Here is a 72089-nt window from a genome sequence, read left to right on the forward strand (position 1 = left end):
GCCTCTATCTGTAATTTTCCTGCAAAACTGTCTTCTACATCCTTTCCACCTGTTGCTCCTCTATTGACTACACCCAGCAATGTAATTGGACCTTTTTCATTCTTTAGTTTGAGCTCAATTGATTTTGCACTTGAACCTTCTGAGGTACAATGTCTCAGTAGCCAATACTGCTACCCTTCCTTTTTTCCTTACTTTGGGGTCTTTTCTAAATAGCTTGTGACCAGGAATATTTAACACAGTCTTCCCTTTGCTTGAATCAGGTCTCTGTTATTGCCACAACATCAAAATTCCTCTTGGCAATCTGACTGTAGCTGCCTAGACTTATTTACTATGCTCTGTACATTCACATACATCAGTAACCCTGATTTCAACTTTTTCCTCCTTACTCTGATTTCACCTGCTAACTTCTATTGTCTATAATACTTCCAGTGGCATCTCTAAATATTTTGTAAACATGGTTTTTCTCCTTTATGCTTCTCCCTTAGTTCCAACACCCCCGCCAAGTTTCTTTAAAACCTTCCCAATACCAGTTGCAAGATAGCATACAAGGAACTCAGGTCCAGGTCTGTTAAAGTGCTACTTGCTTGTAGGGGTGATGTCAACCCTAGAATCTGTCCCAGTAAAGCTGTTCCTCCTGTGCCATCATTTTCCATTTTGATCATTTAAAAGGTGGGAATACAAATCATATAGGTGCAGTATTGTTATTTAGTACAATTTGAAACTTGGAAAAAATAACACAATACACTATCACTGGTTAACACAATTTAAAGCTTTATTGGAATAATTGCATGGTGTTTTGCTATGATACAGAGTTTACATGGTTTTAATATATTTCAAGAAAAAAGTTTAAAAATAACATTGAATTAATGGGAGAATACAAGCTTGAAGACAACAGATGGCAAACAGCTTTGAGATGCTACAGATTTTAAAAGAGCTCGATGGAATAAGTTAACATATTCAGAAGAAATGAAAGGATGTTTAATGAGATTTAATGGGGGAGAGGGGAGAAGGGCCAAACAGAACACCAGATTGGACATCCCGAGTAAAGCAATGTTTAAGATATTGTACGTGTGAACTTATCCATCTTCAGATAGAATAATTATTCTATCTGAAGATGGATAAGTTAACACGTACCGTATTCACTAGCTGAAATGACATACTCCAAGTTGGTTGGAGAAGCAAAAGACGACAGTCATGACAAAATAATGCTATATATGTAAAACTATGGGTCACCTCCAGAGAGTGTGCAGTCATCTTCCTCTTGAATAGTGCAGCAAATTCACAGTGACAATTAGCCTTTTCCTGTCCCATTTCCTACGCTGTTATGTCAGGAGGTCCCAGCTATAATTGCAGGCAGGTATCATTATCATGACAAGGTGGCCCTGCATCCCTATTTGCAGGAGCTTTGTTGGCATGAGCAAAGTCATGTAGGCACTTCAAATCTTCCTGAATAGTTGAGCTAGAAATATTGCCAGATATTATAGACCAGTACATTTCATTGTGGACTCAAGCTCCACCGATCTCCATTTCCAAATTCTTTGCACCACACGACTGCTAGCTCTCCTGTCTCTCTTTCCTTTCCATTATACCTGTCATCAATACCCTTCTCAATACCTATCTGATGACTGCATCATGGCCTTCAACCATGATGCTCCCCCATTGAACAACTATCCACCTGTTAATTTGGAAAAGGTGAAAATATAGATTATTAAATTTAGTGGGTTAAAGGGTTAGATAACTTCATGAAAGTGATAGAAATTAGAACTGCTGGAAAATGTATGTAAAGAAGCATTTAGACTGATTATAATGTTGAATTGCCCCAGTAGAATTGATTTAGTGAATTAAATTGGAAAATTTAATATAAATTTTAGAATTACATTAATTCCTTGGTTCTTGACATATAACCAGCTGGCAGTTTTGTGTAAATATCCTTTAAAATTTAGGTAGCAATGGAGCTAATCAGGCATTGCAGAAGGGGTTTGAAAATGAGAAGGTCCAAGCAGGTCAGTGATAACAGATGTGGTCAAATGGTTCATCATTTTACAAAGGTTGAATTACAGCAGTATTTTGAAAACATGCATTTTTATTAATGTTCCAGTACTTGCCATGATTTGAAAGATATGAGTTATCAGTGGGTTGCTGAATTTCTATCTCAAAGTAGACCTCAATAAATGACAAAAGCAGCACATTATTAACTCTCCTTGCAGCTTGTGGCAATACAGCTGTTCAACATTTACTTGCTTCTGAATGCTTGACTTCTTTCAAACTGGAATCAGCATGGAAACAAACCAAGTGGATATGTAGTTTTAATTGCTATGCAGCATTGAAAATGCAGTGAAAGAATTTCTGGTGCTTTTGAGTAAAATATCACATTCTGCAACCACTCATCCAAAAATAGGAAACAGTAAAAATAATCTGTGTTGGAAATGCTTTTATAGATATACAATGTGGAAAATAAATTGCATAATTCTGATCTCAACAGATTATTTTATGAGCTACATGGGTAAGAGGATGCAGAAGACATCTGCAATGTGTAGCGAGTTTAAAATATCACTGCACGCATAATTCATTAACTGCAAACCTGTTTGCAATGGAATGTAGAGAGAAGCACTATGGCAAATGTTTATATCAATAGGCATTGACTGCAAGTTAATATTAAATAATATAAATTGCAGACAATCTCTAAATGTGATGTTTTAATAAAGAATGAATTTAATAATTAGTTCCTGTGAAGATTCGCACAATGCAAAGGCTCTCTCAATTTTCATTACTGTTCAATGCGTTTCTTGAACAAACAATAAAAAAACGGGGGCATAGTTTACAATATGACAGTAAACTAGGGACCATCTATGTGATTGATTTTGACTGTGCCAGTGATGTGGACTTCATTGACCTTTCCACAGAAACAAAGCTCTAGTTATTCACAGAACAACTTTAGAGGGTTGTTGAAGAATGGGGTCTGAAGGATAAGATTCTCCACTATGTATTAGATAAGGATCAGGCAATAGAATGCCCATTAAAATACCAAAGTTTTGTATACTTTGAAAGAGTATTTTCATCTGTCACTGTCGAGGTTAGAAGAAGGATAAACCTTACTCACAAACACTTGCCGATACCTCAGAACGATTTGGGGAAAAAAAGCTAAGGAATATTTCTATTACTCTTTTATTTTCCAGATATTTATCTACAGTTGAGGGCAAGGAGACAGTCCTTGTACTGCAATCAGGAAAATTGAGCATTTGAGCTCTTAAGTTGTTTGCAGTTACACAATCTATTATCAGAAAAGCACAATGATAACTTGTAAAGTAATTTTGAATAGTTATTTTATATAGTCATCATTTGTTTTAAAATCTGTGGCTTCAGTAGTCAGATGTAAAATTGAGCACTTTTTATTTGCAAGCAACCACTAGGAGAAGTCTATCCAAAAAAGTAATATATTTAAAGACAAATCATTTATAATCAGAACATATTTGATTATCTATTTCAAAATAAGCCACACCTATATCACATCGAAAGACAATATCACCTCAAGAGAAAAAAACATAAAATTCAAACATTTAAATGAGATAGGCAGATATTCTGGATGCCATCTTAACTTATTTAGAAACACTTCTACAGCTGAGTTGTAGGGTTGTTGATTCAAGGCCTGCTTTAAACCCTGAACACCTAATTTAGACTTCACACCAGTGGGTTGACCTTCAGCTGTAATTATAAACTGTCTATCACAATGGGTCAAGTGGATGTTGAATAGTTCATGGCAGAATTGGTAGATTGGTTTGCCATTGGGTGCACTATTGTTTGGTCACACTGATAGTTAATTGTTCAAAGATTGTTTCATTTAAATAGCATGCAGGCATGCAAATTTCATACTATACTCCTATGATTGCATTTGGTAAAGTCTTACAACCGTTGATTTAATGGACTGATGCCAAAAGCATTATTAGTGTAAATCATGACAAGAGCACTTTACGGTTTGAAACTTTTGGAGGCCATTCACTACTTTTTGAGGAAAGATTACTTCACTCGTGCCATGGTGGTGTGCTCAAAAACATAGCTGTGATGCAACGCTTTGATACCTGTTCATTTCCTGCCTTTCGACCTAGAAGAGCTGCACAGCTGGACAACAACGCTCTCCGTGCCAGTCAAGTCAGCACACACAGCAGCTCGCGTGACTCTCCCCAACTTTGCCAGGCAGCAACAGAGCAATACACACCCTGGATAATGGACTCAAGGTGCTGGCACTGAATCACAGCCTAAAGAACAGAGGAACAGAAAATCACAACAGCAACAAAAGAGCAGATGCTTGAGCCGTGAGTGTAACAAGGGACAGGATCAGGTGGCAACAATCCTGATTTTTGCCAGCACGAGCCCTATGATATTTTAATGTGGATTTCATTTGCTTGACCTAATCAGATTCCCAGCTGGAAGTGGTAGGAAGTGGCAGCTGGCCTGTAGGCAGGATGTAATACTGGATGGCAAGAGACTGCAGTCAAGGACTGAAGGAATAGGAGGAGAGCATGTGGCTCGATATCTCCCCAGGGAAATTCTAACTGCCTGCTCTCCCAGTATCTAACAGGCAGCAAGAGAGAGACTAAAAATGTTTAAGCTCTGCTAGAACTCCAGCATTTCTGACTTTTTATAGGCTTTCTTTCTAAAGGAGAAAGCTGTTGGAGTAGTTTGTCTAACATGACTCACTTGTGCTGCATCAAGTCTACTGTTGGGTGTCGTAAACAATCCAGTAGCCATACTTGCACAGACATATTCAAATGTGTGATTGAGCTGCCGTGAATAATGTTGCGTCAGAAGTGCAACTCTCACTAGCAAAAGCCAAATGCACAAGAGACTATCTATCTAGATAGATAGATGCTCAGAATGCTGCTGTTAAGACCTCGGGCTATAATCGACAATATCTCTCGCACTGACTTCACTGATTTATGTGAATTGATTCAGAGAACCTTGGAGCAGGAATTCATATACCTCGTTGTTGTTCAGTGTTTCTCTGCAGCGTAAGTCAGTGCATATGTTGAGCATGTTTTGAATAACATGCACACTGCATGTCTACTGGAGACTAGTGTTTCTTAGGATCTATCACCTCCAGTTTGTTCTCCAAATGCAAGTCATTATGAATATACCAGAGAATGGACAGAAGAATATTTGCAGAAGCAGCAAACAACACAAGACTATTCAAAATCCTAACAAATTGTTATTGACAACCCTCATTGAATGTTATAGTTTGCCAGGACATGGATTGCTTCCACACAGAAATTGCTTAGAAGGTGGCAGTGTAGTATACTCTCGGTGACATGTTGGTTCAACAGTCTGTGTCAAAGCCAATGCAAAACACTGCCTCATTCCCAGTCCCAAAATAGATTAGAAATTATTTTAAAAGCTACACTTGCTTGTTTATTTCAAAATGGATTTTGCTGTCTGTCACTTGATGTTTGCAATTGTTTACAACTGAGCACGATCACGGTTCATGATGTATTATTATTGATTAAGATTTCAGGTGTAAAGAGGAGGAAAATTGGATCCTAGAATTTCAAACCTACTATTGTTTGGAATTCACAGTCAATAAACAACAAATAAATTGTGATAGATGGTGCATCTTCTCAACAGGTGTCTGGTAAACCAGATAAAAAGACTTATTGAAGCTTGCTATGCCTGAATTGATGCTCGTGGCTCAAAGTCTATGTCATCCCATGAACAATTGTTTTTGGCGAATAGGATAGAAACTCCTTATTAAGTTGAAACAGATTCAGAGAGGAATAATCACATGATTAAAACCTTGCTGGTCCCTGGCCAATTGTAATCTCTGGACCCCATTAAATCAATCTGTTAGGAATTTAGCCTATTATTAACAACGGAATCTGCAAACATTTAAAGCTTTCAAACATTAGGTCTGCCTACAAGGAATACACTTGATCGAAACCAGACACCAAGCAGACATAGGCCAACCCCATGCCTAAAGCTCTTCAAAACCTGTTTCCACAAAAAAAAGTACTTGCTTGAACTTAGTGCTAGTCCAGCAAGTTGAGGCTTGATAGAAACTAACTTCAAAATAATTCCACAATTTCCAATACCTGCACCTGCCAGAATAAACAAATAAACAGAAAATAACTGAAAAATTATTTCATGCACCCAGATAAAAATCAAATGAATTAATGTCCATATCTTTGACTTTTATGTTATTTATAATTGTAAACTTTCTCATTCCCCTTCAATGTGTGTGTGTGTGTGTGTGTCCAATTGTGTCTATCTCTGTATGTGTGCTGCAACAATCATCACCTAGATTTGGATGCACGAATACACTATAGATCAAATTTAACCCTAAGAGAGTTTGTTGCATGTGTGATTTTTAACAATTGTAAATCACATAAGGAGGGTTTGGGGACAACATGTCAAAACCTCGTTTAAAGAAACAGCTGGAAACTTAAGAAGCATTTTTGTTTACAGACTGAAGATGAGACACAAAAGAATTTAATCTATCTCTTTGAAAATACTAATGTTAGATGCCCATCAGACAGTGAAATAAAACAGTTGCACGATTTGCTGATGATTTTTGTCTGATTATTCACAGATCATCATGGCAAAGGATGAACAAAACAATAGTTGAGGGATTTCAGGGGACGACACTGCTGAAATAATTCTATCCATTATTTTGTACTTATGAAATTGGAGCGGTTGCATTTAATCTACAGAGATGCCATGTCCCACTTCCCAGATTGCAAGGACATGGGATACCAGACTCTGGTAGAACTAAGTGCCTGACTGACATAGCCATTCCCCTGGATTGGAACAGGATGACCCCCTTGACTGACTATAGCAGCGTCTCCTGACTGAGTGTAGTCCCCATTAACGTTTGTTACCCCTGACTTTCGCACATTCCATGTGTTTCAAACAAATGGTAGTGTGTTCGCTACAAGAACTGCTGGCATCGGCTGCAGCTCTGACATTGCTGCACAACAATGTATCCACCTACTGTCTGACAGATAGGTTGACTGTTCATTACTCCCCACTGTCACAAGCCACCTGCCACTCCGTCTTCTGTGGAAAAAATGATGAGGGAGGACAGTGGCTGCAGAGCATAAAGGGAGGTTGTTGTGAAGATGCATAATGGCTAGGACAAGTATTTGGCGAGCTACAGTTAGAATAGAATAGAATCCCTACAGTGTGGAAACAGGCCCTTTGGCCCAAAAAGCCCACACCGAACCTTGGAGCATCCCACCCAGACCCATCCCCCGTTAACCTACCTAAATCTACACCACACCCCGAACACTACAGGCAATTTAGCATGGCCAGTCCACCTAACCTGCACATCTTTGGACTGTGGGAGGGAAGCGGAGCACCCGGAGGAAACGCACACAAGACACGGGGAGAATGTGCAAACTCCACACAGACAGTTGCCCGAGGCTGGAATTGAACCCGGGTCCCTGGCACTGAGATTGTCTGGTAACAGCTTTGATTTACGTGTCAGAAATTTGCATTGTTTCATTTTTTTGGTGAAGGACAGAAGAATTGTCAAAGGCATAGAACTCGGATGATCTGAAGCTTCAATGAGATGGCAGTACAATAATCATTACTCAAAGGCAAAATTCTGAAATTACCATTTATGGGTTGAGGGAAAAAAATTGGAAAAGTCTTTTCTCAGTATAATGATTTTTTTTTCATTACTCAAGCCAAATGAAGAGGGGAAAGTTCCACTCAAAAAATTGACTCAACTGAAATATTCACATTATACAGGTGGCAAGACATATGCTTCATGGACAATGTGACATAGCTTTTGGCTAGCTCAATGAAAAATACTGGTGCAAACAATTATGACATCAAAACTAACATGCATCCTTAACTGACCTGGTCTACAAGTGACTCTAGGCCCAGAGTGCCGATACCCTGTCAATGAATTTTAAAAAATTATTTTGCGCACAAGCTTCTATTTCTATTATAATGTTAATACAGGCAGGAATTTGGTAGTTAGTGTTACAACAAGATAAAGAGGAAAAATTAGCTCTCCTCTTTTTAACAGCCTCTTTGTTAGCTTTTTTTTGCAAGTGGACTTCTATTTCTATTAGAATATTGTTAACTAGATCAAAGCAAAGGATACAATTCTACAACTTTCTTAAAATATGGAAAATTTTGCTACCTACTAACGCTGAAATAGCATTAAACATGACATCTAACTTACATAAAATCATAAGTAATAACTTTAAAAGAAGGAGATATCATGTTGTAAAAACAGGAAGGAAAATGAAAGTGCATTTGAAAGCTATTAAGAGTTTTTAGGTTGCAAGACAGCAACCTCCTGCATGAGATAACAAGGTATAGAGCTGGAAGAACACAGCATCAGAGGAGCAAGAAAGCTGTCATTTTGGGTCTGGATCCTTCTGATTTCTGAAGAAGGATCCAGACCCAAAACATCAACTTTCCTGCTCCTCTGATGATGCTTGGCCTGCTGTGTTCATCCAACTCTACACCTGTTATCTCAGATTCAACTGCATGGGCAGTTCCTACTATCTCTGAACATTAGTCCATGCCTGTTTAGCTGTTGAGTTCTGAAGACGGTTTACTAGACTTGAATCGTTACCTCTGCTTTCTCTCCACAGATGCTATCAGACCTGTGGAGTTTCTCCTGAATTTTTGCTTTTGGTGCTGTTTAGATGTTGTTTTGTTTCATGGGCCTGGGAGCATTTGTGAAGAAAAAAATCAGAGTTAATTTCTTGGGTCCGGTGACCCTTCCACAGAACTGGGGAACTTTATACTTCACAAATCAGAAGAAGGGTCCAGACCCAAAACCTCAGCTTTCTTGCTCCTCTGATGCTGTGTTCATCCAGCTCTATACCCTGTTATCTTGTGCACGAGGTTGCTGTCTTGCAACTTAAAAACTCTTAAGAGCTTTCAAATGTATTTTCATTTTTCTTCCTGTTTTTACCACATGATATCTCATTCTTTTAAACTTATTACCTCTGATTTTAAGTAAGTTAGATGTAATCAAAAACTGACCAGCTTTTCCAACATGCTCTGTTTTTGTTCCTGATTTATAGCATCCCCACTTCTTTTGGTTTTTTGTTTTGTTTCATGCTTGGTACTGAAATGTGTAGAATTGTGGTGTTCCCAGTTAATGGCGATTTTCCCAAGTTGCTTTTTTCACTGAAAACTAAAGTATAAGGAAAGAAAGAAAGAGAGAAAGAGTTTGAAGTTCTGTTGCTGGATTTGATAGGCAGCAACACTTCTTGGGTAATAAAATGTGAGGCTGGATGAACACAGCAGGCCCAGCAGCATCTCAGGAGCACAAAAGCTGACGTTTCGGGCCTAGACCCTTCATCAGAGAGGGGGATGGGGTGAGGGCTCTGGAATAAATAGGGAGAGAGGGGGAGGCGGACCGAAGATGGAGAGAAAAGAAGATAGGTGGAGAGAGTATAGGTGGGAAGGTAGGGAGGGGATAGGCCAGTCCAGGGAAGACGGACAGGTCAAGGAGGTGGGATGAGGTTAGTAGGTAGATGGCCTCATCCCACCTCCTTGACCTGTCCGTCTTCCCTGGACTGACCTATCCCCTCCCTACCTCCCCACCTATACCTTCTCCACCTATCTTCTTTACTCTCCATCTTCGGTCCGCCTCCCCCTCTCTCCCTATTTATTCCAGAGCCCTCACCCCATCCCCCTCTCTGATGAAGGGTCTAGGCCCGAAACATCAGCTTTTGTGCTCCTGAGATGCTGCTTGGCCTGCTGTGTTCATCCAGCCTCACATTTTATTATCTTGGAATTCTCCAGCATCTGCAGTTCCCATTATCTCTAACACTTCTTGGGTTCCCATTTCTACAACGTATTTTCATATTTTGCATTTTCACATCTACCTCAATCACTTGTAATAGCCTGTAGTGAGTGGAGGCAAAAGAGGTGGCTTTGGAGCTTTGATTTTAATTAAAGACTAGTTTGGGGCAGATTTAGAAACTGACTAGGCCTGAAACATCTGCCGTCCTGCTCCTCTGATGCTGCTTGGCCTGCTGTGTTCATCCAGCTCTACACCTTGTTATCTCTACTCTCCATTCAGTAAGGTTTTGATTCCTGCCCACCTCCATCCGCAGGTAATACCTCTTTTCTAGACGTATGTGTGGGGTATGAAGTATAAGGCACTTTTTCTGCTTCCCCTCTATATCTCTCTTTCAGTACTGCACCTGAACTGCCAAGGATTAAAAAAAAATGAAAATCTCATTCAGGATAACAATTCAGATGAAGCTGGAATTTTGAGCTGGATCTTTCCTTTCTCCATCTAGATTATTATGCATTGATGTCGATTGCCACAGTAGATATTCACAGCTGCTCATTATCATTAAATAGAATAACAATGTATCTTAAATACAGAGAAATGTGAAAATGTAAAATTTGTACTGAAGGTTCGTAAGTAGTGGTACTTGGGAAAGTTTATTCTTGTTACACTTCTATAATTTTTTTTAGCTTATGAAGTATCAAAAATGTAAAGCTTTTATATGAAATGGAAAGTAGTTTGATCCTGAAAGTACAGGTACATGGAGACAACATGACTTCTGTACCGTTATGAATAATGCAATACTTCAAGATGTTTGTAAAAGCCGAAACTGCGGGGAGGAAAGTTTTTAACAGAACATCCGTGCATAAGAAAAATCTCCTGATCAGTGACCTGGATTTCATTTGCATCTGGCTACATAGTGTAGCAATTGTTAAGAACTCAAGACAAACAAAAGATTGGGTATGGAACAGACTTGCTTTTGATCAAAGAGATATAAAACTGTTCCATTAGAGATCATTAAGGATCCAGGCATTGAATAAAAGGAAAAGATAAGTCTTCAACAAGGCTCATAGGGGATTTCATTCTCCTCAATCAAAGTTATTTTTTGCACCAAGATATTAAGCAGGTAGCGCGTGTTACTGAAGATAACAAGGTGTAGAGTTGGATGAACACAGCAGGCCAAGCGACATCAGAGGAGTGGGAAAGCTGACACTTCGGAAGAAATGAAATCATTTTTGAAGAAGGTTCTAGGCCCAAAACATCAGCTTTTCTGCTCCTCTGATACTGCTTGGCCTGCTGTATTCATCCAGCTGTATACCTTGTTTCAGGTCTGAACCCTTCTTCAGAAATGGGAGAGGGGAAGGGGCTTCTGAAATAAATAGAGAGCAGGGGAGGTGGATAGAAGATGGATAAAGGAGCAGATAGGTGGAGAGGAGACAGACAGGTCAAAGAGGCAGGGATGGAGACGCTAAAGATGAGTGGAGGTAAGGAGTTAGCGTGGGGATAGGTCAGTCCAAAGAGGGCGTACAGGTCAAGGAGGTGGGATGAGGCTGGTAGGTAGGAGGTGGGGGTGGGGCTTGAGGTGAAAGGAGTGGACGGACAGGTTAGGGGGCCGGGATCAGCTGGGCTGGTTTTGGGATGCAGTAGGGGGAGGGGAGATTTTGAAGCGTGTGAATTCCACATTGATACCATTTTTGCTACAGGGTTCCCAAGCAAAATATGAGGTGCTGTTCCTGCACCTACGGGTGGCATCATTGTGGCATTGGAGGAGGCCCAGGATGAACATGTCATCCAAAGAGTGGGAGGGAGAGTTGAATTGGTTCACGATTGGGAGGTGCAGTTGGTTGTTTCGAATCAAGCGTAGGTGTTCCACAAACTGAAGAATGCTTTCTACATCTAAGTTATGTCTCATCAAATGTTTAAAGATAAATCAAATAACACATGTTACTTGGGACTCAAAATTGAATGGTGGGTATTCATTATCACTCTTCAACCATTTCAAGAATTGGGAGAGGTGACATGTTCGAGCAATGAATAATAATATTAATAATGGAGAGCAGTGCTAAACTTAAAGTATCCGTAAATTTACTTCTAAAACACACGAAATGCCGATGATGCAATGTATTTTAGCTGTCTAACATACTTACAAGCACTTCTTAACTAAAATTAATACAAACTATTCTTGTGATAGGCAAAAATGCCAAACATTAATGAAATTCTATGATTCTACAGAGACAGCTTTTTAAAAAATATTGGCAACTTTTCTGCTGATACTGAGTGTGCATTATTTATGGAAGTGTTGTTAAAGGCTTCTTAACAGCTATTAGCATTTTACAATAAAATAGTGTAAATCTAACTGAACATTTATGTTTTAGTTTCTAACAGATAGCTGAAATAAATAGTTAACTATGGTAAAATTTAAGATGAATTCTGAAAGGGCATGCAGTTTTGAATTCCGCTTAACCTTTAAAAATATTTCAAAATTTGAATGTATTATTTCGGAATGTGTTTAATTTTTTTCTATCTGATATTACACTTTATATCACAGCAGTTGTTTCCAATTTATATTCAAACAGGCCACAAACTTTAAATTTCAGTAATTCCGATCAGTTCACAGCATGATGCACTCTACCATCTTCCGATCTTTGCATAACAATGTGAATGTTGATCAAGATATTTGCAGAGATTGCAAATTTCCAAACCGATACATTTTCCTGCTCAAGTAGAATTGAATAATGACTCAACTGTACTGGAAATGTGACTGACTAATAGCAGTAAGGGGACAAAATATAAAGTCACAAATTACAGCCCAATAAAACTTACCTCATACATAATTTCATCAAATTTTACAGCACAGAGACAGACCACATCAACCGGTCTATTGTGGTGTTTATGCTGCACACAGGTCTCCTCCCACTTCATTTTATCTCATCCAGTCAATTTGATCTTACATTTCTTTATCCTCTCTGCAAGTACACATTGATCATGCTTAAACGTGTCAATGTTTTTCACCTCAACTTCTCTAGATTGTCGTGAAATCCACATTCTCACCACCCTCAAAGCTCTGAAGTTGTGCTGGAGTACATTATTCATTTTATTAGTGACGATCTTACATTTATTATGCCAAGTTTTGGACTTTTCCATTGGTGAGATTATTGGGCAAAATCTTACAGGGGCTTTAAAAGACATGCGCTAAAGCAGGGAGTCTCAGAGAATCGCATGACAAATCATGTCTGGCCTCTCGATGTTCGGGTATCAGGGTGACATTCATGCCAGTGAGATGTCCAGTAACAGGATTGTTGTTTCATAAACTGCAAATTTCGCCTCATTATTATGCAGCTTTCTAACCTATCACTTGCTGCAAGAACTTTGACATTGTCAACCCATGACATGTAAGCCAGAGGAGTACCTGGTAAGTTCTGCTCAATGTTTGCTCTCGCAGACTGTAACCTTGGACATCTGGTACCAACATTTCAGGGCACACTCCAGGGCACATGACATATGCACCCCATGTCTATAGATGCTGGCACCCCACACCAGCCAGCCTCTCAGGGCATTCGTGGCACCTTTCTCATCGACTTGCGGGATTTGTCTGCACTCTAAAGCTGTGTGTCAAAGTTACACTTCAGGGTGCACAAGCAACTAATGTTGAAAGGCTACAGTAAGGACACTTTGCGCACAGGAACAACAACTCAGCGTGTGGGTTGGACCAGGCTGCTCCGCAGGGCTGTTCATTTGCTTTTTTTTGCACTTACTCACTTTGAGCCTATGTGCACGCTCACAGCAACCTTGCCTTTCCTTACTATTTTTTGCACTTTGCTTCCCCCCCAAAACCCAGCACCCCACCTCTCCCCCAGATTGGGCCAGGCTGGCAGCTTCAGATGGCTCATCATTCTCTGGAAATTCTAGGGTTGAAGAATGTCCCTGCTCTTCACCATCCTGCCCTCCAAGCCCTCAAACAGGATGCGAAAGTCCACTCACCTGTCTTCTCCAGTGTAATATCAAGAATCTTGTGGGGTAGCTCAGGACTAACAGTGCTTGTCCGACTGTTCAATGGTCTTTCAAAAATGGCATTCTACTCTGGGGTATCCCAACAACAGTGAGTTCTTCCTGTTATAATGAGTGATAGAATTCAGCTGGCATTAGATGAGGGGGCAACATAAGGATGTGGTCGGTACTTAACGAGGTGAGTTTGAGATGGTAGCGTGAGAAAACTTGTTGGCCCTTGTGTAGAGAACCCTTCAATGAAACTCAACAAAATTACACTTCGTCAAAATAGCATACAATTAAATATTTATTTCCAGAGAAGAAAGTGGCCTCCGGTTCCTCCTCCCAGGATGCACCAGCTCACACTTATCCATATAAACCTCAGTAGAAGAAGTCATATTACAGATTCCATATTGATTGACGATATACTTCAGATAATTGAACTTATCAGGAGGTGATAGCCCAGTGGTATTATTGCGAGAGTGTTAATCCAGAGACCCAGATAACATTCTGGTGATCGGGGGTTCAAATCCCTCCATGGCAGTGAGTGGAATTTGAATTCAACAAAAATGTCTGGAATTAAGAATCTAGTAATGACCATGAGACCATTTTTGTTTTGGAAAAAACTCATCTGTTTCACTAATGTCCTTAAGGATGACAGTTTTTCTCCCTAACCTGGTCTGGCCTATATGTGGCTTCAGACCTACAGCAACGTGGTTGACTCTCAGCTGCTCTCTGCGCAATTAGGGATGGGCAATAAATGCTGTCTGGCCAGCGACGCCCTCATGCCGTTAACGAATAAAGAAATCAAAACTAGAAAGAGGTTTGAAAGTTTGAAGTATAAATGATTAATGTCTGTTTTGTTCAGTGTTTACAGACAAAAGCAAGTTGCAATAAAACAACAAGTTTGGCAGCATCCAGGGACAGAGAACTAAAGTGAACATTTTAAGTCCAGTATAACTTTTTTCAAAATATCAGGTTGAAGTGTGTGATTAAAGAGTATAAGGAAATGAAATAGCTGCCCTTAGTGAAGTTATTTTTGAAGTACGATGTTCAGTTTTGATCTCTGTATTAAATGTAACTTTATCAAAAGCTGTCTAAAAGTGCTTTAAGAGATTAGTACAAGTCCATTTGTGCTGAAATCATTTTTATACTTGGTTCTTTTTGAAGAGTGGGAGGAAGAAGATTTGACTGAAGTCTTTAAGCTTTTTTAAGGTAAGGTAAATTTGAGTTAGGAAAATTCTTCTGTCAAAAATGGGATTGAAAATCAATTTAATGTTAAGGTTGTCAACACAAATATGATTTGATTTTTGATAAAGAAGGAGATAAAAAAGATCAGTGATTGAACATATTCAAGAGAGAACGTGATGATTGTTAGGAAATAGCATAGAGGTCTATTCGTCACTGTATGACTGTCATTAAATTATTGCATGATTTGAAAGGTCAGAACTTTTCAAATCACACAATTCAAGGTGATTCAGAGATTCATTAAAATAAATAGAGATGAGAAACTTCATTTATGTGGACAAATGGAAAACTTGGAGCTCTCTTTTTAAGAAAATTGAAAGCCAATTTGATGAAGATGTTAAAAATGAGTGAAACGAAAGAATGTGTTTTTCGTTTATCAGTAATTTGGTAACTAGAGAACAAATTTTAATTATCAAAATGATGAAAGGTGTGGTCAAGAGCAAAGTTTTTCAGTATGCACTCTCATCAAACCAAACTGATTGAACTAAATTCCATTCAGGAGGTAATATTTGTGCAATGCCTTTTGGAATGTGCCATAAAATAAAGAGTGAGAATGAATGGCTGCCTGCACATAGATACAGCTTCTAATAATATATCTAAAATCAATTATCCCTCTTATTTAGTTACCCACTCTTCTTAATTATTATGTTTTTTCAAAGTTTTAGCAGGCTGTGTCCAACACTGTTTTGAAGAAGAAATGTACAACATTTATTATATTTTGACATGCCAAACAACATTAAGTAAGGCTAACATATTTTAAGTTTGCAGCTGTGACCTTGATTACCTCGGGGGATGGGATTTAATGAAAATCTTGAAGCCATTATTTCTGTATTTATTAAATATAAATTTCAAGAGACTCAAGAGTATAGGCAACTGCATGACTGAATAATCACTGACTTACATTAGTGCCAGTAATACATTTCAAAGCCTTTTCTGCCTACTTCAGTGCAATATGGGCAAAATTCTTTGATTAAGCAAAAGGATCCCAAAATGGCCCACTGGAAAATGCATTTAAAAGGGTAGATGTTTTTGAGTTGTTTAGTTTTATTAGTCTCCAAAATCGTTCTTCAGAGGCCCAACTGCATTAGCTTTTGTTATTACACAGCACAGCTAAAAGCAACTAATGTTCTTTATATACGATTACCTGCTATTGCAGTACTCATTCAGCTATGCATTTGCTTTCAAAGACCATGTGTAGCTTCCCAGACCCATTAACTACTGACAGGACCCAAATGATTGAATGGTACATGGCTGCTATCAAAGCCAGTACAATAATCTAATCCTGTCGATGGGGGAATTAGGTGTGGCAGACATGTGTTGGAATGTGCCAGCAGTATTGAAAAAATGCATTAGACCTGCATGGGAGGGCAGCTGAATGACAAGGGAGTACATTAGATCTAAAATGCATGATATATACACAGTTTTGTTACTCAAATGAAAAAGGGAGGGCAGAGAAAGACACCATTCAAAAGGAGGTGAAATTATCAGCAAGAATTTTAGAGATACACCCAATTAAGGAATTGTTGAAAATATATTCCAATACAGTGTTGTTTTGAAATGCTCCTGAAATGCAAAGGCACACCACAATATGATGTCAATCTCTTCACTTTGACATGGTGTCAGATTATTCCCAGATTGCTCATTACAATAGAAGTGAAAAGGAATTCTTTGCAGTCTTGTGTGTGCTCTAATGTATATAAATAATCACCAAGCAATCTTATCACATTGCAAAGTAAAGTGGATGTTGGAAATTTGAAATTAGTCAGAAAATACTGGACATTCTGAGCAGGCAACGTCCGTGGAAAGACGAGGGGAGTTAACAGATCAACATTAACTCTGCTTCTCTCTGCACAGATCTTGCCTGACCTGCTGAGTGTTTTACTCAAAACCATTCTCAGCCCACATCACGAAGTGAAGGTGCCAGTGTTGGACTAGGGTGGACAAGGACAAAAATCATATGACACCAGGTTACAGTCCAACAAGTTTATCTGTAAACACAAGTTTTCAGAGTCTTGCTCCTTCTTTAGGTATCAGAGAGAGAAGTGGCATCAAACACAGAATTTATAAGTAAAAAAGGTCAAAGTGTCATAGCTCTCTCTGATACCTAAAGAAGGAGCAAGACTCTGAAAAACCCATGCAAATGTATTGAACAAAGCTAAGATGGCAGATAAATCACCATATGAGACGATCAACATTAACTCTGCACATAGTTTAGCAGATGCTAAATTATGTGCAGCTGTCAGGGATTTGCACATTAATCCTTTCTAATTCATTAAAAATTTAACAGCCATTTTAGATTTGTTCAATACATTCACATCAGTTCTATGACACTTTGATCTTTTGCTTGTAAGTTCTGTATCTGATACCACCTCTCTCACTGATAGCTGAAGAAGGATCAGTACTCCAAAAGCTTGTGTCTTCAAATAAGCCTGGGGTTGTGTGATTTTTGGCCCAGCCCACATCATAGTGCCCATCACAAAGGATGCTACTGGCTTTCAAGGAGACTTTACTTCACATCATTATGGCATATGTGACCTCAGATCAGGATAGTCTCCAAGTCACTTCTAAGCCTGCAGCATTAGCTTTACTACCTCCAGAAATAAAACAGGATCCGGCTTGCAGCACCTAAAGAGAATGGAATGAAAACCCTGGGCTGGATTTTAATGTGCAGTTGGGCACATTGCACATGATACACTGAGCATATGTTGCTTTTTGTCTGCAGCTGCTCAACATGTATTCTCTTCATTGATGATCAAGCCTCACTCCTCACAGTGCCTTACTCCAGCACAGCATTTTCCTCCAGCTCTGCAGAGCACAGAGTCTTGCTGCTACTCTCCACTGCTACCCCCAGTTCCACCATCTAGTCTTATTCAACTTCTGAGCTAGATTTCAGGACTTTTCATAAAGCAGCTCTGGGCACCCTGCCTCCCCACAAAATTTGGTGACCTGACATCAAGATGCATGATTGTAATAATACACTGAAAGTATGTAAAGAGGAGATAGGTTGATTTTTGAAATATCGAGGAGCTAGTATGAAAGAGAAGTTCAGGCCTGGAGAAGATCAGTGATGATCTTGTAAAATGGTTGGACAGGCTTGAGCAAATGAATAGCCCAATACCGACACCTTCTTCTTTTGTTCCTACGAGCTGCGGGTCAGACTTCTGATTGTACTTGTCTCATCTATTATTGTAAATGAGCAATTAACTGCAAACTGAAGCCCTTAAGGATGCAACTGAGTGAAATTTTACGTAACACGTACAGACCAGAGCACAACAGGGTGGGGCAGAGTGAATTCTGGAGAGTGGCACATTGGCCCAATGTAAAGGTTGGAGAGATTTTTAGTCTGAGAAGCATCTTGCTGCTGCAGATGAGAAATTTATGAATTTTGGATCTGTGATAAATTTGAAAGAAAGCTGTAGAAATCACTCATAATTTGAGAAGCCTGGAGCTATGGGATGACCCTTTAAACAGAAGGGTCAATCTAGTAGGCTAGGAATCACTGTCACCATAGGGATCATGCACTCTGGTGCAGGCTGCCTCAATGAAGAGAAGAGGAAAAGAAGATCATTGAGAGCAGTAGTCAAAGGAAAGCAGTGCCCTACTGACCACATTCCTATGACACCTGGAATTGTCAAGGGGGAGGAAAGGTACTGAGATCGCCATATCAAGGCAATCCAAAATAAAGAAAACTCTATATGAGAAGAATATACAGACAGATGCTGAACTACTTGCAGCTGTCAGACAACCAGTATTTTTTCACTGATTGCCTCTCTCCTGTCAGACAATGACATGGAAATAATGCAAATTGTGAAATGAGATACCCAATATCTGTAGCTTTGGGCTGTCACCTGCACTGGCTTCAGAATTAAACCCTTCATCTGAAACTATGGCTGTGTTCTTCTTACCAAAGTGAGGCACCTCACAATTCCCCATATTGAAGTTCAACTACTCTATTTGTGCTTATTCTACCAACCACACCATCCTCCTTCCTGTGCTCAATACTTCCAAGCCTGTGTTGTGTCCAAATTTTCAAATTCTATTTTGCACACCAAGGTCAAAGTTCTTCATATTGTTCAAGAAGAGCAGAGGTTCTAACACAGGCCTGCAAATATAAAGTTCTGGAGAAACTCAGCAGGTCTAACAGGTCATTGGAAAGAGAAAAAGTCTTAACAGTTTGAGACCAGTATGATTTTACATCATCATTCCAAGGAATTAGCCTTAAAACCATTACTCTAGGCTAAAAACGCAACTACTTACCAGTACTAAGATAATAAAATGTGAGGCTGGATGAACACAGCAGGCCAAGCAGCATCTCAGGAGCACAAAAGCTGACGTTTCGGGCCTAGACCCTTCATCAGAGAGGCCTGCTGTGTTCATCCAGCCTCACATTTTATTATCTTGGAATCTCTAGCATCTGCAGTTCCCATTATCTCTGATACTTACCAGTACTGTTTATTTCCTGACACTGTCAGTTTTTTTTAACTCATGTTGCTATTGTATTTTTATTCCATGAGCTATTACTTTGCTCATAAGTCTGTTCAATGGCACTTCATGAAATGCCATTTGGAAAATCCATACACTCCATATCAACCTCATTACCTTCGTAAACCTCTCCATTATCTGTTCGAAAATTAAGGCAAGTTAGTTAAATTTGATATGCTCTTAACAAACCTATGCTGGATTTCCTTAATTAACTTGCAATTTTCCATTAGCCTGAGAGAAAAGACATGTATTTAAGCTTTCATAGTATGAATAATTGAACTTATTATTAAACAAATGGACATAATTCACTTGCTGCTAGCATCAAGCCACCAATCCTAAGGATGTGTGACATGTCACGGTCTGATAGTTAATTTTGTCAATGAGTAGCTACAATGCCACTGTCTTTCCCTGCCTGATGGGCAGGCAAACCAAGACTTCTCTGAGTCCATCCCCTTCTCCTTTCAGCTGGTCATTGAGATATGTGGAGAATCCACTCTGATTTTCTCCTTCTCTTTATAATGTTCTCTACTGTCTTTTTTTTAACAAAGGAAAGGAGACTGATGAGTGAAAGTAACAGTATTTATTCATCCAGTGGATGAGAGCATTTCTTGGAGATATTCAACGTTGGACTTGAGATTGCATTGTGTCGGGCCACACGGACCGGATGTGACATGTCAAAATGAGATGCTATTGAAATGCTTGCATTAAGAAGTGGGAGATGCTTTGCACGTATTTCTTTGTTTCATATTGGCTCCCTCTAAATTCAGCCCTGTGAGTTCACTAGAAGAGGAGATATTTGATATTGTACGATGATAAGAAAAGGGTCTATCAGGAAAAATGAGGTTGGATGTGATCTGGCAAGAGATTTATGAAAACCAAGAAAAGCTTATGACATGTAATTTTAGCTTCATTTGCTTTTTTTCTTAGAATGGCTTGAATTAATTAAGCCTTATGCAATTGCACTTCCCCATTTATTTTGAGCTTACATTTCACCATTGATATTGAAATGAGGTCCGGATTTAAGAACGGATTGAGCATTTTAGCCTTGTCTCTATAACTATCATTCCTCAGTTCTTCTTATTATGAACAGTGATTACGTGCTTTATGATTAATTAGTGATGCACACATCCTTCCTGCAATTCCTTCGTTCAGTGATACTCAAATTCACTGACTCTTTTTTTGAAAAATCTTATATATGTTTTCTGCCTGATTTTTGTCCCATATTTGACATCAGTAAAACAGATAATTTGCTGATTTGAATCATTGCTCCTGGTCGGCCCTTTCAATATAAAAATTGAATACAAAGTTTCTCTATATTGCAACAGTGAGTTTTTTTTGGAAAATAAGTCACTCATTATTTGTTAAATAATTTGGAATGACTTGAGGGACTGTATAAATAAAAACAAATTCTTTCTTTCTTCTTTTATGCATACAGGTTTAAATAGGAAGTTCACATTAAGGCTTCATTCCGTACTTTTGCCTTTTAGCCTGAATTCAAGGCTGAGTTGGATGGATTATTGTTAGTTAAGGCACACAAGGTACAGATAGGAATGCACCACTATGAATTTATTGAATGGAAAAGTAGACTCAAAGTGACAAATGGCCTACTCGCGCACAAATCCTACGTTCCTATATTGAAAAGAAAGGAAGGAGTTCATTTGCAGGTTGGACTATCCAAATATTATTCTTCTGTGCAGGACTACATTGCAAAGTTCAACTCCCTGGCCTACCTCTCCGAACTCATTTTTATTTTGTTTTCTTTAAAGTTTGCAGTTGAAACAGAAACCATTAATAGTATGTGATTGACATTGGTGAATCCTTTATTTAGATGCAGTGCTTACATATGTTACTTTATCACATGAAAGTGCACTATTCCAGAAGAAGGCATGAATATACTACTGCAACTAGATAGTTCTGTTTATGATCATTGGAAAGCTGATCACTAATATTTGAGCCAGTGTCATTGTTTTAGTTTATTTTTAGTGCAAAAATACACACACATTGATTCATACCTATAGTCTGGTAAAGAGCTGTCATGTCCAAGTACATTATGTACTTCAGTCAGTACTTACATATTTATAATACTGGATACAAAAGTCTGGAAATGTTGGGTTTCTGAGGGTCACCTGACTTATGTTTTTTGTGGACTGAAAACATTTAACATTCCAGACTTATGTGAATCAATATCTTCCCTGGAATCAATCAAAAAGAGAATTATCAACAAATTGAATGGGCCAATCAAAAAACAAAAATGCTGCCTGCCTCAAAACATTATGGTATTAAACCACAACATGGGACGTTGGAATCACCATAAATACTGTCATCTTGGCAAATACTTTGAATTTTAAAAGTTGCATGATGAGGGAGCCATGTTTTTGATTTTAAAATCAGTGAGAGGTATTATGTAGTTCCACATCAGAGTATTGAAGCAATAGTTCTGTGGTGAGAAAGTCAGCTTACTTACAAACCTTCAGGCAACCGAGATACTTAAAGACAATATTTTGAGCAGAATGGATTCCAACCTATTCTCGTATCAAATTTAGCCTGAGAAATTCAACACTGAGACACTCACAACTTGCTGAGACCCTTCTCTTTACAGGACCACACTTCAGCATTAAAAAATCGATACCATCTAAGAAACTATAAGCCTGCCATGAGAGAGACTGGATTACTTTGTGTGTCAGGAACTGTGGTATAGATCATAGAATTCCCACAGTGCAGAAAGAGGTCATTTAGCTCATCAAGTCTGCACTGACCCTCTGAAGGCTCACCCAGACCCAGCCTCATATTCTAACCCTGCATTGACAGCAGCTAATCCATCTAGCCTGCACATCCCTGGACACAATGGGATAATTTAGCATAGCCAATCCATCTAGTGTGCACATCTTTGGATAATGGGAGGAAACCAGAGCATCCAATAGAAACCCACGCACTCATGGGAAGAACATGCAAACCCCACACAAACAGTCACTGGAACCGAGACTGGGTCCCTGGCTCTGTCAGGCATGCAGTGCCTAAGTACTGAGCCACCATGCTGCCCTTATAACTATAATTGTAACCCATAACAGTTCATTACCCTCATCTACATCCTGTCTTTGTATGCATGAGGGATTATGTAAGGATATAGAGTGAGATGCCATGTTTCAATCAGGGCAAGGGTGTGAGTTAAATAATGCTCTTTTACCAAGACAATGAAATAATCTAGAGTGACTTTAATCATGTCTGGATTGGATATTTCAAATCAGTACAGGGTAATTTGAAGGGCAAATTCATTGAATATACTTGGGATGGTTTTCAGAATAATACATCCTTTTTTGTAGCAGCAGCAGCAGCGGGAGTGGGAGCAGTGAATGTTTCCTCGTGTAGTGTCTCCCATCCGCTGTCCTCCTGTGACCAAAAAAATGACTCTGGTGTGTTGATAATGTAAATGTTTTTCCTTTTCTTTTTTGTTTATCTTGTGCTGGTAAGTCAAGTGATTTGGTACAAATTTTTTTCATTTCATTTATCTAGTACTTGATATTATAGGTCTAAGTTAAGCTTAAGAGTAAAAATGGCAGGAGATCCCAGACCCGTGTTATGCTCCTCTTGCTCAATGTGGGAGCACAGGGACACGGCCAATGTCCCTGACTCCTACATGTGCAGGAAGTGAGTCCAGATGCAGCTCTTGTTCGACTGCATGATGGCTCTGGAGCTGTGGATGGACTCACTTTGGAGTATCTGTGACGCTGAGGAAGTCGTGGTTAACACATTTGGCAAATTGGACACACCACAGATTAGGATTGCTGAGGGAGAAAGGGAATGGGACAGGTATACAGTTTTGGATACAGTTGGGGAGATGGCTTAACAGGGGAAGGCAGCAGTAACCAGGTTCATGGCACCATGGCTGGATCTGCTGTACAGAGGGGCAAGAAAAAGAGTGGAAGTGCTATAGTCTGAGGGGATTCGATTGTAAGGGGAGTAGGTAGGCAGTTCTGTGATCGAAAATGAGACTCCCCAGTGGTCTGTTGCCTCCCAGGTGCATGGGTCAGGGATGTCTCATATTGGCCGCAGGATATTCTGAAGGGGGAGAGTGAAGAACCAGCTGCTGTGGTGCATATAGGCACCAATGATACAGGTAATAAGACCATAAGACACAGGAGTGGAAGCAAGGCCATTTGGCCCATCAAGTCCACTCCGCCATTTAAAACTTGGCTGATGGGCATTTCAACTCCACTTCCCTGCAATCTCCCCATAGCCCTTAAACGGGATGAGGTCCTACAAGCAGAATTTAGGGAGTTAGGAGCCAAGTTAAAAATTTGGACCTCAGAGGTAGTAATCCCAGGATTGTACCCAGTGCCACGTGCTCATCAGAGTAGAAATGAAAGAATAGTCAGGGTAAATGAATGGCTTGAGAGATGGTGCAGGAGGGAGGGGTTCAGATTTTTGGAACATTGGAATCGGTTCTGGGGGAGGTGGGACTATTATAAATTGGACAGTCTACACCTGGGCCAGACTGGAACCAATGTCGTAGGGGGTGCATTTGCTAACACTGTTGGGGAGGGTTTAAACTAATGTAGCAGGGGGATGGGAACCAAATGAGGACGTTTGTGGACAGTAAAGAGATAGTAACTAAAGCCTGGAAGGAACTGGATAATGAAGTCATTGTGATTGATGTGAAGAGGAAATGGAGAGCGGATGATGAACACAAAGCGACAGGTGGCCTGAGTTGCATTTGTTTTAATGCGAGAAGTGTAGTAGGTAAGGCAGATGAACTTAGGTCTTGGATTAATACCTGGGAGGATGATATTATTGCTTTTACTGAATATCCCAGGATATAAATGCTTCAGGTAGGATAGAGAGGGAGGTAATGGGGTGGAGGAGTTGCAATACTGGTCAAAGAGGATATCACAGCTGTGCTGAAGGAGGGCACTATGGAGGGCTCAAGCAGTGAGGGAACATGGGCACAACTCAGAAATAGGAAGGGTGCAGTTACAATGTTGGGGCTGCACTACAGGCCTCCCAACAGCGAGATTTTAATTTTCCCAACATTGATTGGGATTCACTTATTGTTAGGAGTTTAGAAGGAGCAGAATTTGTAAGGAGCATCCAGTAGGGTTTTCTGGAGTAGTATGTAAATACTCCAACTTGGGAAGGGGTCATTACTGGACCTGGTGTTGGGGAATGAGCCCGGCCAGGTAGTTGAAGTTTCAGTAGGGGATTACTTTGGGAATAACAGTCACAATTCTGTAATTTTTAGAATACTCATGGACAAAGATGAGGGTGGTCCTAAAGGAAGAGTGCCGAATTGAGGGAAGGCCAAGTACAGCAAAATTTGGCAGAAGCTGAGGAACAGCTATTTGATGGTAAATCCACATTTGATATGTGGGAGGCTTTTAAAGAGAGGCTGATTGGAGTGCAGGACAGACATGTCCCTGTGAAAATGAGGGATAGAAAGAGCAAGATTAGGGAACCATGGATGATAGGCGAAATTGTGAGACTCGCAAAGAGGAAAAAGTAAATGTACATAAAGTGTAGTCAGCTGAAAACAGACAAAGGTTTGGAAGAAGAGATAACAAAGTGTAGAGCTGGATGAACACAGCAGGCCAAGCAGCATCTTAGGAGCACAAAAGCTAACGCTTCAGGCCTAAACCTGGGGCCCAGGCCCGAAACATCAGCTTTTGTGCTCCTAAGATGCTGCTTGGCCTGCTTCTTCATCCAGCTCCACACTTTGTTATCTCAGATTCTCCAGCACCTGCAGTTCCCATTATCTCTGAAGCTTTGGAAGAATACCGGGAAAGTAGGACCAATCTGAAGCAAGGAATTAAGACAGCTAAAAGGGGTCATGAAATATCTTTAGCAAACAGAGTTAAGGAAAATCCCAAAGGCTTTTATTCATACATAAGGAGCAAGAGGGTAACTAGAGAAAGGGTTGGCCCACTCAAGGACAAAGGAGGGAAGCTATGTGAGGAGTCAGAGAAAATGAGTGAGATTTTTAATGAATACTTTGCATTGGTATTCACTGAGGAGAGGGTCATGACGGATATTGAGGTTAGGGATAGATATATGATTAGTCTAGATCAAGTCAGGATAAGAAGGGGGGAAGTGTTGGGTATTCTAAAAGGCATAAGGGTGGACAAGTCCCCAAGTCTGGATGGCATCTATCCCAGGTTACTGAGGGACGTGAGAGAGTAAACAGCTGGAGCCTTCACAGGTATCTTTGAGCATAGATGATGTCCTGGAGGGCTGGACAATTGCTAATGTTGTCCCCTTGTTTAAGAAGAGTAGCAAGGATAATCCAGGCAATTATCGATTGGTGAGCCTGACGTCAGTGGTGGGGAAGCTGCAGGAGAAGATACTGAGGAATAGGATCTATTTATATTTGGAAGAAAATGGGCTTATTAGTGAGAGGCAGCATGATTTTGTGCAGGGAAGGTCATATCTTACCAACTGGATAGAATTCATTGAGGAAGTGACAATGTTGGTAGAAGAGGGACGGGCTGCAGGTGTCACATATATGGACTTCAGTAAGGTATTTGATAAGGGTCCCATGGTAGACTGAAGGAGAAAGTGAAGTCGCATGGGGTCCAGGATGTACTAGCTAGATGGATGGATAGAGAACTGGCTGGGCAACAGGGGACAGAGAGTTGTATTGGAAGGGAGTTTCTCAAAATGGGGAACTGTGGCCAGCGGTGTTCCACAGGGATCTGTGCTGGGACCATTGTTGTTTGTGATATACGTAAATGATTTGGAGGAAGGTGTAGGTGGTTTAACTATCAAGTTTGCAGATGACGTGAAGATTGGTGGAGTAGCAGATAGTGAAGGGGATTGTCAGAAAATGCATCAGAATATAGATAGATTGGAGAGTTGGGCAGAGAAATGGCAGATGGAGTTCAATCCAGGCTAATGCGAGGTGATGGATTTTGGAAAATCCAATTCAGGAATGAACTATAAGGTAAATGAAAAAGCCTTGGGTAAAATTGACGCACAGAGAGAGCTGAGTGTTCAGATCCATTGTACCCTGATGGTGGCGACACAGATCAATAGAGTGGTCAAGAAGACATACAGTATGTTTTCATTCATCGGACGGGGTATTGAGTACGAAAGTTGGCAGGTCATATTGCAGTTGTATAGGACTTTGTTTCGACCACATTTGGAGTATTGTGTACAGTCCTGGTTGCCACACTACCAAAAGGATGTGGATGCTTTGGAGAGGGTGCAGAGGAGGTTCACCAGGATGTTGCCTGGTATGGAGGGTGCTAGCTATGAAGAGAGGTTGAGTAGATTAGGTGTTTTTGCATTAGAAAGGCAGAGGTTGAGGGGGAACTAATTGAGGTCTACAAAATCATGAGGGGTATAGACAGGGTGGATAGCAAGAAGCTTTTTCCCAGAGTGGGGGACTCAATTACTCGGGGTCACGATTTCAAGGTGAGAGGGGAAAAGTTTAAGGGAGATACGCGTGGAAAGTTCTTTACGCAGAGGATGGTGGGTGCCTGGAACGCATTGCCAGCGGAGGTGGCAGAGGCCAGCATAATAGCGTCATTTAAGATGTGCCTAGACAGAGGCATGAATGGGCAGGGAGCAGAGGAATATAGATCCTTGGAAAATAGGCAAAAGGTTTTGATAGAGGATCTGGATTGGCACCGGCTTGGGGGGCTGAAGGGCCTGCTCCTGTGCTGTAATTTTCATTGTTCTTTGGTCTATATCATGAAATCAAACAGGGAATAGTACACTCTGGATCAGGAACAGGGTTATTTAGTTAACTTATAATAAAGGATCAAAGGGAAAGAAAAATCACAATGTGGTGGGAATTGAATTTGAATTTAAGAGAAACATTCATAACTTAAAAGCTAAAATATTCAGTTTAAATGAAAATAATTGTGTCACTGAGGGATGTGCACTGGCTGAGGTAGAAAGACACATTCATTTAAAAAGTATTCTGGTAGATGTGTAGTGATGAACTTTTAAATAAAATTTCATAATTTTCAATGAAAAGACATCTACCCATGTTTAAATAAAATGGTTATCGTTAAAGAAGAAGCCTTGTAATATTGATAAGAAAAACTATAATCCCTAATGATGAAAAAAGGTCTTAAAGTCAGCAAAGGATGTTCTCACAATTGATAAATAAAGGAATTAAGGAATGTGGAAACAAACTGCCCAAGAATGCAAAAGTTACATGAAGAGCTTCCGCAAGTACGTAAATTGAAAGAAAATACTGAAAATAAACATGGGTGCCTTTGAAGCTGAGACAGAAAAATTGCAAAGGAAATAAGTAAATAGCAGAGATATTAAATGTATGTTTTGTGTCTGTCCTCATAATATTCCAGTGATTGTGTAATACCAATAGTGGAATCCTGTGGTCCCACTATATAGTACTTAGGGCACTTCATCAAGTGAGATGTGGCAATTCCTATCCAATCACATCTGTCATGGGAAGCCCTGTGGACAGCCTTCCAGTCACCACTGCTGTAGCTTTTAAGTGGGCATTTATTGCCCAAATAACATCCTCATCTTGCTAATGCTGATATTATCCCAATGACAGATGGGCCCTCGCCATACTGGGAGCATGTCAAAAAATATGTATGAGTTGCTTGCAGACAACGGGGGCTATCCCTCTTGTAGATGCATTCAGTGGCTGATCAAAAGGCGCACCACTGAAAGATATCCCCGGCCATTTCTGCTGACCTTCTTCATTTGTGACCTACCTCTTCCCAACATCACTGACTTTGACATATTTTTGAATCACGTCGGGCATTGTACCATCAACAGCCTCACCAGAAGTAGCTGGAACTATTATTGAACACAGCTATTGGTGTCTGGCTGGCCCTTTTCCGCAGGTGGACTTTCATCACCCTCCTGGAAAATGATCCTCAGGGAAGACTTGTTGCCACCCCGTCAAGTGACATTATTTGTCTTTAATGATTATAATCCTGCAGGCTAAGTTACTTTACATCAGTTGTCGGGAATCCATTGTTATTGAAATGAGACCGAAACACTTAACAAATCATAAAAGGCATTAGGCAGAGACAGCATTGTTCTTTGAAAGGAAGATTGTGATTGCCAATGAAATGTATTCAATAAAATGCTGCATGAAAGACTATTGTACAAATTAAAAGCCCAATAGATTCAGGATAAAGTGCTAATTCAGAGATAAATACTAAATAACACTTTTGAAGTGCTGAGAAACTATTAAATGGTGATGTTCACATGGGTTTGAGTGTCATTGTGCAAGGGTCAAAATGTTATGTGGAGTTACAGCTAACAAGTAGGAAAGCAAATGATACATTGACATTTGTTGCAAAGATGCTAGAGTACAAAAATAAGCAACCCTTGCTGCCACTGTACAGGGGATAGTTAACAACATATACAGTATTATGCCCAGCTTTATTCTCTGTATCTAAGAAAACATGCACTTGATATGAAGGTAGTGCAGTGAAAATTTATTATATGAATATTTGCGATAAGGCAGTTTTCTTCTGAGGAGAGTCAGAATAAATCAGGCCAACAGTGTCTGGAGTTTAGAGGCTTGAAAGGTAATATCACTGAAAACTGTACAATTCAGAAAGAACTTGACTGTATAAACACTAGCAGGCTGTTTACTTAGGTTAAGGTTGAAAAAGTCCCAAGATAAATGGATGGCCATCCTAGACAGAATTAAACGTTATTTTTGTGAAGAGAATTAGGAACCTTTTTAGTTTTCTTTTTCAGAAATTGATAGTTAGTCAATCATTGAGAATATTCAATCCTGAGATTGGTCTCCTTAGGGGGACTGCTACAATGGCAAGACTTCAATGTAGTTTGTACCTCCACAATCCATTGCATTGTCATTACTGCATACTGCAAGCATCTTTTTAAATTCACTAAGAGTATTATCTTTCTAACACCAAAAAGCTATTAGTGTCCTCCTTCTTTGCGCAAGACTGATAAACAGCCTCATTGTAAGAAGCTGAATAATACCACCGTCAGTTCAACATTGACTTGAACTTCTGGAACTTGCTAAAGATGGAGTAGAAGTCCTCTTCTGCCTTTCGGGAAGAAAAGTCCAATATGCACCATTTCAAACACTCTCAACCCAATTGCTCTTTGCACGTTTCGTAACAAATCTCTCTGGATCAGAAAGCTTGGATTCAAGCCCCAACTGCCCAGCAATGTGTCAGAACACATCAGAAGAAGTTGATTAAAAATATAATCATTATTGCAAGAAGAGTAAAAATATACATGCAAAAGTGTTACTTTAAGAGTTTGGCTGCTGTGCAGTGTTGTGTTAGATTAATTTTTTAAAATCTTACTTGACCTTTGAGTATTTATTGCTGACAATGAATAATAGATTGCAAATCTGCTACACAGACATTATTCACTTTGGTGAGTACAGAATTTACATCCAAATTTATTCAATTTATAATACTTGAAGTTCATTGTTAGCGCAATTTAAATCTTATTTTTGCTTGCCAAGTGTAGATAAAAATGTTAAAAATAAATTGTCAAAGCGGAATAAACGATTGAAGTATTTCAGACCAGATAAGGAAAGACCAAGCCTGCTAAATGCATTGCTAAAATAAACATTATTATTTAGGCACATGACTGGAGACCCATGGTCATTCACAATGTAGAAGGTTAAATCAAAGAAAAGGAGAGAGAAGGCTGGGAATGGATAACCTCAAAGACTGGTTGCTCGACATTGACAACACTCAACTAGAAAAGACTTTTAGAGCCATGTGAAAAGACATGACTAGAAACCTTTGGGCAGCCAAAAATGCTGTGTATGGGGAATACAGACTGCCACTAAAAGCAAGTAAACCAGTGCACATCAAACTAACTGAATAAACACAGACAAAAAAAGTATGTAAAACAATTTTCACACTTAGTTTAATTAATCAGGATAAAATATAAGAGTATGGAATAAATGCTATTTCATGGGTCACTTAAACCGTAATTTCTGCCGCTGGCAGATTCAGATTAATATTGGTGCAACATTTTATGCAGATATTAATCCTTAATCACTGTCAGCAGCAACGTGAGTGCATATAAAATGACATATAATTATTCCACATGACTGTTAGTGCACCAAGAATCATAATTATCTCTAACTTCCTGAAATGCGATTATTGATTATTTTGCTGAAATATTTCCCAATGATTAATTTCAGACACATGTTGCTTGAATCCTGTTTCTCTCTTAATAATAGCTCGTTTGCTACTTTGACTCAACTGCCATTTGGATGGTGGAATCTTTATGATTAGCAAAGTAATGTCATGACTAAACCTGACAAAATTTCACTCCACTGAAAATATAGCTTACAAATTCTGCTTGACTCTCTTGAGGGTCTTGCTCACTTTATGCTGCTCTTACAGGGCATGATGATGGGTTGGTTCTATTGCCCCTTAGACTAGTAATCAAGAGACCGAGGCTACTGATCTGTGGGAATGTATTTAAATCGCTCTCTGGTAGCTAGTGATTTAGTTATATAAAGCTTACCTCGTAATAGTGACCAAGACTGACCATTATCATTGATTGCTACAAAAAAAACTATCTGGTTCATTATTGGCCTTGAGGGAAGGAAGTCTGGTCTACATCTGACTCCAGACCCATTATAATAGGATAACCCGGATTGCTACAGCATTCCCGTGAAGCCTAACGCAAGGTAGAGGAACAACACCTAATATTCCGCTTGGGGACCCTGCAGCCCTCCAGACTCAATATTGTGTTCAATAATTTTAGCGCCTAAACTCTCCCATGTCCCACACTCTCATCCCACACATCAGGCCTGGTTACCACATAGCCTGCCGCTACACACCCGCTGTTGTTAGTCGTTAATAGTTTCCATTAACAACTATTCACCCTCCCACCCTGATCTTCAGCAACTCCTTTGTCTGTCCAACTGTTTTTCTCTCTCTTTGGGCTCTGTCCTATCATTTACTCCTTACCCCACCCACCTCCCTATTTTCTGCATATAAACCCAGCCATCATCAGTTCCGAGGAAGGACTGACCTGAAACGTTAACTCTGTTTTCTCCTCCACAGGTGATATCTCTGTACTTTGCTCATGATGACAGACTGTAAGAAGAAGATGTACTGAAATCTGGAAAGAAAGTATAACGTTTTCTCACAACATTGGATGTTGCAAAGCCAAATCAAGTTTTCACACTGACAATCCCATACTCTGTGGAACTCAGGAGCTTCAAACATCCACATTCCTTGCCAATTATTTGCTACTCTCTTCTACTGTATTCCTTGTCCTGCAAGAAAGGACAGAATATCAGTGATTATACAATATATTGTTTATTGTGTAGTGACTGTTTAGCTGCGCGTTGGAGCCTGTAATTAGCTGGTTTTTTTGTTGGAGCAATACGTAGTGCAGCAAGGTTAGCAGCATTAGCATTTGTGTGAGAGTGAGATCATCAATCTGGATGTCAAGGTGAGTCCTAAATGCCATGGATTACAACTGGATTGTAACTGTTGAGTGATCCGGGTACAAGCATGGAGCAGGGTGATAGATCACACACCATAAGACATAACAGTTTATTTAGGCGATTTGGCTCATTCATCCTGCTCCACCATTCAATCATGCCTGAAATGCTCCTCAAACACATTCTCCTGCCATCTCCCTGTAACCTCTGATCCCCTTAATAGTCAAGAACCTACCTATCGCTGTCTTAAATACACTCAATGGCTTGGCCTCCATAGCCTTCTACTGCAGTCAATTCCACAGATTCACCTTCATCCTAGTTCTAGAGAGGCGTCAACACATTCTAAGGTTGCGTCCTTAGGTCCCAGTCTCTCTACGAGTGGAAACAAATTCTCCACATCCACTCCGTCCAGGCCTCTCAGTACTCTGTAAGGTTCAATCAGAACCTCTTCAGGTTTCTTAACTCCATTGGGTATAGACGTAGAAACCTCAACTGTTCCTCATATGACAAGCCATTCACCCCCGTGACCATTTTATAAACCTTTACTGGACCTCCTCCAATGCAACACATCTTTTCTTAGATATGGGATCCAAAATGGCTCACAATATTCCAAATGTGTCTGACCAGAGCCTTATACAGCCTCATACAGCCTCATCAGTACATCCCTGCTCATTATTGTAACCCTTTTGAAATGAATACTCACATTGCATTTGCCTTCCTAACTTCCAGCGGAAACTACATGTTAATCTTAAGCAACTCCTGGAATAGAATTCCCAAGCCACTCTGTCTTCATATTTCTCAAGTCTTTCCTGAAATAGAAACTAGTATATGCTTCTCTTCATCCTACAAAATACACATTGTATTCCAGCTACCACTTCTTTGTCCACTGTCTAAGCCTGTCCAAGTCCTTGTGCAGATGCCAAACTTCTTCAAAACTAGCTGTCCCTCTAGCAATCTTTATGTCATCGGCAAACTCAGTTCCTTTGTCCAGATTGTTAAGGTATAAAATGAAAAGCTGTGGTCCTAACACTGACTGCTGCGGAACTCTACTCATCACCAGCTGATGTTTTGATCTCTATACACTGCCTTCTGCCACTCAGCCAAACCTCTAGCCAGGCCAGTACCTTGCCCCTAAAATCATGAGTTCTAATCTTACTTAGCAGCCCCCTGTTTTCACCTTGTCAAAGGTCTTTGAGAAATCCAAATGGATCAGGTCCACTGGCCTTCCTTTGTTTAACTTGTTCACTATCTGCTCAAAGAATTTTAACAGATTTACCAAGCTTGACCTCTCCTTAAAGAACCCATGCTGACTCAGTCCTGTCTTACTATGCATTTTCAAATAGCCCACAGTCTCATTCTGAATAGTTGGCTCTAAAGTTTTATCAATGAACCGGGTCAGTCTGACCGGCCTATAATTTTCCGTCTTCTGTCTCCATCCTTTCTTAAACATGGGTATTACAGTAGCCATTTTTAAGCCGTCTGGAGTCCTCTGTGAGGTCAGTGATTTCTTAAAGATCATCACCAATGTTTCTCCTCAGCTATCTCCTTTAGCAATCTAAAATTCAATCCATCTGGTCTGGGTGATGCATTTACTTTCAGATGTTTCAGTTTCTTCAGCACTTTCTCCTTCTTAATGGTTACTATACTCACCTCTGCTCTTGACTATCTTGAAGTCCTGGTACACTACTGGTGTCTTCCACTGTGAAAACTGATGCAAAGTACCTGTTTAGTTCCTCCACCATTCCTTTGTTCCGCATTACTACTATTACAGCATCATTTTCCAAAATGGTTCAATGTCCACTGTTGCCCCCCGCTTGTCTTTTATATACATAGAAAAAATCTTGCAATCTTCTTTTATATTGTGAGCTAGCTTATTCTCATTTTCCATCGTCTCTGCACTCCCCTCCCAGATGGTATTTTTTTAGTTTTCCTCTGCATATTTTTTTAAAAGCTTCCTATTAATTATCATTACAATGTAAAAACCAAAAGAACTGTGCATGTTGTAAACTAGGAACAAAAACAAATTTGCTGGATAAGCTCAGCCGGTCTGGCAGCATCTGTGAGGGTGTAAACAAAGTTAATGTTTCGCGTCCCGGTGACCCTTTCTCAGAACTTCTGAGAAGGGTCACCTGACCCAAAACGTTAACTCTGTTTTCTCCTTCACAGATGCTGCCAGACCTGAGCTTTTCCAGTAATAAGCATCAGAGATAATGGGAACTGCAGATGCTGGAGAATTCCAAGATAATAAAATAATCCCTTCCTCCCACCCCAAGCCGCACCCCCAGCTACCTACTAACCTCATCCCACCTCCTTGACCTGTCCGTCTTCCCTGGACTGACCTATCCCCTCCCTACCTCCCCACCTACACTCTCTCCACCTATCTTCTGTACTCTCCATCTTCGGTCCGCCTCTCCCTCTCTCCCTATTTATTCCAGTTCCCTCTCCCCATCCCCCTCTCTGATGAAGGGTCTAGGCCCGAAACGTCAGCTTTTGTGCTCCTGAGATGCTGCTTGGCCTGCTGTGTTCATCCAGCCTCACATTTTATTATCTTGAGCCTTTCCAGTAAGTTTGTTTTTGTCATTACAATGTATGCTTTCCTTTTGTTTTTATTCTCTTCCTGACTTCCCTTGATAGCCATGGTTTCCTTATCCTCCCCTTCGTATTTTTCTTCCTTGGGATAAATTTCTACTGTTCTTCCAAATTACACCTAGAAATTCCCACCACTGCTGCTCCACAAACTTCCCTGCTAGGCTCCCCTTTCAAGCAATTCTGGCCAGTTCTTTCCTCATATCTTTGTAGTTAAATTTACTCAATGATAATATTGTTCCATCTGATTCTGGCTCCTCCCTCTTAAACTGCAGGGTGAATTCCAACGCATTTTGGTCATTGTTCCCTTGGGATTACTTCACTTGTGCTCCCTGACCAAGTCTGCCTCATTACACATCACCAGATCTAAAACTGCCTGTTTCCTAGTGGGTTCTAACCTAAGCTGCTCCAAAAATATTTCAGACATTCCACTAATCCCATTCCTTGAGAGCCACTACCAATCTGATTTTTCCAGATCACCTTCATATTAAATTCTCTTAATTAGCTTCATAATAAAGATTATTGTCATACAGGTAGTTCTGCCATAACATATGAACATGAGTTGGCTGTCACATGTCTGATGAATAGTAGACACTGTTTGGATAACACTAACTTTCTACTGTAGAGGTATAGCAATTTCCAATAACGATTTCCCTATAATGCAAGTTTTGATGGTAATTTTCAATAGTGCGAGGTCACGCCAAAACACAACTATCGTTAAAAGAGAACGACTTGTAATATCGTTCTTACATTACCTTTTCTTTCTCTTGATTTATTTTCTTCCCCACATCCTGGCTACTGCTAGGACTGCACATAACTTCCATCAAGGTCCTTTTTTTTCCCTTTGCAGTTCCTCAACTCTACCCACACAGATTCTATGCCTTCCAACTGTATGTGGCTTCTTGTTATCAATTTAATTTCATTTCTTACTAAGAAGGCAATCCTGTCCACTCTGCCATCTGCCTGTCTATTTTCAGCTCTCATCTCCTTGTGGCCTTGTCTCTGTGCTACCTGCAGTTCAATCCCTGAATTTACGGTGGGTAAAAATTGCAGAGAGCGTGGCCAGTGTTTTGAGATGAAATTTTGCGGCTGCATCAGAAGTGCCACAATCATTCAGGTGAGGTGAGTTCGGGTACATGAACCTTGACTACCTCAGACTAAATTTGCACAGGTATGTTGTAAATTGTGATCCCCGAATCAAAAATATGGGCAAAGAGTCTCAAGCTAAAAAAGTAACAAAAGCGAGTAACTGATAATCTAAGATGGATAAAGAAATAACGACACTTTCAAACCATCCTTTTATAAATTGGCATATCAAATCAGGAAATATATCTTCTGGTTTAAAGTTCTTTTCTGAAAGCATATCCTTTCCACTAATCTCATTTTACAGAACATGAAGCATATTGTACTGTCTCTGAAGCACATACATATTCCACATTTGATTCCACGTGAGTTTGTTTCATATCAGTAAAGACACTGTGAAAATATGTCTGCTGCACATCAGGTACTGCTATCATTTTAGCTCTTTTAGTTGAAATGTCACCTCTACTTCAAAAGTTCATTTTGATTTGGGAAATACTTCAGGGTTTTAAAAAATGCAATTATATGGATACTGCAATATAGTTTTTATTTTGTTTGTCTGAAAGCTCATCGTGTCTGGAAATTTACTATGTAATCACAGAAATCTGTAAAAGCATAAATGACAGGCAGTTGTTCATTCTGAATGAGTTTCCTAGTTAAAAAAACACCCACTTCTTCCCTTTTGAAAGAACAAAGCAGGAGTTGTATTACACTTAGTTACCAAGAGCACTTACAGATATATTTATCTCTCCCTGTAAGGTACTGAGCAGACTATAGAAACCAATGATAATTTGGTAAACAATTTATTAAGCAATAAACTCTCTCTCTAGGTTTTGGAATGAGATCACATGGCAGACATGAAAACAGGCAAGTCTCATCCTGCATTGTGTACTGAGGTCTCAAAAACAAGTTTAGACCCTGATCAAACAGGAACTCAACAATGAGATACAGGAAGGGAGGATGAAATAAACGCCCATTTGTTCATTGCATGGTTGCACAGAGAGATGTTTTACTAACATCTCCCCTGGAGATAATCCTGCAGGCAGTGAAGGAATGGAAAGAGATTCTGTTCTCAATAAGAGATAACAAGGTGTAGAGCTGGATGAACACAGCTGGTCAAGCAGCACCAGAGGAGCGGGAAAGCTGACATTTTGGGCCTAGACCCTTGTTCAGAAAATATATGGGAAAATATATATTCTCAATATACAGGAGCAGAAGGCTGTCAAACCTTCAGAAGAAGATCCAGTCTTGGCAGATGCTGGATGGTTATGTGAACAGTTGTGAAAATAATTTAATGATTCAGTAAGTTCAGGCAAGATGACTGACGTTCATGATGTCAAGATGGCAGCAACATATGTCTTAAAGTACATGAGGTTTGAGACAAGGTAACTGACTCAAACAGGGACTCACCAAGGATCATGGTGTGCAATAAGTTACAGACTGGCCTTGTAATGGAGAGCCATGATTAGTCAAAGGTGTTTGGTACAATGAAAAATATGATTAGTTACTTGCGGAAGATTTCCTAGTAGTGAGATGACGAACATTTAACATATTGCAGTCTGCCAAATACAGCTAGACCAGGAGAGTTGTCTGACACATTACATTTCTGTCATTGTTGAAGAAGCAAATAGAAACACTTTGGAGCATGTGCACACTTTATTGTTATACTCACATAGTTGGAGGAGGATGCAAAGGAGTTTGGATGAGTTGCAATAGATCAGGCCATCCGAGAAGGAGATGGACGAATGAAATTCAGGCCACCACACATGCTGGAGTAATGAAATAAATATCGAAACTGCTGGAGTGACTCAGCAGGTCTAGCAGCATCTATGGAGAGAGAAACAGAATTAACACTTTGAGTCCAAAATGGCTCGCTTTTGGAACTCACTGATTAACTGAGAAGAATGATGGTCACGCACACGAAATCATATGAGTATTAAGAATGGCACCTCTGTAGTCCTTGATGACCATGGGAAGCTTTATGTCAAGGGCAGGATGAAGATGTAGGTGGATGTGGAGGTTGGTAATACTGGTCTTGTCTCTCTGACAAATAGTGGATGAAGGGCTGCTGACAATATCTGAGTCATACACAGCGTTAGCCACCACGGACATGATCACATTGGGGCATCAATGAGCATGGCTAACCCCTTATCCACAGACCAAGGCCATTGTGCAGATTGTAACATTCAGGATGTAAGTTGTCCCATTTAATGCTGCATTCAGGATTTCATAATAACAAGGGTTAGATTCTCTTGGAGTGTTTTAATACATCACCCAGATCAGTTCAACTACCAATGAAGAGCAGTTCAAGTGTTAAGTAAGTTTCGGCCATAAAGAAACTCTTATGGACCAACAGCTTGGTCTGCTCTCTCCTTTTCTGGTATTTCTCTCAATGTTTGAAACTGGTTCTGGGGAAGTTTGGACAATTACAAATTGGACAGTCTACACCTGGGCCGGATTTGAACCAATTTCATTGGGGGTGCTTTTGCTAATGCTGTGGGGGAGGGTTTAAATTAATGTGGCAGGGGGATGAGAACCAAATATTGGACAGAAAGGAGCAAGTAACTAAAGCCTGTAGGGAGCTAGATAATGGAGTCAGCGTGACTAAGAGGTATAGTATTTTGGGAGCAGATGATGAACGCAAAGGGATTGGTGACCTGAGGTGCATTTGTTTTAACGCAAGAGGTGTAATAGGTAAGGCAGATGAGCTTAGGGCTTGGATCGGTACCTGACAGTATGAGGTTATTGCTATTGCTGAGACTTGGTTGAGGGAAGGGCATGATTGGCAACTAAATATCCCAGGATATAGATGCTTCAGGCGGGATGGAGAGTGAGGTAATAGGGGTAAAGGACTTGCATTACTGGTCAAAGAGGATATCACAGCTGTACCGAAGAAGGGCACTATGGACGACTCAAGCAGCGAGGCAATATGGGTAGAACTCAGAAATAGGAAGGGTGCAGTAACAATGTTGGGGCTGTACTACAGCCTTTCCAACAGCGAGTGTGAGATAGAGGTACAAATATGTAAACAGGTCATGAAAAGGTACAGGAACAACAAGGTGGTGATTTTAACTTTCCCAACATTGACTGGGATTCAATTAACGTTAGGGGTCAAGATGGGGCAGAATTTGTAAGGTGTGTCCAGGAGGGTTTTCTAGAGCAGTATGTATGTAGTCCAACTCGGGAAGCGGCCATACTGGACCTGGTGTTGAGGAATGAGCCCGGCCAGGTGGTTGAAATTACAGTAGGGGACTACTTTTGAAATAGTGACCACAATTCCATAAGTTTTACAATGCACATGGACAAAGATGTGAGTGGTCCTAAAGGAAGAGTACTAAACTGGGAGAAGGCCGACTGTACCAAGATTCGGCAGGATCTGGGAAATGTAGATTGGGAGAAACTGAAGGTAAATCCACATTTGATATGTGGGAGGCTTTTAAAGAGAGGTTGATTAGAGTGCAGGAGAGACATTCTCCTGTGAAAATGAGGGATAGAAATGGAAAGATTAGGGAACCATGGATGACAGGTGAAATTATGAGACTAGCTAAGAGGGAAAACGAAGCATGCTAGGCAACTGAAGGCAGATGAAACTTTGGAAGAATATCGGGAATGTAGGGCAAATCTGAAACGAGGAATTAAGAGGACTGAGAGGGGACATGAGATATTGTTTGCAAACATGGTAAGGAAAATCTCAAAGCCTTTTCTTCACATATAAAGAGCAAGAGGGTAACTAGAGAAAGGATTGGCCCACTTAAGGAAAAAGAAGGAAAGTTATGAGTTGAGTCAGAGAAAATGGGTGACATTCTTAACGAGTACTTTGCATCGGTATTCACCAAGGAGAGGGCCATGACAAATGTTGAGTTTTGGGATAGATGTTTGCTCATTCTAGGTCAAGTCAGCATAAGGAGAGAGGAGGTGTTGGGTATGCTAAAAGGCATTAAGGTGGACAAGTCCCAGGTCCAGGTGGGGTCTATCCCAAATTATTGAGGGAAGCGAGAGAGAAAATAGCCGGGGCCTTAGCAGATATCTTTGCAGCATCCTTAAACACGGGTGAGGTCCCGGAGGACTGGAGAATTGCTAATGTTGTCCTCTTGTTTAAGAAGGGCAGCAAGGATGATCCAGGTAATTATAGGCCAGTGAGCCTAACGTCAATGCTAAGGAAGCTATTGCAGAAAATACTGAAGGATAGGATCTATTCCCATTTGGAAGAAAATGGGCTTATCAGTGATAGACAACATGGTTTTGTGCAGGGAAGGTCGTGTCTTACCAAATTAATAGAATTCTTTGAGGAAGTGACAAAGTTGATTGATGAGGGAAAGGCTGTAGGTGTCATACACATGGACTTCAGCAAGGTGTTTGATAGGGTTCCCCATGGCAGGCTGATGGAGAAAGTGAAGCCGTATGGGATCCAGGATGTGCTAGCTAGATGGATAAAAAAACTGGTTAGGCAACAGGAGACAGAGAGTTGTAGTGGAAAGGGGTTTTTCAAATTGGAGACCTGTGACCAGTGGTGTTCCTCAGGGATCTGTGCTGGGACCACTGTTGTTTGTGATATACGTAAATGATTTGGAGGAAGGTTTAGGTGGTCTGATCAGCAAATTTGCAGATGATGCTAAGATTGGTGGAAGAGCAGATGGGACTGTCGGAGATTACAGCTGAATCTAGATAGATTGGAGAGTTTGGCAGATAATGGCAGATGGAGTTCAATCTGGGCAAATGCGAGGTAGTGCATTTTGGAAGATCTAATTCAAGAGAGAACTATATAGTAAATGGAAAATTGATGTTCAGAGAGATCTGGGTGTTCAGGTCCATTGTTGCCGGACAGTGGCAAAGCAGGTTACTAGGGTGGTCAAGGCGGCATACGGCATGTTTTACTTCATTGGGCGGGGTATTGAGTACAAGAGTTGGCTGGTCATGTCAAAGTTGTATAAAACTTTGGTTCGGAGTGTGGAGTACTGTGTACAGTTCTGGACGCCACATTACCAAAAGGATGTGAATGCTTTGGAGAGGGTGTAGAGGAGGTTCACCAGGATGTTGCCTGGTATGGAGGGTGCTAACTATGGGGAAAGGTTGAGTAGATTAGGATTATTTTCATTAGAAAGACAGAGATTAAGGGGGGGACCTGATTGAGGTCTACAAAATCATGAGGGGGAGAGACAAGGTGTTTAGCAAGAAGCTTTTACCCAGAGTGGGGGACTCAATTACTAGGGGTCATGAGTTCAAAGTGAGAAGAGGCGAGTTTATGGGAGGAATGCTTGGAAAGTTCATTACGCAGAGGGTGGTGGGTGCCTGGAACGTGTTGCCAGCGGAGGTGGTAGACGCAGACACAATAGTGTCTTTTAAGATGTATGTGGACAGGTACACGGATGGGCAGGGAGCAAAGGGATAGAGACCCTTAGAAAATAGATAGATATAGATTACATAGAACATTATAGAACAGTACAGGCCCTTCGGCCCTCGATGTTGTGCCGACCTGTCATTCCGATCTGAAGCCCATCTGACCTATACTATTCCATGTACGTCGATATGCTTGTACAATGACGAATTAAATGTACCTAAAATTGGCGAATCTACTACCGTTGCAGGCAAAGCGTTCCATTTCCTTACTACTCTGAGTAAAGAAACTACCTCTGACATCTGTCCTATATCTTTCACCCCTCAATTTAAAGCTGTGCCCCCTCATGCTCGCCGTCACCATCCTGGGAAAAAGGCTCGCCTTATCCACCCTATCTAACACTCTGATTATTTTATATGTTTCAATTAAGTCACCTCTCAACCTTCTTCTCTCTCATGAAAACAGCCTCAAGTCCCTCAGCCTTTCCTCGTAAGACCTTCACTCCATACTAGGCAACATCCTAGTAAATCTCCTCTGCACCCTTTCCAAAGCTTCCACATCTTTCTTATAATGCGGTGACCAGAACTGTACACAATACTCCAAGTGTGGCCGCACCAGAGTTTTGTACAGCTTCACCATAACCTCTTGGTTCCGGAACTCGATCCCTCTATTAATAAAAGATAAAACACTGTATGCCTTCTTAACAGCCCTGTCAACCCGGGTGGCAACTTTCAAGGATCTGTGTACATGGACACCGAGATCTCTCTGCTCATCTACATTGCTAAGAATCTTACCATTAGCCCAGTACTTTGCCTTCTGGTTACTCCTACCGAAGTGCATCACCTCACACTTGTCTGCATTAAACTCCATTTGCCACCTCTCAGCCTAGCTCTGCAGCTTATCTATGTCTCTCTGCAACCTACAGCATCCTTCGTCACTATCCACAACTCCACCGACCTTAGTGTCATCTGCAAATTTACTAACCCATCCTTCTATGCCCTCATCCAGATCATTTATAAAAATGACAAACAGCAGTGGACCCAACACCGACCCTTGCGGTACACCACTAGTAACTGGTCTCCAGGATGAACATTTCCCATCAACTACCACCCTCTGTCTTCTTTCAGCAAGCCAATGTCCGATCCAAACTGCTATATCTCCCACAATTCCATTCCTCCGCATTTTGTACAATAGCCTATTGTGGGGAACCTTATTGAATGCCTTGCTGAAATCTATATACACCACATCAACCGGTTTACTCTCATCTACCTGTGTGGTCACTTTCTCAAAGAACTCAATAAGGTTTGTGAGGCACGACCTTCCCTTCACAAAACCGTGCTGACTATCCCTAATCAATTTATTCTTTTCTAGATGATTATAAATCCGATCCCTTGTAACCTTTTCCAACACTTTACCAACAACTGAGCTAAGGCTCACTGGTCTATAATTACCAGGGCTGTCTCTACTCCCCTTCTTGAACAGGGGAACCACATTTGCTATCCTCCAGTCATCTGGCACTATTCCTGTAGACAATGACGAGTTAAAGATCAATGCCAAAGGCTCGGCAATCTCCTCCCTGCCTTCCCAGAGGATCCGAGGATAAATCCCATCCGGCCCAGGGGGCTTATCTATCTTCACCTTCTGAAGGATTTCTAATACCTCTTCCGTGTGAACCTCAATCCCACCTAGTCTAGTAGCCTGTATCTCAGTATTCTCCTCGACAACATTGTCGTTTTCAAGAGTGAATACTGTTGAAAAATATTCATTTAGCGCTTCCCCTATCTCATCTGGCTCCACACACAACTTACCACTACTATCCTTGATTGGACCTAATCTTACTTACGTCATTCTTTTATTCCTTAAATATCTATAGAAAGCCTTAGGGTTTACCTTGATCCTCTCCGCCAACAACTTCTCATGTCTCCTCCTGGCTCTTCTGAGCTCTCTCTTTAGGTCTTTCCTGGCTACCTCATAGCCCTCAAGTGCCCTAACTGAGCCTTCACATCTCATCCTAGCATAGGCCTTCTTCTTCCTCTTGACCAGATTGCACCTCCTTCGTAAACCACGGCTCCCGCACACTACAGCTTCCTCCCTGCCTGACAGGCACATATTTATCTCGGACACAGAGGAGCTTTACCTTGAATAAGCTCCACATTTCTAATGCGCCCATCCCCTGCAGTTTCCTTCCCTATTCCATGCTCCCTAAATCTTGCCTAATCTCATCGTAATTGCCTTTCCCCCAGCTATAACTCTTGCCCAGTGGTATACACCTATCCCTTTCCATCACTAAAGTAAACATAAACATGATGGGTTTAGACAGAGGATCTCGATCGGCGCAGACTTGGAGGTCTGTAGGGCCTGTTACTGTGCTGTAATTTTTAGATTAGATTCCCTACAGTGTGGAAACAGGCCCTTCGGCCCAACAAGTCCACACTGCCCCTTGCAGCATCCCATCCAGACCTATCCCCCTATATCCCACGCACCCCTGAACACTCCGGGCAATTTAGCATGGCCGATCCACCTAACCTGCACATCTTTGGACTGTGGGAGGAAGCCGGAGCACCCGGAGGAAACCCATGCAGACACGGGGAGAATGTGTAAACTCCACACAGACAGTCGCCTGAGGCAGGAATCGAATCCTGGTCCCTGGCGCTGTGAGGTTGCAGTGCTAACCACTGAGCCACCGTGCCACCCAAATTTTCTTTGTTCTTTGTTCGTGAGTTAAAACCCATGAGAGGATTCCCTTCATAGAGCTGAGAACTCTGGAAGGGAGAAATCCAGAAGTTCCAGGAGAAAACAGAGATCAATCAGTCATGATTTCCTCAGTGCAAAACCTTCGGACCAGCAACTGCTATGTAAAGTGACCCTTTGGCTGCCAAAAAGCTTCCAGAGAATACATGAGGAAATATTTCCTGAATGTAAATTTTATTTGGCTAAGTTTTAGTTTCTGCCATGTTCTGCTTTCTTTGTTACATGCTTTAGGCTGTCACTGGGGTTGTGGGTCAAAAGTCTGTTGCTGTCTTTGCATTAGTGGGTAATTGCACATATGTGTTCATTTAAATTGCTTTTTCTGCATGGATCAGAAATTACCACTGCTGTCAGATACAGTCTTTGAAGATACTGGTGTTCTGGCCCTTCCATAATGCCAAGTCGCTGCCTCTACACACTGGAGGAGTCAAACTCTGACAAACAGACTACGATTTGGCTTTGAAGCATTTGCAGCTTAATGGCTGTGACAACCATTGTCTCACCTGCATTCGCTGCAGGGGTCCTGGGAGACATTCTTTCACTAACTGCCTTCCCCTGTGGCTTTACATTCTACAGTCTCTCTAATTCTCCCTGTGCTCAATTTTCTGAAATCAGTCTGCCTCCTTTTACAGGCAACAGACCTCAGTAACTGCTGGTTTAAGCTAACGCTACTGTCCTGCTGGGATCTCGCTTTCACTGAGCAGGTGAGCTACCAATCCTCCAAGGCAACTTTGCACTTTGTAGGGAATGGTAAAATTTGTGTAAAGTGCTGGATGATTGCTTGCTGTATAGATTGCTGCTGGCCTGGATGATCCCACTGTTATAGCTCAATCCTGGAAAAACTGTCCAGTTGCTCAGCCACTCCCAGTATCTGCACCAACATGTTCCTCCACCGTTTTACCATTTCCATACCATTCCCTCCCCTCTGCTCCTCCAAACCCTTTTCCATGAGGACTGTAGACTTCTGTGTGTTGTCGTTTAACAAGTAACAAATGTAGAGATCAGTGAGTGCAGGGCAGATGGTGCGAGATAGGACAGTAGTCTATAGATGTTTTCCACATCTGTGGAACCTAATACAGCCCACCATCTCAACAGTAAGTACATGAGGTAAAATAGCACAATATGTTTACAAGAGTGCAGTGGTGGCTTTCCTCCAGCTGTGCCTTAGAATTATAAAAATGGAGAATCCTCAAGAAATATTTTTGACTGAGAAATATCATTTTGGGCTTGAAGCACTAACTCTATTTCTTTCTCCATAGATGCTATGAGATCTCCTAAGTTTCTTCAGCATTTTCTGTTTTTACTTCATAATTCCAGCATTTGCAATATTTTGCTTTTTGAAAAAAGTATTCATTCATGAAGCTGTTCCTCATTGGTCCAGGTAACAGATTGTTGGGGGCCAAGAGTCAAAAATAGACAAGACCAGGAAAAGTTGGCTGTTACCTTCCTGAAGGACATTAGTGAACCAGATGGATTTGTCCAACAATCGATAATGGTTTTGGCTCAATTCCAGATTTTTAAAATTGAGTTGTAATTCTGCCATTTTCAATGGTAGGACTCAAATCCAGGTTCCCAAAATATTACCTGGGGTCTCTGGATTGATAGTCTCGTAATAACACCACTGGTCCATCTTCTTCAACCTCAAAAAAGTAATTCAAGTGTACATTGTCCTCCTGGATGCTATTTTGAGCAATGATACTGATTTGTCTTGTGAATAGCAAATGATTCATAAACCTGAAATCTCATGGGGCAGTAATCCTGACAACTGTCCTGAAAAGCCAAGGTGCACACTTAAAAGTGTTGTACTTATTTGAATAGGGAAAGGAAGATGAGTACATTGGGTAAATTTTCCTATTACCTGGTGTGTGAATCATGCCAACCTTTCACTCTATCTCCACAAATCTATTTCAACACAAGAGTCCTCATACTGGCTTATCTTCAAGTGAACAGGTCCATCCCTGTCTTTGCATATCCTAACATCTTCAACTTGCCATGCCTCTCCACATATGTCAGTCCTGCTATCCAAGGAATCAGTCTGGTAAACATCTGTTATAGTTCTTCCATAGCCAGAATATACTTCCTCAGATAAGGAGACCAAAAACAGCACACAGTACTGTACCCTGTATAATTGCAGCAAGACATTCCTGCTCCTATACTTGAATCCTCTCGCTGTGAAGGCCAACATACCATTTGCCTCCTTCACTGCCAGCTGCAGCTCATGCTTGCTTTCAGTAACTGGGGTACAAGGGCCCCTGAGTCTTGTGCACCTCCCCCTTTGCCAAAACTATCACCATTCATTTAATAATCTCTTCATGAGTCTGTTACCAAAGTGTATAACCTCACATTTATCCACATTATACTCCAGCAGGCATGTATTTACCCAATCTCTCAAATTGTCCAAATCAAACTGAACCATTTCTGCATCCTCCTCACAGCTTAGCCTCCCAACCGGCTTCGTGTCATCTGCAAATTTGGCGATATTACATTTAGTTCCCTCATCTGCATCATTAATATGTATTTTGAATAGCTAAGATCTTAAAACAGACGTCTGAGAAATCCCGCTAGTTGGATATGTTCAGTTGACTGGACAGTTGATTTTTAATATTGAGTGATGCTAACAACATGGGTTCAATTTCTGCATCAGCTGTGGTTACAGTAGAGGATTCAACTTCTCAATCTCTCCCCTCACCTGAAGTGTGGTGACCCTCACATGAAACCATCATGAGTTTTCTGAGAGACAGTAAGAACTGCCGATGCTGGAATCAGATATAACACAGTGTGGGACTGAAGGAACTCAGCAGGCCAGACAGCATTAAAGGAGCAGGAAAGTTGATGTTTGTATTAGAACCCTCCTTCAGAAATCAGTTCTTCAGAAATGAGTTTTCTATCTCTTTCTCTCTCTCTCTCTATAATTAGTGAGAGCAGCCTTATGGTCCAGCAGGACTGTGGTGACTTTATCTTTGAACTATTCAGAAAATGAATGCTTACTCCTAATTTTTGTTTTCTGCGGTATCCTGTAGCATTAGTAGCATCAACATACAGTGGGATCTAGGTGTACATTTCCATAGTTCAACAAAGGTACCAACAGAAGTGGATAAAGTGTTCAAGAAGGCAAGTGATATGCTTGACTTCTTCATTCAGGGCATCCAGTATAAAATTTGGCATGTCATGTTGCAGCTGTACAGAACTTTAATGAGGCCATATCTGGAATATTGCATACAGTTCAGATTGCCACACTGCCAGAAGGTTGGGGAGGCTTTGGAGAGCATTGGGAAATAATGTACCAGGATTGCAGTGGTTTAAGAAGGCAGTGCACTACTACCTTCTCAAGGGCAACTAGAGATGGGCAGTAAATGCTTGCCTGCTGTGAAATCTGTACCCCATAAATGAATAAGAGAAAAGGTTCCTGAGGGTATTAGCCATGAAAAGGGATTCAACAAACCTGGTTTATCTCCACTGGAACGTTGGATGCTGAGAAGCAACCTGATAGAAGTTTACAAAATTATGGGAAGCATGGCTAGGGTGGATAGTTGGAATCTTCTTAGTCTGGTAGAAATGTCATTTACTAGGGGACATGGGTTTAAGGTTAAAGGGGGAAACATTAAAGGAGATGTGACAGGTATGATTTTTACACAGAAGTTGTTAAGTGCCCCTAAAATGCACTGCCAGAAGAGATGATGGTGGTGGAAGGTATTTAAGAGGTATCTTGACAGATGAATTAGCGGAGAATAAAGGGACAGACATTGTATAGGCAAAAAGTGTTCAGTTTAGATAGGCATTATGTATCAGCACAGCCTTGGTGGGCAGGAGGGCCTGTTCCTGTGCCGGTACTGCATTTGTTCTGTATCTGCTAGCCAATTCTCAATCTGTACAGTGCACTATCCCCAATTCATGTGCTTTAATATTACAAGCCAATCTTCTTTTTGAGACCTTATCAAAAGCCTTCTGAAAGGCAAGAAAACCACATTTAATGGCTCCACATTAATTTACCACAACTTTCAGTGTAACAGACACCCAGGACTGATCATGACCACTCATCCGACGATCGTGGAAGGGCATTCCCAGATAATGAGTGACCAGATTCTCGTCTATTCCATTTGCAGCTCCTCAGCTGACATACTCCTATTACCTACACTTAGCACATGGGATCTGCAGGACTTGCCATGGCCTGCAGTGATCCTGACCACACAGAGTGTCTGGCAGAATGTGTTCCTGGACTGATATCAGATGCTCCCCTTGACTGACAGTGGCAGGACAGTCTGATTGATAGAGTCACTCTTGACTGGATGAAGTACTAGTACCTTGGACTCTGGGGCATAGCCATTTGGCTGAAGCACATGTAGTGTGCTTTCTGAGTAACCTACTCGCACCTTATTTAGATGTGACAGTGTACCACAGCCCTCGACAGTAACATGTCCATTCCCTCGACCGATCACTGTTGAAAATCATGACAAGCTGCTGTGTATCTTGCTGAAAAGCAAGTCAAAGCAGAGACACAATAAGCTCGAAATGAAGCAGTAAAGTAAAAAAAAACAAAAGAAAGCAATGCAAAGCAGAGGTCCTGTGAAGTAGGCGCGAAGTGTGTGAGTGCTAAGAAAGCCAGTTATGACACATGGGGTGCCTTCCCCCTCTTCTGATGCCTGAAATGAGTCCACCCCCGTCCATACAAAATGGCCTGGTGGCAGCATTACAATGCAAAGCCCAGTGTGCTCCAAAATGCAGCATTGAAGTTAACAATTGTATTCTAAATGAATCAGAGATGGGCCACGATGATTCCAGAAGGCTGGTGAATATTTTATTCCAGCCTCCATGGACTGGCGATGCCACCCACAGAGTTGCCTCAAGATGTTGGGTACTGCCAGTCAAGATAGAGACCTATAAGGACAACTTGGAGCTGGATCCATTTTCACTGTCATGTTACCTTTAGGGATCTGTGGAGGTGCACTTCAAAGTCCTATCTTTTGGCAGGTTCCATGTGCTGCCAGATTTTAAAAAAAGACAACATTATGTTCTATTAATTGCTCTTTTTCCCCAAAATAATCCTCAATTGGATAATAATGCAACATTCCCATCTTTTGTTAATTTATATAAACATCCACCTCAAAGATAATACAAACAGCTGAAAATAAGTAGGCTAAAAGAAAAAGGACAGAATAAAACAGTCATATAACATTAAAGACAGAAGTATCTGAGATATATCATTTTAACTTTCCTCAATACTAAATAAAAATGCTATACTTAACAGCTAAGCTTAATTCGTTGGATGGTGGCACTGACAGCACAATCTAGCTTAAAATGTAGGTGGCATAACATTAAAGTTTAATGATAGAAAACGTGAACACACTGAATAATCAAGTGAAAAGTAAATCAAAAAATGGGTACGGACTAATCCCACAGCAACTGAGACTATAATATCAAATGCCTACAAGGTTATGTGTTTATTGGAAAATTGAAGACGAGGGGATAAGGTATATATTTGCACAATCCACTCGAGTAATTTACAGCACTACGCTCAGAAACATATATTTTATTCAGTGAGGTAGAGTTTAACAGCACGAGTAGTTTTGCAAATCTAAATTCAATACTGATTCCAAGTTGCCTTGCACGACCAGTGATATAAAAATCCCAGTGCACAGGGGAGAAATAGATATGCAAGTATTAAAAATGGACACCCTCATCACAAAATATTAAGACAACTAGAAAATAACCATTGTGTATTTAAACCTATGCATTTAAAACACACACATGAATAACAGTCAACAATTACCGTTTAGATGACATAAGTAGATTTACATGTTTTAATTTACTAGATAATTTTCTAAAATTCATTTAATCATGTTTGTTGCGTTCTATTTTATGAATTGCAACTTACTTCAGTTTGCCTGTGTAAGGATCACCAACAACTACTTGATTTATTTAGCACCTTTAATGTAGTAATACATCCCAAGGCACTTTGCAGAAGCATTATCACATAGAGATATGAAGGCAGATGATCACAGTCCATCAAACAGGTAAACTTAAAGCATTGCTTTAAAGGGGCAAAGAAGGGTAGTGAGCCAGAGAGCTTTAAGGAGAGAAATGCAGAGTTTGGGCTGTAATCACATGAGATACAGCCAGTAATTGGAGAGTGATTAAAGTCAGGAAAACATAAGAGATCATAGCTGAAACTGAACACATAGATACAACTTTGAGGATTGTACATCTGGAGGGGATGACTGCGTTTAATGCATATTTACTGCAGAGCTGTGAGTATTCGTAAACATGCTGTATACAATGACAGCACATATGTCCTGTAGCTCAGGTTTACTATCATTTGTCACATATAATCTCAATCAAATTTCAGTTAATCTCAAAAAAATTATGCTTTTATACTTAATTGCGTGATTCTTCCCAAATTATTGTTAACCTACATAGAACATAGAACATTACAGCACAGTACAGGCCCTTCGGCCCTCGATGTTGTGCCAACCTGTCATACCGATCTGAAGCCCATCTAACCTACACTATTCCATGTACGTCCATAGACTTATCCAATGACGACTTAAATGTACCTAAAGTTGGCGAATCTACCACCGTTGCAGGCAAAGTGTTCCATTCCCTTACTACTCTCTGAGTAAAGAAACTACCTCTGACATCTGTCCTATATCTTTCACCCCTCAATTTAAAGCTATGCCCCCTCATGCTCGCCGTCACCATCCTAGGAAAAAGGCTCGCCCTATCCACCCTATCTAACACTCTGATTATTTTATATGTTTCAATTAAGTCACCTCTCAACCTTCTTCTCTCTCGTGAAAACAGCCTCAAGTCCCTCAGCCTTTCCTTGTAAGACCTTCCCTCCATACCAGGCAACATCCTAGTAAATCTCCTCTGCACCCTTTCCAAAGCTTCCACATCTTTCTTATAATGCGGTGACCAGAACTGTACACAATACTCCAAGTGTGGCCGCACCAGAGTTTTGTACAACTTCACCATAACCTCTTGGTTCCGGAACTCGATCCCTCTATTAATAAAAGCTAAAACACTGTATGCCTTCTTAACAGCCCTGTCAACCTGGGTGGCAACTTTCAAGGATCTGTGTACATGGACACTGAGATCTCTCTGCTCATCTACACTACCAAGAATTTTACCATTAGCCCAGTACTTTGCCTTCTGGTTACTCCTACCAAAGTGCATCATCTCACACTTGTCTGCATTAAACTCCATTTGCCACCTCTCAGCCCAGCACTGCAGCTTGTCTATGTCTCTCTGCAACCTACAGCATCCTTCGTCACTATCCACAACTCCACCGACCTTAGTGTCGTCTGCAAATTTACTAACCCATCCTTCTACACCCTCATCCAGGTCATTCATAAAAATGACAAACAGCAGTGGACCCAACACCGACCCTTGCGGTACACCACTAGTAACTGGTCTCCAGGATGAACATTTCCCATCAACTACCACCCTCTGTCTTCTTTCAGCAAGCCAATGTCCGATCCAAACTGCTATATCTTCCACAATTCCATTCCTCTGCATTTTGTACAATAGCCTATTGTGGGGAACCTTATCGAACGCCTTGCTGAAATCCATATACACCACATCAACTGGTTTACTCTCATCTACCTGTTTGGTCACCTTCAATTTCCAGTTCTGGCTTCGAAAAATTCCTTAAATGATTCAGTTTGTACTTCCACCTCCTGCACATAGCTCTCTTTCTGACAAAAGCCAAATGTTAAATTGCTGTACTAAAGTTGACTAGTTTCGATTTATTTATCATCACGTATAGTTTGTCATGAAATACAGTGAAAAGTATTGTATAGTGCCTCCATGCTTCAGCGCCATCTTAAAACACAGAAACATAAACCAAAACATAGGATAAGACGTCAGAAATCACACAACACTCGGTTATAGTCCAGCAGGGTCATTTGAGAAAACCAGCTTTCAGAGGCTCTAAAAGTTTGTTTTCAAATAAACCTGTTGGACTATAACTTAGTGTCATATGCTTTATGACCTTGCCCATCACAGTCCAACACCAGCACCTCAACATCAGAGAATACAAAAGCAGAAAATGAAGAGAAAAAGAAGGTGCCCAACTTTACAGTCCTTCATGTTAGGTTCTCTGTCATGGGCCTGGTGGCCAGGCAGGAGTCCCATTCACCACACCACTGCTGCTGGAGCAAAAGGCACCACTCTTTGGCACCATCTTGTCTCTACTGACTCTTTGCCACTGTCAGTTCTCAATGGACATCACCAAAGCAGATGTGAAGAACAAGATTGTCGAGTACTACACTGGCCCAAGCTCAACTCTATGGCTGCTCCGAGTCTGCTTTAGCCCCAGTTCACCCATGCAACCACTGCTGAAACTCAGCTCTGATGCTACCTCGAGTCTGCATTACTGCGCCGACTCAAGTCCACGCTACTGGGCCCACTCGCCATCGATGCCATTGCGACAACCAAGCTCTTCAACAAGAAGTAAGTAAAGGAAAAGAAGAGAAACAGCCAAAGAGAGAGAGAGAAAAAAAAGGAAACAAAATAGAAGTAGACAAGCAGACAGATTCAGAAGGCCCACTGCCATCTTATCAGAAGTCCACTTGTCTGAGAATATCCCAGTTCTCTTGTAAACAGCCTGTAAATCAACAAAGCTCAGCTCTTAATAGGACTTTGGTTCGGCCACATTTGGAGTACTGTGTACAGTTCTGGTCTCCACATTACCAAAATGATGTGGATGCTTTGGAGAGGGTGCAGAGGAGGTTCACCAGGATGTTGCCTGGTATGGACGGTGCTAGCTATGAAGAGAGGTTGAATAGATTAGGATTATTTTCATTAGAAAGATGGAGATTGAGGGGGGACCTGACTGCGGTCTACAAAATCATGAGGGGTATAGACAGGATGGATAGCAAAAAGCTTTTTCCCAGAGTGGGGGACTCAATTACTAGGGGCCATGAGTTCAAAGTGAGAAGAGGAAAGTTTAAGGGAGATATGTGTGGAAAGTTCTTTACACAGAGGGTGGTGGGTGCCTGGAACGCTTTGCCAGCGGAGGTGGTAGACGCAGGCACGTTAGCGTCTTTTAAGATATATTTGGACAGGTACATGGATGGGCAGGGAGCAAATGGACACAGACCATTAGAAAATAGATGACAGGTTAGACAGAGGATCTTGATCGGCGCAGGCTTGGAGGGCTGAAAGGCCTGTTCCTGTGCAGTAGGCTTCTTTGTTTGTTTGTTTCTAATCTGCAATTAAACTTGTGGATCATTCAATTCATTTAAGTTATGAGGACCAATCACATCTTCAATCCTGAACAAGGCATAAACTGCCTGCAGCTTCCAAGCTTATGAATCCATCTCCTGTTGCGTCCAGGAGTAGGAGCAACATAAGTCAACTGCAATATCAACAAGTGACTGATGGTCATAAAGGCTAAATATTGAATGAAAGCTTTCTCTTCAATTGTGAAATTAGCAAAGATTGATGCTTTCAGCAATGTGTCTGATTGCACCTCAAGAACCCCAGGAGAGTTTTCATCTCACTAATTTATGCAACAGTTGTTACCAAACAGGTCATCAAAGTGAATGTTATCTTCCTACACAGTAAATTTAATGTCATTAATTTTGGATAAACTGCTTTTAAGCAACAGGCAAGTGCATAGATATTTTGTTGGAGATATAGCTGCTGACAGTGTTGAGACACAAACAAGCAGCAAGTCAGCACAGCAACAATGATATCAGACATTTTGAAGTAAAGCTTCATGAAACTGAACAGGTCAAGGAACATCTTGGCTTGCTGACTCAGGAAATTCTGTGAGATTGCAAAGAGAGAATGTCATGGTTGTTGAAACTAATCACCACAGCTCTAGGACATTGTTGCAGGAGTTTCTCAGACAGCCCTCAGCTGAAGCATATTCAGCTGTTTTAACTGGCAGGTTCAAAATTAATTACCAGTGGATCTACAAATGAGGCCCCTGGAAGATCCAAATGGCATTTGTGGCCATGAGCACACTTCCACATGAAGTATTCTGAGCACCATATTAGTGAAAAGGTTACTATGAACACAATTCATGTTCACTGGAAGTATGCAGAGAAGGAAAATCACAACACCAATAAGCAAGCGATGCTAATGTGACAGCAACACTGCCGTTCTTGAACTTCTCACTGCAGGAAATTGACGAAGCTTTTTCAATAACATTTTCAAAACCCATGAATTGTGCTGTTTAGAATAAAAATAGGTAACATGGAAGCATCACTACAATTAATTTTCCTTTCAAGTGACACACTATCATGGAAAAAAAAAAATCATGGCTTCCTAATCAATCTGCTTCATTACCCATCACCAAATCCAGAACTCCTCGTACTCCTGTGGGCTCTACCACAAGCTGCTCATAAAAAAAATCTCATACAAATTCCATAAATTCTTTTCCTTGGTATCCAGTACCAACCTGATTTTGCCAGCCCACCTGCATGTTGAAGATTCTATGCTTATTGTAACTGTGCCTTTTTCTACATGCCTTTTCTATATCCAATTTTATTTTCTCCTCCAAATCTTGACGACTGCTAGGAGGCTTATAAATAACTCCCATCAAGATCATTCTTCCTTTGTTGCTCCTCAACTCTACCCACACAGATTCTACTGTCTCTATATGCCTATTGACTCTATATCACTTCTTGTTATCAATTCAATTTCAATTCTTACTAGCAAGTCAACCCCACCACTTCTGCTATCTGCCGAGCCTTTCAACAAGATGTGTAATCTTGGTTAGGTCATTACCAGCCCTGATCTCCTTGCAGCCACATTCCTGTGATAACCACAACATTGTATGTGCCGACTTCAATCTGCATTACAAGGCCATTTTCCCTGTTTTGTATACTGCATTGACTGTCTGCCTTCCCATAGCTGTCTCTTTATTTACTGTGCCTGAAGTAAGATCCCTGATCCCTTCCAAACTTTCTGTCATATTACTTATTCTGAAAACTTTAACAACCTCCCCTGAACTCCCCCCTTCCCACCCCTTTGACTAGTTTAAAGTGCTTGCAATCACCCTATTTAGCCTTTCTGATCAGATCCTTGTCCAGATCCATTCAGGAGGAGCCCGCCTCGATAGTACAATTCCCTCCTATCCCTATACTGATGCCAGTACCCCACGAAATGGAACCCCTCTTTAGCAGAGCACTCCTTTGGCCATGTTTTTACATCCCTAATCTTCTTTATAAATTTGCACAAGCCTCAGGTAATAATCTAAAGATTACCAAATTTAAGGTCTTTCTTTTTCATTTTGTTCCTAATTCCTGGTATTCCACAAACAAGATCTCTTGCCTACTCTTGCCTATGTCGTTGGTGCCAACATGGGCCACAATCGGATCCTCTCCCTCCCTCTCAAGTAACCATTCAATCCAACTCGAGATATCTATCATGTTGGCACCAGATAGGCAATACATCATGTGGGACTCTCGTTCCTGCTCATAAAGGCTGCTGTCTGACCATGTAAGTATAGAATCTCCTATCATTATCACTTTTCTTTTGTGCTGGTCCCACTCGAATGGCTCTGTGTACTGTGGTGCAGCGATCCGTTTGACCAATCTCCCTGCAGGCTCATTCCTCGTCCATACAGGTACCTCCTATCTGTTAGAAAATTTCAAGAACTGAAACTTCTTCAGCGTTACGTTCAGGATCTCTCTACTTGCCTCACTTGTTGTGGCACACCTCTGTCCCTGGCTAGTGGCCAAGTTTGATATATTTAATCTGCACAATGTGGCTGCCTGGAACACAATTTCAAGGTAACTCTCCCCTGTCCGGATGCCTCTGAATCTCTAATTTCACCTCATCAACTCTGAGCTGAAATTTCTTGAGTTGCAGGCTGTTACTCTAAATGTGGTTACTTTGGCTCACACTGAGATCCACCAGCTACTAAATAATGGAAAACAACACATCGCCAGTCTTGCTATTTCTAAGAGAGTTAATTCGGTTTCATTTACTGTTAAAAATATTGTTTTTGGGTAGTCGTTAAATTATTGCATTAATCTTTGAATCTATTACTGTTTAAGGCTCATTCCTCAAGTCACAGCATCTCTGTGAGTCCACTAGCTGAAAAATAAATGAAAAAGAAGATGCGAACACCAGAATGATAAACAGTCCCCAGATTTAGGACATACTCACTGTCGCTGGTAGTGCCCTTCCCCCACTCACACGAGTTTGCACATGTTCTCTGCAGGGTACATCACAAAATCAAAATCCCGAAAATCCCCCCCATCTCTGGGCAACTACCAGTGCCGTAAGAACTGCAACAGTTAAAGAATTAGAACTGTGGATGGTCAGAAAATGCTGTCCATGTCAGCACTATTTATATCCTACCAATGATTAAAAATATAATTAGCATAACATCTTATATCCTCCACAATTGTGCCATCCAAAAAGGCAAAATGCAGGACACTTAAGGAAGAAAACACTCATTTCAAAGTGGAGAGAGAACATGACGTAATAAACAGGACAGATGATACTCTTGCTGAATCATTTTTCTTATGGAATGAACCGATTCAGACTCTCATTGAAAGAATCCTCATTTAAGTTCTCTATCTGAACCTCTTCATCTGTGCAATAACTGAACACATTACCATAAACATTAGCTTGTGTGCTTCAAATTTTCTCTGTACTGTTACCTTTATTCTGTTCCAGCCTTGGAAAACTCTCTGTGGAAATACTGGGCAGCCATTTTATCTTCCTAACAGATTTGTGAATGTGCCCAAGATAATAAAATGTGAGGCTGGATGAGCACAGCAGGCCGAGCAGCATCTCAGGAGCACAAAAGCTGACGTTTCGGGCCTAGGCCCTTCATCAGAAAGGGGGATTGGGAGAGGGAACTGGAATAAATAGGGAGAGAGGGGGAGGCGGACCGAAGATGGAGAGTAAAGAAGATAGGTGGAGAGAGTATTGGTGGGGAGGGAGGGAGGGGATAGGTCAGTCCAGGGAAGACGGACAGGTCAAGGAGGTGGGATGAGGTTAGTACGTAGCTGGGGGTGCGGCTTGGGGTGGGAGGAAGGGATGGGTGAGAGGAAGAGCCGGTTAGGGAGGCAGAGACAGGTTGGACTGGTTTTGGGATGCAGTGGGTGGGGGGGAAGAGCTGGGCTGGTTGTGTGGTGCAGTGGGGGGAGGGGACGAACTAGGCTGGTTTAGGGATGCAGTAGGGGAAGGGGAGATTTTGAAACTGGTGAAGTCCACATTGATACCATATGGCTGCAGGGTTCCCACGCGGAATATGAGTTGCTGTTCCTGCAACCTTCGGGTGGCATCATTGTGGCAGTGCAGGAGGCCCATGATGGGCATGTCATCTAGAGAATGGGAGGGGGAGTGGAAATGGTTTGCAACTGGGAGGTGCAGTTGTTTGTTGCGAACTGAGCGGAGGTGTTCTGCAAAGCGGTCCCCAAGCCTCCGCTTGGTTTCCCCAATGTAGAGGAAGCCGCACCGGGTACAGTGGATGCAGTATACCACATTGGCAGATGTGCAGGTGAACCTCTGCTTAATGTGGAATGTCATCTTGGGGCCTGGGACAGGGGTGAGGGAGGAGGTGTGGGGGCAAGTGTAGCATTCCCTGCGGTTGCAGGGGAAGGTGCCGGGTGTGGTGGGGTTGGAGAGCAGTGTGGAGCGAACAAGGGAGTCACGGAGAGAGTGGTCTCTCCGGAAAGCAGACAGGGGAGGGGATGGAAAAATATCTTGGGTGGTGGGGTCGGATTGTAAATGGCGGAAGTGTCGGAGGATGATGCGTTGTATCCGGAGGTTGGTAGGGTGGTGTTTGAGAACGAGGGGGATCCTCTTAGGGCGGTTGTGGTGGGGGCGGGGTGTGAGGGATGTGTTGCGGGAAATACGGGAGACGCGGTCAAGGGCGTTCTCGATCACTGTGGGGGGAAAGTTGCGGTCCTTAAAGAACTTGGACATCTGGGATGTGCGGGAGTGGAATGTCTTATCGTGGGAGCAGATGCGGCGGAGGCGGAGGAATTGGGAATAGGGGATGGAATTTTTGCAGGAGTGTGGGTGGGAGGAGGTGTATTCTAGGTAGCTGTGGGAGTCGGTGGGCTTGAAATGGACATCAGTTACAAGCTGCTTGCCTGAGATGGAGACAGAGAGGTCCAGGATGGTGAGGGATGTGCTAGAGATGGCCCAGGTGAACTGAAGGTTGGGATGGAAGGTGTTGGTGAAGTGGATGAACTGTTCGAGCTCCACTGGGGAGCAAGAGGCGGCGCCGATACAGTCATCAATGTACCGGAGGAAGAGGTGGGTTTTGGGGCCTGTGTAGGTGCGGAAGAGGGACTGTTCCACGTAACCTACAAAGAGGCAGGCATAGCTGGGGCCCATGCGGGTGCCCATGGCCACCCCCTTAGTCTGTAGGAAGTGGGAGGAGTCAAAAGAGAAGTTGTTGAGTGTGAGGACGAGTTCAGCTAGGCGGATGAGAGTGTCGGTGGAGGGGGACTGGTCGGGCCTGCGGGACAGGAAGAAGCGGAGGGCCTTGAGGCCATCTCCATGCGGAATGCAGGTGTACAGGGACTGGACGTCCATGGTGAATATGAGGTGTTGGGGGCCAGGGAATTGGAAGTCCTGGAGGAGGTGGAGGGCGTGGGTGGTGTCACGGACGTAGGTGGGGAGTTCCTGGACCAAAGGAGAGAAAATGGAGTCCAGATAGGTGGAGATGAGTTCGGTGGGGCAGGAGCAGGCTGAGACGATGGGTCGACCAGGGCAGCCAGGTTTGTGGATTTTGGGAAGGAGATAGAAACGGGCTGTGCGGAGTTGGGGAACAATGAGGTTGGAGGCTGTGGGTGGGAGGTCCCCTGAGGTGATGAGGTCGTGAATGGTGTTGGAGATGATGGTTTGGTGCTCGGGTGTGGGGCCATGATCGAGGAGGCGGTAGGAGGTGGTGTCGGAGAGTAGGCGACTGGCCTCGGCGATGTAGAGGTCAGTGCGCCATATTACCACTGCGCCACCCTTGTCTGCGGGTTTGATGGTGAGGTTGGGGTTGGAGCGGAGGGAGCGGAGGGCTGCCCGTTCTGCGGGGGAGAGGTTGGAGTGGGTGAGAGGGGTGGAGAGGTTGAGGCAGTTAATGTCTCGACGGCATTTGGAGATGAAGAGGTCGAGGGAGGGTAGGAGGCCTGGGGGTGGTGTCCAGGAGTAGGACTTGTGTTGGAAGTGGGTGAAGGGGTCTGTGGAAGGAGGGTTAGGTTCCCGGTTGAAGAAGTAGGCATGGAGGCGAAGACGGCGGAAAAACTGCTCTATGTCCAACTGTGACTGGTATTTGTTGATGTGTGGTTGTAGGGGGACAAAGGTGAGCCCCTTGCTAAGGACTGACCGTTCGTCCTCAGTCAGTGGGAGGTCTGGGGGGATGGTGAAGATGCGGCAGGGCTCAGTGTGGCTGTCTCCTCTGGAGTTGCTGGCTGTGGAGGTTGTGGGCGGAGCGATGAGGTCGTCGGCCGTGGGCGGGGTTTCGCCGGCATCGGCCGTGGGCGGGGTTCCGTCGGCGTCGACCGTGGGCGGGGTTCCGTCGGCGTCGACAGTGGGCGGGGTTCCGTCGGCGGTTGGAGGATCGGGGTGGGCGGCAGCAGCTGCGACGCCGGCGAAACCCCGCCCACGGCCGACGGAACCCCGCCCACGGCCGACGGAACCCCGCCCACGGCCGACAACCTCATCGCTCCGCCCACAACCTCCACAGCCAGCAACTCCAGAGGAGACAGCCACACTGAACCCTGCCGCATCTTCACCATCCCCCCAGACCTCCCACTGACTGAGGACGAACGGTCAGTCCTTAGCAAGGGGCTCACCTTTGTCCCCCTGACTCCCCCTCCCATTCTCTTGATGCAACAAACAACTGCACCTCCCAGTCGCAAACCATTTCCACTCCCCCTCCCATTCTCTTGATGACATGTCCATCATGGGCCTCCTGCACTGCCACAATGATGCCACCCGAAAGTTGCAGGAACAGCAACTCATATTCCGCCTGGGAACCCTGCAGCCTAATGGTATCAATGTGGACTTCACCAGTTTCAAAATCTCCCCTTCCCCTACTGAATCCCTAAACCAGCCCAGTTCATCCCCTCCCCCCACTGCACCACACAACCAGCCCAGCTCTTCGCCCCCACCCACTGCATCCCAAAACCAGTCCAACCTGTCTCTGCCTCCCTAACCGGTTCTTCCTCTCACCCATCCCTTCCTCCCACCCCAAGCCGCACCCCCAGCTACCTACTAACCTCATCCCACCTCCTTGACCTGTCCGTCTCCCCTGGACTGACCTATCCCCTCCCTACCTCCCCACCTACACTCTCTCCACCTATCTTCTTTACTCTCCATCTTCGGTCCGCCTCCCCCTCTCTCCCTATTTATTCCAGTTCCCTCCCCCCATCCCCCTCTCTGGTGAAGGGTCTAGGCCCGAAACGTCAGCTTTTGTGCTCCTGAGATGCTGCTTGGCCTGCTGTGTTCATCCAGCCTCACATTTTATTATTACGGTTGGACATAGAGCAGTTTTTCCGCCGCCTTCGCCTCCATGCCTACATCTTCAACCGGGAACCTAACCCTCCTTCCACTGACCCCTTCACCCACTTCCAACACAAGTCCTACTCCTGGACACCACCCCCAGGCCTCCTACCCTCCCTCGACCATTTCATCTCCAACTGCCGTCGAGACATTAACTGCCTCAACCTCTCCACCCCTCTCACCCACTCCAACCTCTCCCCCGCAGAACGGGCAGCCCTCCGCTCCCTCCGCTCCAACCCCACCCTCACCATCAAACCCGCAGACAAGGGTGGCGCAGTGGTAGTATGGCGCACTGACCTCTACATCGCCGAGGCCAGACGCCTACTCTCCGACACCACCTCCTACCGCCTCCTCGATCATGACCCCACACCCGAGCACCAAACCATCATCTCCAACACCATTCACGACCTCATCACCTCAGGGGACCTCCCACCCACAGCCTCCAACCTCATTGTTCCCCAACCCCGCACAGCCCGTTTCTATCTCCTTCCCAAAATCCACAAACCTGGCTGCCCTGGTCGACCCATCGTCTCAGCCTGCTCCTGCCCCACCGAACTCATCTCCACCTATCTGGACTCCATTTTCTCTCCTTTGGTCCAGGAACTCCCCACCTACGTCCGTGACACCACCCACGCCCTCCACCTCCTCCAGGACTTCCAATTCCCTGGCCCCCAACACCTCATATTCACCATGGACGTCCAGTCCCTGCACACCAGCATTCCGCATGGAGATGGCCTCAAGGCCCTCCGCTTCTTCCTGTCCTGCCATCCCGACCAGTCCCCCTCCACCGACACTCTCATCCGCCTAGCTGAACTCGTCCTCACACTCAACAGCTTCTCTTTTGACTCCTCCCACTTCCTACAGACTAAGGGGTTGGCCATGGGCACCCACATGGGCCCCAGCTATGCCTGCCTCTTTGTAGGTTACGTGGAACAGTCCCTCTTCCGCATCTACACAGGCCCCAAACCCCACATCTTCCTCCGGTACATTGATGACTGTATCGGCGCCGCCTCTTGCTCCCCAGAGGAGCTCGAACAGTTCATCCACTTCACCAACACCTTCCACCCCAAACTTCAGTTCACCTGGGCCATCTTCAGCACATCCCTCACCTTCCTGGTCCTCTCTGTCTCCATCTCAGGCACCCAGCTTGTAACTAATGTCCATTTCAAGCCCACCGACTCCCACAGCTACCTAGAATACACCTCCTCCCACCCACACTCCTGCAAAAATTCCATCCCCTTTTCCCAATTCCTCCGCCTCCGCCGCATCTGCTCCCACGATAAGACATTCCACTCCCGCACATCCCAGATGTCCAAGTTCTTTAAGGACCGCAACTTTCCCCCCACAGTGATCGAGAACGCCCTTGACCGCGTCTCCCGTATTTCCCGCAACACATCCCTCACACCCCGCCCCCACCACAACCGCCCTAAGAGGATCCCCCTCGTTCTCACACACCACCCTGCCAACCTCCAGATGCAACGCATCATCCTCCGACACTTCCGCCATTTACAATCCGACCCCACCACCCAAGACATTTTTCCATCCCCTCCCCTGTCTGCTTTCCGGAGAGACCACTCTCTCCGTGACTCCCTTGTTCGCTCCACACTGCTCTCCAACCCCACCACACCCGGCACCTTCCCCTGCAACCGCAGGGAATGCTACACTTGCCCCCACACCTCCTCCCTCACCCCTATCCCAGGCCCCAAGATGACATTCCACATTAAGCAGAGGTTCACCTGCACATCTGCCAATGTGATATACTGCATCCACTGTACCCGGTGCGGCTTCCTCCACATTGGGGAAACCATGCGGAGGCTTGGGGACCGCTTTGCAGAACACCTCCGCTCAGTTCGCAACAAACAACTGCACCTCCCAGTTGCAAACCATTTCCACTCCCCCTCCCATTCTCTAGATGACATGTCCATCATGGGCCTCCTGCACTGCCACAATGATGCCACCCGAAGGTTGCAGGAACAGCAACTCATATTCCGCGTGGGAACCCTGCAGCCATATGGTATCAATGTGGACTTCACCAGTTTCAAAATCTCCCCTTCCCCTACTGCATCCTAAAACCAGTCCAACCTGTCTCTGCCTCCCTAACCGGCTCTTCCTCTCACCCATCCCTTCCTCCCACCCCAAGCCGCACCCCCAGCTACCTACTAACCTCATCCCACCTCCTTGACCTGTCCGTCTTCCCTGGACTGACCTATCCCCTCCCGACCTCCCCACCTATACTCTCTCCACCTATCTTCTTTACTCTCCATCTTCGGTCCGCATCCCCCTCTCTCCCTATTTATTCCAGTTCCCTCTCCCCATCCCCCTCTCTGATGAAGGGTCTAGGCCCGAAACGTCAGCTTTTGTGCTCCTGAGATGCTGCTTGGCCTGCTGTGTTCATTCAGCCTCACATTTTATTATCTTGGAATTCTCCAGCATCTGCAGTTCCCATTATCTGTGAATGTGCCCAGTATTTTTGCCTTAAAAGTTTCCCCTGGTGAGCATATGAGGCAAATTTTCCCTTTCAGTGTTTGAATATATATTACCTGGGAGTACAGCAAAGAGCAAAATGTGGAAAGAAGGGTCATAAACCCTTAACAAGGGTGATTTCCATTGATTTAATTTGACAGTGAGTAAATGGTTGAGTAAACAGTGCTACATCTGCTCCCACAATGAGGCATTCCACTCCCGTACATCTCAGATGTCCTTGTTTTTCAAGGACTGCAACATTCCCCCTCAGTCGTCGAGAATGCACTCGACCGTGTCTCCTGCTTTTCCCGCAACTCACACCCCCTCCCTGCAATAACAACCAAAACAGAATCCCCCTCTTCCTCAGGTACCACCCCACCAACGTCCAGATCCAACACATCATCCCCCGACACTTACACCATCTGCAATCTGACCCCACCATCAAAGACATTTTTTCCTCCTCGTCTTTATCTGCTTTCCAGAGGGACCACACTCTCTGGGACTCCCTGTTCTGCTCCACACTCCACACTAGCCCCAACACACCTGGCGCTTTTCTCTGCAACCACAGGAAGTTCTTTACCTGCCCCCACGCCTCCCCCCCACCCCCATCCCAGGCCCCAAGAAGACATTCTACATCAAGCAGATGTTCACCTGCACATCTGCTAATGTAGTATACTGCATCCACTGTTCCCATTGTGGCCTCCTCGACATTGGGGAAACCAAGCGGAGGCTTGGGGACTGCTTTGCAGAATACCTATGCTTGGTTCGCAATAAACAACTGCACCTCCCAGTCACGAACCATTTCAATGCCCCCTCCCATTCCTTAGATGTCTTGTCCATCCTGGGTCTCCTGTAGTGCCACAATGATGCTATCCGAAGGTTGCAGGAACAGCAACTCATATTCCGCTTGGGAACACTGCAGCCCAATGGTATCAATGTAGACTCCACAAGCTTCAAAATCTCCCCTCCGCCTACCACATCCCAAAACCAGCCCAGCTCATCCCCGCCTCCCTAACCTGTCCTTCCTCCTACCTATCCCCTCCTCCCACCTCAATCTCCCATCTTCTTCCTACTAACCTCATCTCACCCCTTGACCTGCCCATCCTCCCTGGACCTGTCTATCTCCTGCCTATCTCCCCACCTCCACTCACCTTTACTGGCTCCATCCCCGCCTCTTTGATCTGTCTGTCTCCTCTCCACCTATCTTCTCCTCTATCCATCTTCTATCCGCTCCCCCTCTCTCCCTATTTATTTCAGAACTCGCTTCTCCTCTCCCATTTCTTACAAAGGGTCTAAGCCTGAAACGTCAGCCTTCCTGCACCTCTCATGCTGCTTGGCCTGCTGTGTCCATCCAGATCTACACCTTATGTCAGGTTCTCCAGCATCTGCAGTTCCTACTATCTCTGAAACAAAAGTAGTAGCCCAGTTTATTTAATGTCTCCTGATAGGTCAGTCCTGCTGTATCAGGAATCAGTTCACGATTCGTGTTGCAGTCCTTCTGTGGCAAATATATTTTTCCTTCGGTAAGGGAACCTGAACTATACACAATACTCTGAGTACAGTCTCAACGGCATTCTACATGAACTGAAGCAAGACTTCTTTGCTCCTGTACTCAAATCTTCTTGAAATTAAGACAAACATACCACTTTTCCTATAAAACACTACCTGCACTTGCATTTGAGCTCACAGTAACTTAGGAACAAGGATACATAGAACTGTTTGCGGATCAACACTTTCCATTTGCTCTCCATTTAAGAAATACCATACACCTTTGCTCCTGGTACAAATTGGATAGCCGCACAATTACTGAAATTATACTCCATCTGTTAAGCTCTTGTCTACTCACTCAGCCTGTCTCAATCCCCTTGGAACTTTTTTTTTACACCCTCCTCACAAATCAGATTTCTACCAAGCTTTACATCATCTGCAAACTTGGAAAAATTTCAATTGGCTCTCAGATTCAAATCATTGATGTAGATTGTGACAACTGAGATCCAACAACTAAACCTTGCGAGACCCTACTTTTTACAGCCACCCATAGAATGACTTACAAAAACAGAAATTGCTGGAAAAAAGTCAGCAGGCCTGACAGCTTCCGTGGAGAGAAATCAAAGTTAACATTTTGAGTCCAATGATCCTTCCACAGAACTGATTGTAGCTAGGAAGTGATTGTTGTACATACTGAGGATGATTTGGGGGCAGGGGAGGAGCAAGAATGATAGCTGAGATTGAATTATTTTTGGTCTCATCGGGAATCAAGGAATATGGATATTATGTGGGAAAGTGAACACAAGCCCATTGACTATCAAGGATCGTATTGAACGACATGGTAGGCTCAAGGAGGTCACATGTCTTGCTCCTGCTCCTATTTCCAATCTTTTGGGTTTTTTTTGCTGATGATGTTGCTACTTCTCTTCCTGCTTTCCATCAGAAATCCAAGATCATGTTCCATAAGCTACTTCAATGTTGCAGAAAAGGCTGATAGTTGGCAAGTACAATTGAAGAAAAATGCAAAATGCAGGAATAAAAAACCTTCAAAATCTTGGAACTTGCCCCCAGTTAGTGAAAGCAGATTCTCAGAGGGAATCCCTGTGAGCCACAACTCTTCACCTGAACAAAAGAAAAGTTGCTGTATTTTAGTATATAAAGGCTATCCTGCCAAAATATCAACGCCTGCCCTCTTGAATTCTTCAATTCAGTGAGTTCCAGAAAGCCCAGGAAATCTGTGTATGGCTGTTTAACCCAGAATTTATGATTAAAGACATTGTTAATCAGCTTTTAGCATTTGTTATTGGCACACCAATCTGCCTGCACAGTATTCCCTCATATTCATCAATTTACTCTAGTTAACTGCAGAAACTGATGATGTTTCATCTTCCCACACACAGCAACACCCACATCATCCTGGCAGTTTAAAATTCCTCAAACATAGGGAATTCCTGTCCACAGAACAATTACAACAGAGTCTGTTTGGATTCCAATTATCTACTCTTAATGAATGAGTTTTGACATATGACATATACATTAGCTACGTCCTAAGTAATACAACAATGCTCATTTATATATTTTGAGCAGCGCAGTGGCTCAGTAGTTAGCACTGCTGTTTTACAGCGCCAGGAATCCTGGCTCAATTCCACCCTCAGGCAACTATCTATGTTGAGTTTGCATCATTCTTCCCGAGTCTGCGTGGGCTTCCTCTGGGTGCTCTAGTTTCCTCCCACAGTCCAAAGACGTGCATTGGCCATCTGAAATTGTCCATGGTGTTCAGGGATGTGTAGATTAGGTGGGTTTTGGGGGATGGGTCTAGGTGGGATGCTCTCAGGGTTGGTGTGGACTTGTTGAGCCAATGGGCCGGTTTCCACACTGTAGGGATTCTATATATATTATAAAATTCGTTCATGGGTTTGGGCCTTCGTTAGCTAGTCTAGTATTCATTGCCCATCTCTAATTGCCCTGAAAGATGTTAAGAGGCAACCACATTGCTGTGGGTCTGGAATCATATGTAGGCCTGACCAAGTAAGGATAGCAGTTTCCTTCCCTAAAAGACATTAGCCTTTCATAAAACGCTGTTGTTTAAGCAACCATATTGACAGTGTCTAAAATAGTTTATTTTAAGTCCAGTCTTCTCGTGGGAATAGTAGCTTCATAATATTTTGTTAATTAAAGGATAATCAAATCATACTATACAGGTAGAGATGTACAAATTATGTCACATTTTGAAGGACATGCTTCTCCATTATAAATAGGAGAAGCTTGTTACAATGGTAGACAGCAGTTTAGCAAAACAAAAACCAAGGAAGTCAAACAACAGGACAGAAGCGTGAGATGGAAGGAAAACTGACTAATGGAAATCGAAAACAAAATCAAATAATAATAATATGTTTGTCAGCATTGAAAAATTGAGGTTGTTGATGAACAATTTTGGAAAACCTCTGAACCTGTTAAAATGGAATCAGCAGACTGAAAGGCTGAGACCTGTTGCTATGAATATAAATTGAAGCTGAGAGAACGCTTAGCTTAAACTTTGTTTCAAAATTTGAATGAGAATGTTGTCACTTGTCAAATTAATTTTGACCACATGAAAGAAGACTCAAGCAACGGATATCTGACCTTCATAAAACCTACTGCTACAATCCCCAATATAAAACCCAAGTTGATTTATATATATTTTTACTATTAAAAGCTTTAAGACTTGGCTTCCTGATATTGCCAGATTTTAGTGTAAAGATGGAAAGGCATTGAATCAAGATGTGAATGGAAAGGGGAAAAAGAATGAGGGTCAGAGGCAAAAATAGAACTCCTACTGGATAACGGAGGCCTTTCTCACGTGCTCAAAAAGAACAATATTGTTGCTTCATTCTAAGTTTGGGCAAGTAGGTATCACAATTAAGATATCTGAAATTCTATTAAAATTAACAGTTAAACAATAAAGAAAAACCTGTTTTGCTCATGATGTGATGCTTCTGTTTTGGGAGGCTAGCAAGACCAGCATTTAGTCTTAGTGTCCTATTACAGAGATGTGTAACAGAAAACCCAGAATGTGAGAGGGATCCCGAGACTGACCAGCAGTGTGGGTTTCCAATTGACATCATAATGATAGGGGGTGGGAAGCGCATACAGACCAATTGACATTTTAGATAGCAATCAGATAATTCATACAGCCACAGATTTATTCTGTTGGGTCTAATTGTAGAGGTCTTACCTGTACTCAATAAAAACTGAAAGAACTGTGGATGCCATAAATCAGGAACAAAAACAAAGTTGCTGAAAAAGCTCAGCATTTGTGAAGGAAAAAAAGAGTTAACATTTCGGGCCTGGTGGCCATTCTTCAGAATTGCTTTTCCAGCAACTTTGTTTTTGTTCCTACATTTACTTTTTGCCCCAAACCACTAAAATCATGGAGTTGCCTCCCAGGCCATTCCAATCATCCTACTGGATTGCAATCTCATATAATATTTTCTTTTCAATCCTTTTCATTCACATTTTCTGTAGATAGAGTCTTGTACTAAGTCAATGGGATACCAAAAGTATCATGGGATTATTATAGCCTGGCATTCTTAAATCATTAATACTTTTATTATGCTCAACTGGCTGGAGCAGGTGAGGAAGATCAAATATGATCTCATTATTATTAACCAGGTACAATCCCAATCTGCAATGACAGATTCATGAAAGCACTGGCAAACAAATTATACAATGTATTATGTATTTGCTGGCACATACAGCTTTAGAAGAAGCCATTGCAGCTATTCTGTCTGGCCTGAATAGCCCAACCACACAGATGTTAAATCTTCAACACAACTTTAGCAGACTTAAGGTTTTATGACAGCACATAATTCAGTCTGGATTAAATGCCAGTTCTTAGATTACGATGTAGTTCAATTCATAAAGTGAAAATTTATTTCATATGTCAATTTTATTCTGCCATGAATGAAAATTCAGTTTGAAATTTGACATATAACATGGGTGCAAATGAATTGCAAGTAAATTTTGTTTCCATGTCTTAATTTTGCATGTGCTCGTAAATATGTCAGAAAAGAGATTGCTTGAAACAGGGTTATGCCTTGATAATGAGTGTTCACACAAGATGCCAAAGAATTCTCATATGTCTCTGCATTAATAAATTAGTAATGCAGTTGGTGTAATTTGCTCCTTGCAATCACCCAATTTAGTCCTTTTATTTATTTGTTTTAATCTAACTATTTGTGAAATTCAACATTTGATTAGCTTAATTTTACAACAAACAAGAACCTAATTTATTATTCAAATTCCAAAACAATTGCCATTTCTGATTATTGGCAAGTATAGTTCTGGAGAAAGCTTATTGCAGCTACTGTGTTTGGCTTGTAACACTCAAATACCTGTTAAATCTACTTATGCAACACTCATCAGTGAGTGTTAGGTAGCACAGGAAGTAATGTTGCTGGGAAGAGAAAGTTGCAAGATGTCATGGATAGATTAAGAGAGAAGGTAAAACAGTTCAAATGGGGAAGAATGTGCTTTTACAATTCAGACTTGATGAAGATTGATCAGGGATGTAAAGATTGGAACCAATGTCAGGTGAATCTCATTGACTATGAGATCATTGATTGGAGTTATTAACCTAGGCATGGTTCCAATCACTAGAAGGATATTCTCCAAATAGCAAGTAGTTTAGAACTGTGAAAGAGCAGAGAGTGTGAAGCGTCTAAGTAGAGAATTCACATAAATCTGATAACCTGGTACAAATAAGAGTTTAAAAGACTGATGGAATTAAGGGCCATAGGGAGAGTGCAGGGAAGTGGAGTTGAAATTCCCATCAGCCATGATTAAATGGTGGAGTGGACTCGATGGGCCAAACGGCCTTACTTCCACTCCTATGTCTTATGGTTTTATGGAATAATGATCTTATCTCAGAAAGCTGAAATAGAAGGGGATGGAAGTTTTGCTGGAGCTATACAGAGTTCTGGTTAAACTCTTCAGAGTATTCAGTTCTGGGCATTTCTAAATTATATATTGGCCTTGGAGTCAGCAATGCAGGTTCAGCAGAGAGATGCTGGAGTTCAAAAAGTTAAATTATGACAAAAAGGTTGAGTTGATTGTTCATGTATTTCTTGAAGTAGAGTCAATTAAATAGTGAATTCAGTTAAGCAATGAACCCAAAAGCGAAATTGTTGGAGAAACCAAACAGGTCCGGTTGTGTCTGTGGACTGAAAACAGAGTCAATGTTTTGGATCCAGTGACTGTTCTTCAGAACTCGCCACAGATGGTGCCAGGCTTACTGAGTTTCTCCAACAATTTCTGATTTTGTTTCAGATTTCCAACATCCACAGTTCTTTGAATTTTTTTTTGTTTAGTGGTCTAATTAAGGTGATTAAAGGGATTGATGGATGTAGATAAGAGAAGCTATTTCCCTGGTGGGAGAGTTCACAACAAAAGGGTATAATCCTAAAAGTAAAGCTAGGCTACTCATGAGTGCTATCAGGAAGCATTTCTTCATACACAGGGTTGGTGGAAATATTTAACTCTCTACCCCATGACGGGTCCATTTAATATTTTGGATCTGCATCATATTTTTGGTAGCAATAATATTAAGAATGATGCAATCACTAAAAAAAGGAATTAAGTTACAAATCAAACATGATTTAATTGAGTGACGGAACAAGCTCAAAGGGCTTCCAAAGCAAGGTCATTTAATTCAAAGCATTAACTCTGTTTCTCTCTCCACAAATGCTGACAGACATGCTGAGTTTTGTCATCGCTTTCTGATTTTTGTGTTAAGTGGCTGAATAGCCTGTTTATCATTTAATGTTCAAAATGAAATATGTGTTTTTTTTTGGATTTGAGACTTTTCTTATGTCAAAGGATCAAACTATGACATGTGCTTGCCCAACCAACAAGCCTTATTCGATAACAACGAGAAAATCTCCTGATATAATGTTGATTAATGAAAATGATTAAATGACCTGCATTATCCCATGAGTAATCTCATGTCATCCAAAGATGGAACAGACTGGCTTTTAATGATTGGTAGTTTAATGTAATATTAAATGTGAGAGCAATGAAGAAAAATTAATGAGAGTCCCATTGTTTTAAGATTTACTTTCCTTAAATTTAGGAAATGGACATTGTTAAGCTAACGGTGTAAAAGTCTTCAAAACGTACTTTGATTTGCTTAAAATGGTAAATTGGGACAAAATTAAGCTGAAGAATTTAATGTATTTTGTGACCATTTAGTTCCTAATTCTACTCTTTTAAAACTGTACACCAAAGAAACAGTATATTTTGAAAACTGGAATGTACATTGTGCATTTAAAAGCCTTTATTTTCACTCTGTATGCAGTTTTCAAGATTTTGGCAATGTTTTCTCTTTTCCAGCTACATTTCTGCATAACAATAGCCCAGAACTTTCAAGGGACTCAGAATTAGATACAATTTGATTTAACACACTTTTAAATGCAGTGAGAGGGTAAATTACCAACATGCACAAATATCAAAATCAGCTCAGATTAACTTATCCCAATTATTTTTGAAATGGATTATGCTTGTCAAACTTAGCGGCTAACAAAGACCAAAAGCAAGATGAAGAAAATCTGTGCGCTGAGTACTAGATCTAACGTTTATCTTCCTGCTTTTTCTCCATGAGTTTGTATCCCTGCTCTGGGGGTAGGCTTAAAGTTCCAGCCATTATATCAAGCGAGTTTGCTTTGTTTCCCAAAGATTTTGCTAACTATAGATGCCCACTTTTGTGAAATTATTTCAATAGAAGGTGTTGTTGGACACATTATTTTATGCAGATGATTAAAACTTGTGCAACATGTTTATAATTGTGGAGATTATGTATACACACACACACACACACACACACACACACACACACACACACACACACACACACACACACACACACACACACACACACACACACACACACACACACACACACAATTCTAGCTATCATACTTGTTAGCCAAATAGAGGTAGGATTTCTCCTAATCAGAGCAAAATATGAACCAATTTTTGTATAAAAGCCAAAAAACAAAATGAAATAAACTTGTGATTTAAATGTATTGGCCCAGATATTAAGATGAGTGACATTTATATTCAGAATGCCACATAGGTCACTTTTTATTTCCATTAGAACTGAGCTCAACCATCTCTGGCTGAGAATTCTATGCTCAGCTCCTTCAGAAATGCAGAATACACCTGAATTCACCTTAGTTTCCACCAAAATGCAGGATGATGGGAATGTGAAACAATGTCCTCTTTTGTAGCAGTAACTGAGTGGCTTTCGAGATTGAAATGTCCATCAGTATAACCAGACACTTTGAGATAGCATAAATGTGGGATTACGGTGAATATTTGTTTATGAACCAGGTAAATAGGCTGCAATGTAGTAAGCCTTTAGGGATCCAAGGTAGTTAAATTCCATTTTAAGGTGTAAGGGACACTAGGTTCCTGGTGGGTAGGATGCCAGGTAGGTCGGTACCAGGAAAGTGATGGAGTCTTTATGGTAGGTTAGGGAAGGTGTGGGCATTGGGGGTGCGTGAGAGTTGGAGGGCGTGTGTGAGTTGAGGTGTGCATGTGTGTGGGTGTGTGTGTTTCTGCGTATATGTTGAGGGTTGTGTGTATGTGTGAGTTGGGGTGTTTTGGGGATGATGAGGAATGGTGTCGAAGGTTTGTCTGGGGCAGCAATTCCGGGGTTTTCAGGGCTGGCTGTAAGAGATGGAATCGGATTCCAGAGGTTCAGGTCAGTAGAAGGCAAGATTATCAGTTCTCAGTTGGAATGGTGTTAGGTTTTTGGGAGTTCTGATCTGGAATGGAGGTTGTGGTCGCCAGGAATAAGTGTGAGTAAGGGGTCAGAGGAGGGGTAATTGGGGTAAGGGAGCAAGAAGTTGGGCCATCAGTTTAATAATAAGCCAGACGTTATGCTACATTTTTAAGGGTCCAATTTTTCCTGGGTAAATTTGAACTTAACAAAGATGGAACTCTTCAGTTTCTTGGGCGTTGAGCTTTCTTTTAGGAGGTTCCAGATGCAGCTCGTTGGAAGTTTCAATTTT

The sequence above is a fragment of the Stegostoma tigrinum genome, chromosome 1, assembly GCF_030684315.1.
Source record: "Stegostoma tigrinum isolate sSteTig4 chromosome 1, sSteTig4.hap1, whole genome shotgun sequence".
Lineage (NCBI taxonomy): Eukaryota > Metazoa > Chordata > Chondrichthyes > Orectolobiformes > Stegostomatidae > Stegostoma > Stegostoma tigrinum.